Consider the following 72089-nt stretch of genomic DNA (forward strand, 5'->3'; position numbering starts at 1 on the left):
GCGGGAGCGGCGCGCGAGGAGGGGCGGCCGGGCCCGGGCGCCGCGGGCCGGTCGGAGGAGCGCCCCGGCCCCGGGGGGCGCGGCCCGGCGCCCCGGCAGCCGCGGCGGGAGAGCGGGCGCCCCTCGCCACCGCCCGAGCCCAGGTAACGCGCCATGTCCCTCCCCTTCGGCCCGGGCCGCGCGCCCCGCCCGCGGCTTCCCCGCCCCGGGGCGGGCTCGGCGGGGCGGGCGCGGGCCGGCGGGGCCGCCCGCGGGGGAGCGCGGCCGGGACGGGCCCGACCGGGCCGCGGGGCCCGGCATCCCCCGGCCCGGACGCCCCGCGCGGCGAGTCGGGGGTCCGGGCGGCGTCGGGGCCCCGCGGCCGGCTCCCCTTTGTTGCCCCGGGGAGGCCCCGGCCCGGCCGGGCGCGCGCGGCGCTCGCGTCAAAGTTGTGGCTGCCCCGTCCTCGCGGCTCCTCCCGAGCGGATTTTTGTTTTCTCTTTGTTTCTTCCCGGTCGTGCGTCCCGGCCGCGCCTCTCGCTGGGGTCCGTGGACTCGCAGAGCCCCGCGAGCGCCGGCGGCGTGGGGGACGCGCTCCCCGGACCTGCCGCCCCCCGGACCTGCCGCCCCCCGGACCTGCCGCCCCCCGCCCCGCCCGGCGCCGCGCGGGGAGCAGGCGAGGGGGTCCCGGCGAGGGGGTCCCGGCGCCCGGGCCGCGAGTGCGGGGGCAACACGGATGCACGGTGGAGGGCGGCGGCTCCATCACTTTCCCGGCTGCTGTTAGGATTTCTCAAGCTAGATTTTCGAAGAATGGGTGTGTTTAGTTAACTTGAAGGGTTTCTTTTCGGGTATAGAGACTTAAAAAAAAGGAAAAAACCCTATTGAAGAATAATGGCTGTTTATGAAAGCCCCACTAGAATTAAAAGCACGAACACACTTCCAATTTATTTATTTTGAAATTCTTCATACCTTTAGTTTTTGCATTGTAGTTTGAGGTGAAACGACTGTGTTTTTTTTTTTCTTTTTTTTTTAAGGAATGGGAAAATCATGGGGCATCATTTTAATTAGTTTGAATTGATTTTCTAAAGGCATGGCGTCTTGGCTGATACTTGTTAACAGTATTTGACTTTTGCCAGAATTGACATCCGTTTAGTCTCAGTAGCAGCTTGATTATTTGGGTGTTTATAAAGCAAGTAGGTTCAGTACTTTTTCCTGGCAGAAACCACTTAGTCTTTCTAACAGAAAATTCAGAAATGCATCCTTCATAAAGCAGTTAGATTTAGAACATTGTATATGAATAATTTTTAGTGCAGATTTCACAAGTTTCATTTGCTTTGTTGTTCTGCGTGTAATTGATGTCAGTTGAAATATAACACAGGAAGTTGTAAAGTGTAACTTCTTTTTGGTCTAAAGACTCATTCTCTGTATATTGGAAGGTTCTGATACAGTTAGTACGTGTAATCTCGAGTTGTAAATGGTTGCTGTAATTAATATTTTAAACTACAATTTCTCATTAATGTTTCTTCCATAACGTCGTGATTTTGTTCCCTTAAGTGTGTTTGTTATAGCTATAATATAGACAGGCCCAAGCATTTCAGATTTGGCGTATCTTTAGGTGAGTGGATTATGTAGGTTTAAGTTGTTGGACTTAAAACTAAAAACTTCTCTAGAAAAAATTGATTTTGTGAGTCTTAATGGAAGTGGCTTTTTATTTGCTTTTCAGGTTTTTGGGTGAGACTGCTTTAAGGAAGTATAGCATGTTAATTTTATTTTTGCAGCAGGAGTGCCTAAGGAGAAATTTCTCTGTCCAAGTAACTTCATTGTAAATCTTGAGCTTAGGGAAAAACTGCGGAATGAAGTTTGTGTTGAGAATGTCACTTTAAAATTTTTCTGAATGTTTCATATGGGTCATTGACATTTTCTGATGACTGTGCTGCTTGAAGCATTTCTGCTTATATTAGGAAGGAGCAAATCTTATTTCTAAAAAACTATGCTTCCCTGAAACTACATTTTTATTCGGTTATTTCTACGTTTGTATTCTTTTTTCTGTATTCTTTAGAATTTTCCCCCCTCAAATTTAAGAGCAAGTATTAGACTAATTTATGCTGCCCAGTCACACTACAGCTCTCCAACTTGGAAACTGTTTTTATCTGATTGAGCCGGTGTTATAGTAACATCATTAGACACTATTCTAATTGAGCTGTGAATTGCTGAGGCCTCTGCTTGAGCAGTTAACCCTCTGTGATCTGCCTCATTCGGTCCATTTAAGATGCGTGTTTGTTGTGTCTGTTTTGCCTATTTTGGTGAGTACATAATCATTTTTCTTACATTATGTTTAAACTTACTTCACTTATACTTGGCTCCCCTCTAGTACATACCTAACTTTTTTTTTCATTTATCATTTCATTTTTAATTTGTCATTCAGTCATTTAAGAGTGGATGGTTCTGGGCCTCCTGGATGGCGCAGCGGCTGAGCGCTGGGTTGCGAAGCTGCCCGCAGCCTCTGCAGCACCGGTTCCATCCCTGGCTGCTCCCCGGCCACCAGAGGAGGGTCCCGCATGGGCATGGCGCGGAGACCTCTCCTGCCGCCCGCTGCTCCCCTCAGCAGTGTACTTCGGTCCTTCTGCCTGCTCTGCTCCCCGCTCTGGCTCTGGTGAATTCTTTCACCCTCCCGTGCTTCTGACTGTACCCAGTGCTCGTATAAATAAATAAATAAATAAATAAAGAGTGGATGGTTCTTTAAACATATGAACCATTTTAATGGTCATTGTACATACTTTCCTCTTTTTCTAAAAGTTTGTTTAATTATTGTGTAAAAATATTCTTTTGTGATGAGTAAAGGTGACTTCTGAGATGATGCTTAATGTATAAAACTAAGTTCCTGACTAAAACGCTTCATTGATTTCACTGTTTTCTACATTAAATGAGAGTTACGGGAGTTAGATCAACATAACATAGAATTTAGTACAGTTTTGTTAAATTATCAAATTTTGGGCTTTCTGCTCAATAATTGATAAAATTTTAATTTTTAAAATGAGAAATTCAGAGCAACTACAAATCTGTCTAGGTATCATTCACTTGAGCCACTTTCAGTGTGATATTGTCTGCATCATTGTATGCCAAAACATATGCTTGATAATGAGTCATATTTATTAGAACTTTTGGATTTTTTTCTCATTATGAAATGTGTAATTTTGGTGATGGGAAATGTGGCTCAATTCCAGTTTCTCAGGAACAAGGTTTTTTTTTTTTTTTTTGAAAAGCTTTTAAAATTTATTTTCAATTCATGTTTTTCTTCTTTCTGCAGTGATCATAAACATTAAGATATGGGTCTTGGGTAAATAATTCTTTGAAAATTTTTTTAAAAGAAGTTGATTTTCATTTATTTATAGCAAACCAATTTTTAGAATAAACATGGTTTGTCTTCAATATTTTTTTTTTTATAAATTTTATTGTTATATTCCCCATACAATTGCAGCCCCCCATTCTGACCCCAATCCCTCCCCTCCCGCCCCCGCCCCCCTAAAAGTGTCTCTGGTTCATAGTTTTTTGTTGATTTTGATTTTCACTTTCTTATAGTTATTCATTTTCCTGGTCCCTTATTTAAGTTTTCTAGATTCCTGCTATGAGTGAGACCATCCGGTATTTTTCTTTTTCTTTTTGGCTTATTTCGCTGAGCATGATCCCTTCCAGCGCCATCCATGTTGCAGCAAATTGCATGTGTTTATCTTTTTTGAATGCTGAGTAATATTCCATGGTATATATGGACCACATCTTCTTGATCCAGTCATCTATTTTTGGGCATTTGGGTTGTTTCCAAAGCTTAGCTATTGTCAACAGTGCTGCTATAAACATAGGGGTGCAGGTGTTCTTTGGAATTGATGTTTCTGTGTCCTTTGGGTAAATACCTAGGAGTGGAATTGCTGGATCATATGGAAGCTCTATGTTTAGTAGGTCCAGAAATCTCCACACAGCTTTCCACAGTGGTTGGACCAGTTTGCACTCCCACCAACAGTGCAGAAGAGTTCCTTTTTCTCCACACCCTCGCCAACATTTGTTGTTGCTAGTTTTTTTAATATGTGCCATTCTCACTGGTGTAAGATGGTATCTCATGGTAGTTTTGATTTGCATTTCCCTGATGACAAGTGATGTTGAACATTTTTTCATATGCCTGTTGGCCATTTGCATTTCCTCTTCAGAGAAGTTTCTTTTAAGCTCTTCTGCCCATTTTTTGACTGGATTATTTTCTTTGTTGTTGTTGAGTCTCATCAGCTCTTTGCAGATTTTTGTGATCAGTCCTTTATCATTAGTGTTGGGTGCAAAAATGTTCTCCCAGTTGGTGGGGTTTCTCTTTGTTTTTGTTATTGTCTCTTTTGCTGTGCAAAAGCTCTTTAATTTGATGTAGTCCCAGCTGTTTATCTTTGCCTTCACTATCACTGCTTTGGGTGATGTGTCTGTAAAGATGTCTTTGATGTGCAAATCACGTAGTGTTTCGCCTATATTTCCTTCTATATATTTTATGGTTTCAGGTCTTATGTCTAGTTCTTTAATCCATTTTGAGTTGATTTTTGTGTATGGTGTGAGGTGGTGGTCAAGCTTCATTCTTTTGCATGTAGCGACCCAGTTTTCCCAGCACCATTTATTGAACAAACTTTCTTTGCTCCAATGCATAGTCTTTGCTCCTTTGTCAAAGATTAGTTGACCATAAATCTGTGGGTTTATTTCTGGATTTTCTATTCGATTCCATTGGTCTGTATGTCTGTTCTAGGAACAAGGTATTTTAAGTTGTGTCATCTTAACACTATTATATGGTGTGATTGGCATCTGGGAAAACATTTTAGCCATGAGAGAGGATAAAACACTAGGGTGGTGCTTACCTGTATAAAACTAAGATGATGGTTAGAATCTAATAATGTAAGTCCTGATTATTTGGTACTGCAAATTATATGATAGGTCAGCTAGATACCTACTAGAGATGGATTATTATTACACCTTACTCAATTTAAAGTTGGTGATAATTGTAAATACTTTTAAGTTCAAGGTCTGTACGTCATTATTTACATTTTAATGAGTTTTTTGGTAATTCGGAAAACATAACTTTCGGGGATCATCTTTTTATTGCCTTTTTGCTACCAAGGTTAAGGGCAATGATTCTCAACTGTGGCTGCACTTTGAAATCTCTCTAGGAGCTTTACAAAATTCCTATGACTGATCCCACCCCCCAGAAACTGGTTTACTTGTTCTGGTTTGTAGCCAGATTGGAGTTCTGAAGTGGTTGAGCTGCTTGGGTCCTCTAATTTATTTTAGAACTCTTTCACTTGTGTCAACTTTGCATTCTTTACTATGGCCTATGCAGGAGCACAATATAACCTCCTCGCCCCTTTTCTATCCTCTTCTCTTTGTTTTAAATTCATTTGAACTATCTGGTAGCACATTTTGGGAAGCTGTATTTCCAGTGCTCTGTTGGTATATTATCACCTTCTAAATAGGAAGTTGACCTTTCAGAGTACTCTACTATGATTACTTTAAGAGACTGACTTTGTTTAGGTGCCAAAATTAGCACCTAAACTTCTGTGGAATTTGGTCTTATGAGGGGTTAATCTGTTTGGACACTATAACGTCTCGTAGCTACTATTATTAACTGGTCCCTTCTTTTATTCCTGAGGGGCTGGTTTCACTGATTTCACTTTTACTGTCAGGTGTTAACTTACACAATGAGATTGTGGCTCACTAAGTCCAACTAGTTAGCAGTTCTCTAGATATTGTGTAGGAGATGCCGTCAGTCTCTCACTTACAACACCTGTAGTATAACAGTTCTCCCATGCTGGTTGAAAAGTAATGGTATCTCTGGGGCCTCCCCTGGTGGCGCAGTAGCTGAGCGCTGGGCTGAGAGGCCCCCGCAGCCTCTGCAGCGCTGGTTTGGCCGCCGGCGAGGGTCCCACCCAAAAAAAAAAAAAAAAAAAACCCAAAATATTCTTTCTTGTCCTCTTGGCCTACACACACACACACACTCCACTTCAGAATGGGAAGGGAGAGAGGATGCATGGAAATGATAATAAAAGTACCTCTTGATTTTAAAGACTTCGTATATTTAAGAATTCTTATCCTCATCTCTTCATTTGTTTTAACACAGCATAGGCTTTACTTTGCAATCATTGAGCTGTGGAGTAATTTACCTAAAATCTGTCAAATCCTAATTTGCATGTTTAGAATTCAAACCTTAAGATTTTTTTTTTAAAAAAAGACTGCTACTGAATACTTGTCTTTTCAAGTCAAAATGTATTTCTAAATGTCAAACTGAATTAAAGGTATTTATCAGTTATATTCACTGGTGAATTCCAGAGCATTTGATATCAATAGATGACCAGTCATTGTAATAGTTGAATCATCTGGTAAAAGAATGACCAGAAGTACTATGTAGTTAGTAGGGTAAGATAAGCCAGGAATCATAATGCATAAACACACTAGATCTATCTGTAGCACAGATATCTCCCACTGGAATTAGTTGAATGAAGCATTTTATGTGTATAGATGTTAAAATTAAGCAGCTGGCTAATAGCAAAGAAAACTGATGTAACTTCTACGCAATTAGTTTTTTTAATTAGTTGCATATTTTCATGATATTGCAGTTTGTTTCACTGTCTTCTTGGTAATTTATAAAGGGAAACATGCGGATGAGGTCAGTACTTTGTAAAATTGCTAGCACTTCTGACTTTAGAATGCCTTTTATTTTATTTTTTAAAAAGATTTATTTATTTATTTATACAAGTACTGGGTACAGTCAGAAGCGTGGGAGGGTGAGAGAATTCACCAGAGCCAGAGTGGGGAACAGAACAAGCAGACTGATGAAATACATTGCTGAGGGGAGCAGCGGGTGCGGCAGGAGAGGTCTGTGCGCTATGTGGGACCCTCGCTGGCGGCCGGGGATCGAACCCGCGGGCAGCCTCGCAGCCCAGCGCTCAACCGTTGTGCCACCAGGGGAGGCCCTTTTTTTTTTTTCTTTAAAGATTTATTTATTTTTATACAAGAACTGGGGTACTGGGGTACAAGCCAGATGCGCGGGAGGGTGAGAGGATTCACTGGAGACAGAGTGGGGAACAGAACAGGCAGACTGAAGAAATACACTGCTGAGGGGAGCAACAGGCGAGACAGGAGAAGTCTGCTTCACCATGTGGGACCCTCACTGGCCGGCTGGGATCGAACCCGCGCTGCAGAGGCTGTGGACAGCTTCACAGTGCGGCGCTCAACTGCCTGAGCCACCAGGGAGGCCCTCGAATGCCTTTTAAAACTAGGGCCTCACTCTTGATATCAGGGGATCCTGATATATCACCTTTGGAAAGAATTAACTAGAAGACTTGAGAGTTGCCTTCATTTAAAAGGTTTCAAGAAATTTATTTTTCAGTTATCAGTTACTAAAATTCACCTTAGTTTTCAATCTTTTAAAACAGCGTTTACCAAACAGATTCCTGGGAGTCCTCAAACCTTTTTCTTTTAGGGGGTTCATAAAGTCAAAATTATTTTTTCTCACTTAAAAAGTAATTATTTAAAATTATTGAATATCTGGGCATGTTTACATTTTCCCAATTTTCTTATAACTGGTTCTCTAAACTGTTTAAGTTTGGATCCAAATAAGGTTCATACAATATGGTTGGTTGATATATCTTAAATCTCAAAGTCATAGTAAAACTCAGACATTATTTGCCCTATAATTGTGTTGACATTTGCACTTTGCAAATATAAATATTTGTTATATATTTTATGTTCATAATTTTTTGCATCTTATATAATAGATATTATGTATTAACTGTTTATAAATACCTATTTATAGAATATAAGGAAATGTGTCAGCATTTGGGAGATCTGTATAACTCATTGAGCCAATATTTTTTGCAAATGACCAGTGTGTCATATTATAAGAGCTTTCATGGGTAGGAGAGCCACACAAAATATACAGACCAATGGATTTTTTAAAAACAGAGCCAAAAAGTTTATTGATAATGGTTTCAGATTTCACATTGCAGTTAACCTTTAAAAATTGCCATTTGTTGAGTTTTGGTATTCAATAAAAGATGCATATATACTATTATCTAAGGAGGCTATTGGGCTATTAAAACACTCCTTTTCCAATAACTTACCTGTGTGAGGCACATTTCTTCATATACTTAATCCAGAATAACATATCATAATATATTCAATACAGAAGCAGTGGCCTCCCTGGTGGCGCAAAGGGTTAAGCACTGCACTATGAAGCAATCCACAACCTCTGCAGCACCAGTTCCATCCCTGGCCGGCCAGAGAGAAAAGCACATGGCGAAGCAGACCTATCCTGTCTCGCCCACTGCTCCCCTCAGCAGTGTATTTCAGTCAGTCTGCCTGTTCTGTTCCTCACTTCATCTCTGGTGAATTCTCTCACCCCCTGCATCTCTGGCATACACTACCCAGCTCTTGTATGCATAAATAAATAAATCTTCAAAAAAAATGAATACAGAAGCAGATATGAGAATCCAGCTGTTTTCTGTTAAACTAGACACTGAAGACATTTGCAGAAATGGAAACAATGTTGTTCTGATACTGACTTTTTATGTTATGAAAAAGTTATTTTTGTAAACAGTTATGTTAATGCAGAATGGGTTTATTATTATTTTAAAAGAATTTAATAAAACAAATATTAAACATTTCTTAGTTTTAATTTATAATATATTCAGTGTCAATAGATTAACATATCCGGACGCTATTTGGAATTCTCAGTATTTAAGAATGTAAGTAGAAGACTTGATGCCAGAGAGTTTAATAGGCTTTTTCAAAATTGCTAGTTATTTGTGTTATTGACTAGATTACGGATTGGTTCCATTGTTTATGTGGTTCATATTGTATCCCTGCTATTTCGGAGAAATTAATTCAATTTTTGTTCAGTTATTATATACAGGGAAACATACAGTGGTCAAACTTAACGTTAAAAGGACAATTCATTGACTTGTTCTGGAAATAGAGCTGACTTCACAGTGCTGTCTCTGGAGTTACAACTTTTGTCATTGCTATTCCAGCTCTTGATTTTGCTTTCCTTCATTAGTTTTAGTCTCAGGTAGTTTAACTAATCTCAGCTTTAAGTCACTCAGAGAAGTTTTTTTCCTCTGCAGTTCCAGCAGAAATCCTGGAGCTGTGTCATGGACTTGACTGGGGTTTTTGCTTATCTTTGAAACAACTGGTATGGCTAGTTAGGCTGGCTGCTGTATCACCTCCCCAGATGGAGAGATTCTCATTGCAGAGCCAGAGTGATGTTACAGAGGGGGAAGTACATGCTGGCAGGCAAACACCAGGTGTGAATTAGAGGATTTTGCTGATTTTTCTAACAACCTCTATTCATCCCGAACGAACGTTAACTACGTTCTAAATAAGATTACTTAAGGAGAAGCTGGTGTACTAATATGACAGCTACATTTAAGATGAATTCACTATTCATCTTTATTGATGAAGTCAGTAATTAATGAATTCAGTATTCATTAACTAAAGTTTATGAATTTCCATGAAATCTTCTCAGGAAAGAGAATCTTAATTAACGAGTGGTTATCTGGTGTTGATAGTTCACAGATGTGCTGTTAGATCTGTGGTCAGCATCAGGTGATAGCTTGTGATTAATATTGCAAGACTGGAGACAAAGACACAATAGAACAAACCTTTGGTGACTTAACCCTGTTATCATGGGATGGTTGGTTCTATTACAGTGATTTCATTTAACACCTATATTAAAGACTTTCACATAGGCCTGACTTCTCTGCTGCACCCTTCAAATGCAAATAAAATTGAATTTGTTACTTAATTACTTTTAAATCTTTTATATATTTTTCAGCATTTAGATAACCTGTGTAGGAAATGTGTCATGTTTTGATTGTCTCTTTTTTTCACTACATGTGTTTAATTGGTTAAAAAGTCCAGTCTGTTTTATCTAGAAATATCTTATGGTTCACTCTCCATTTCTATAATCTAGGCCCTTATCAGTCTCCTAACTAGTTTTCTCTTTCCATCCCGGTGCTTTTCTTCATGCTCTCACTGTAGTTTTCTTTCTAACAAACATTTAATGGTGTTATTTCTTCTCTTCTTTCCTATCATGAACCTGCTCTAGATAAAACATCTGTGCTTTTATGCCTTTGCACTCATGCCTTTGCTTTTCCCTGTGATTTTCTTCAACTGGCAAATTCTAGTTACATGTGGTAGTCATTAGTGCTATTCACCAATACTCTGATGACTCTTCCCTGGCACATGGCATTGTTGCACTTCTGTCTAAATTAAGCATGACCCAGGATTCCTCACCCTCAGAACTATTGACATTTTGCTAGATAATTTTTTTTTTTTTTTGGTGGGACCCTCTCCTGCAGCGGGGGAACGAACCCGCGCTGCAGAGGCTGCAGGCAACCTCGCAGCCCAGCGCTCAACTGCTGCGCCACCAGGGGAGGCCCTGCTAAATAAATTTTTGTTGTGGGGGATTGTCCTGTGCTTTACAGAATATTTGGCAGCAGTCTTGGCCTTTACCCACCAGATACCCAGTGGTGCTCTTTCCACTTCTCCATTCCTATGTGACAATCAAAAATGTCTCTGGATATTGACAAATGTCCCTGGGGGCACAGTTGTCTTAGTTCAGAACAGTGCCATGGCCATATGACTTTGGTCAATCAGAGGAGAGCAGAAGTGATAGTTAGACTTTAAAGAACAGTGCATGAGTGTCCTGTCGCTTCGCCTTTCTTTTAAGGGTGTATGTGCTACGGAGCCTTTGTTATCATAATCTCTGTGAGGTAACAGTGAAAGTGCTCCCATTTTGTCTATATTGGACATATAATTTAAGCAGGAAATAAGCTCTTTTAAGCTACTGATATCTAGGAGGGTGGTTGTCCCTGCACCGTCACCTAATCTATCCTGACTAATACATTGTGTTAAGATTTAGCTTACCTGTTGACTTTCTATACTTTCTCAGTTGCAGAACCAAGTCACTTATTAATACCTACTTTTTTTTCTTTTTTAAATAAAGCGCAAGAGGACAAAGCCATTCTTATTGGCTTTTCAGTAAGTTTAAATCCTTGAAGGGATTTAAAATTTACTGCATCATGTGGATTAAACTTACTGCATCATGTGGATTCTGTGTCCAGTGACACAGAATTTTTAAAAGAACTTATACTAAATAATAATATATTTGGCTCTTCTAGATCAGTGATTCTCAATGGAGTAAGTACTGCTTTTTATTATTTATTTATTTATTTATAAAGATTTATTTATTTATTTATATAAGCACTGGGTACAGTCAGAAGCACGGGAGGGTGAGAGAATTCACCAGACACAGAGCGGAGAGCAGAAGAGGCAGACTGACGAAATACACTGCTGAGGGGAGCAGTGGGTGCAGGAGAGGTCTGGGCGCCATGTGGGACCCTGGGGATCGAACTGGAGCTGCAGTGGCTGCGGGCAGCTTCGCAACCCAGCACTCACTGCTGCGCCATCGGGGAGGCCCAATACTGCTTTTTAAAGGATATTGTGAAATTAGTGGGAAGCTCATTGTTGAATGGGATCCCAAGGGTGCCATCTTGCAAAATGAGGGACTGATGCCATCTTACATCCCACACACTTTCAAATTCACCAGAAATTTATGTAGAAGGAAAACCTGTAATTAGCCCAGAACCTAGTTCTATTGTTATGTATACTCAATTTTTCAGCAGTTAGTTTCTTTTAATTCAGTTTCTTTCTTTTTTTAAAAAAATTATTTTTGTGTAGGAGAGCTGGGGTGTAGACCAGCTGGTGGTGGTGGTGGTGAGAGGATTCACCAGAGACAGAGCTGGGAGCATAGCAGGTAGATTTACTGAAATACACTGCCAAGGGGAGCAGTGGGCCAGACAGGAGAGGTTTGCTGTGCAGATCTGTAGGTTAGGTCCCTGGCTGGGAACTAAGGCCATCGTGGTTATAGCGCTGAGACTTAACCCTTAGGCCACCAGGGAGACCCTTAATCCAGTTTCCTAATTGAAGTTGTCATGTTTGAAATTTTATCATGTGTTCACCATTTTGCCATCATGTTCTTTGAGTTACCAAGCAACACACCTGCCTTGGAAGGTCTGAATTTGTGGTCATCATATTTATGATGATTCTGCATATAAGTGCAAGCATCTAACTACTGTACTTTCTAAATTTGTTGATGTGTCTGAGCACTCTTACTGAAATATACATTTTTTATGTTAATCTTTTATATTATGTTAATCTTTTTTAATTAAGGCATTAAAACTTTTAAGTTTATAGGTAGGTTGGAACTTTGCTTCAGGATACTTAATATAAATTATTACAAAATAGGATGTGCTCTGATAGCATTGAGAAGCACTTTCTGATTATGTACTACTTGTCTTCCTATCTGGAATACTTGTACATATTTGATACAGTGTTTGTTAAATTAGTCAATTTATGGCTTTTCCGTTGCCTTTATGTACACTGTTGCATTTGGTTACCACAATAAGTTTGTAAAGTTGGCAAGGCAGATGTTGTTGCCACTTTATAGATGGGAGAATTGGAAGAGACATTAACTTGCCCAATTACTCTGCTGGAGCTTTAATTAGAACATGATTTTTTTTTCCATGAGTTTGATGTCTTTGCTACCATTCCCATACCACTCTTTAAAAAAATTGTAATCTAGGGCCTCCTCTGGTGGCGCAGTGGTTGAGTGCTAGGCTGCGAAGCTGCCTGCAGTCTCTGCAGCGCTGGTTTGATCCCTGGCTGCCAGCAAGGTTCCCACATGGCGCACAGACCTCTCCTGCCGAGCCGGCTGCTCCTGTCAGCAGTGTACTTCGTCAGTCTGCCTGTTCTGTTGCCCACTCTGGCTCTGGTGAATTCTCTCACCTTCCCACTCTTCTGACTGTACCTAGTGCTTGTATAAATAAATAAATAAATTGAAAAAAATTGTAATCTAGAACTATTTAGCATAGGAGAACATTTAAATACCCCTGCTGATACTATATTTATATACAAGGAATTTTAAAATTCCTTTTCAGGTATTTGTAGTCATGGGAATAAAACTGACAAGTTATGAGAAAATGGTGCTTTAAAAAAACAAGGGCATTATTATTAGTTTTCAAAAAAATTTGCAATTGAAACAACTGAGATAACAATGGACTCAAAAAAAGCTTAAATTTTAGAATTGATAATATCTGGTGGTGAGATTGTGTTGAAGTAGTTATATTCAAACACTTAATTACATTTTAAATTGGTGCAGATCTTTTTTGTAACACAAGAAATTAGTTTAGACACAAAAATATATATTTACATGTTTCAAAATTGCAAGGAAATCCCATAGAATAAAAAAAGCTATAGTCATTTTACAGGCATTGCTTGTATATGTCAAAAACTGCATGGTAATGGGAACTTCTAAGATGAGAAAGTGTTATTTTCTGGAACTTCTAGATTTGTGGCTACAGAGTGTGTGACAAATACATAATCAAATAACTATAATATAATGTGTTGACTTGTAATGGGGTGTGTTTTAATTTTGGGGGGAGATGTCAAGTAACATACCAGAGAATCCACAGTATAGAAGGGAAGTAATTTACCTTCAGGATGAAGGAAGGAGAACAGTGAGGTGGGGGAAACTTTTGGTGAATTGAGCATTTTAGATGTACTTTGAAACATCACTAGGACTTTACTGGCTGAATAAAATGGGACTGGTTGTTTTACACAAAAGTCTTAGCAGCATGAATCTGAAAGTATATACAAAAACTTGTTCGTTTGACAACAAGGAGTGTTTACATGCCCAAGGAATAGGACATTTAATGATAAGTACAACCATGTTCACTTAAAGTATTTAATTTAAAAATTAAAATTGTGAGCTTTGCCTTCAGAGACTTCAAAGTGGTGGTTCTGTTAGACTAGATTTGAATTGAAGGTGTGTCTTATTTTGGTACACACAGTGATTTCTCCCTCTTCTTTCCTATTCCCACAAATAAGTTGCCAGTACTTAAAAAAAGCGATTTCACATGTAAACAGTGGACCAGCATTCTCAAAGTGCAGTTTTCACCAGCAGTGAGTAGTGACTGTTTACTGTAGCCGGGCTTGCACTTCTTCTCCTCAGTTCTTTTCTTTTCCCTGACTCCTATAGAATATGCCTTTGAGTTATGAGTCTTGGGTGAATGATTTGTTTCTGTCCCATGCCTTATTTTTTTTGGGGGGGGGGCAAATTTCAAAAGGAGAAAATGCACTAAAGTACATAATGTCTTTTAGGAAAATCTTCTCTTAAAAAACAACTAAAACAAAAATTTTAATGTTAAGATAAATGACTGAGGTAAAGCATCAAGTGACTTTGTGAGAGAATAAGGGACTAGTGAGAGAATGGGACGTCAAAGTTAATTTACCAAATTCTCCAGTTTTGTAATTGGATGAAAGCTGTATTCCTGAAATTTAAAAATACTATAAACCAATAAGTCACTAAACAGACTGATTGACTGAAATACACTGCTGAGGGGAGGAGCGTGCCAGACAGAAGAGGTCTTCTACACCATGTGGGCTAGCTCCCTGCAGCGGCTGCTGGCTTCACAGTACTGAGATTTAACCCCTTGCGCCACCAGGGAGGCCCTGCTGGTGAATTTTTCATGTGTGTTAGTGATAGACATGAAAGTATTAGCTATTTTAAAGTAATTGTCTTTAAGTATTAGCTTACATATTTGTTATTGTAAAGTGAGTGTCTTCCTAAGAAATCTTTAACAGTACCATTACTGATACTTGATTGAGCATAGTGATCAGAAGGCTTAACTTTACTAGTTTTGGAATGTTAAGGACAGCAGCATTTTAATTAAGTCATTTTAAACTCTTAGTGCTAAATTTGAATTCTGTGCATTGGATCTTTGACTTAACTGGAACAGTTCCCTCTTCAAAGTAAATGTTTTCTAATATCTCCCTCTCTCTCTCTCTCTTTCTCAGGTTATCCTGAATACCACATGTCTAACATTTTGCCTTGCAACATTAGCCATTGTTTTCTACTGCCTCCAAAAAATCAAAATTGCTCTGGAAATTGGAGACACACTTGATTTAAAAGAAATAACTTTAGCAAATGGACAATATGTCTATTACGAATACACCAACCAGTAATGATGCCTGTCTGAGCATTGTACATAGTTTGATGTGCCATAGACAAGGTGGAGAGAGTGAAACATTTGCAAAAAGAGCAATTGAAAGTTTGGTAAAGAAGCTGAAGGAGAAAAAAGATGAATTGGATTCTTTAATAACAGCTATAACTACAAATGGAGCTCATCCTAGCAAATGTGTTACCATACAGAGAACATTGGATGGAAGGCTTCAGGTTAGTCCTGTACTGGTTCTGTCACTATAGATTAAATCCAATTCTTGTTTCCTCTTAAGTTATGATGGTGTAATTTAATGTTTGCCTTCTCTCTTCAGATATGATAGATCCTGTACTAGTATGCATGATGTGAATATATGGAAGACTATGTTATGAAGATATATATTAATTTTTTTAATATTTTGCCTTTAAAAAGTTCAATGTAGAAAAAAACAAAAAACCTCACACCTTTGGTGCTTTAGCATTTAGTATTTATTTAGTATTTAGTGCTTGTTGCCACATTATTTCTCTTTTGGTACTGCGTGCTCATTAAAAAACTGAGTTGTACCTGATTCTTTTACAATTGAAGAATCAGATATTGTATGTTTGGTACTTTTTTTATATGAAAAACAATTTAAAAGAATTCAAATTTTAAAGTTAAAGCTTATACTTAACAGTTTTTCTTTTCATTCTCACTGATCACATTTTGCATATAGAACTAATTAGGACATCTCCAGTGCTTAATATTTTTAAAGAAAAGTATGGGAATCTGTGTCATTGTATTTAAAATTTTTATTTCTAGATTTTAAGCATGGTATTTGCATTTTTACAATCTGAGTACTGGCCTTGAATTTGTACCTAGTTTCACTGCTTTGTGGCCATGGCCAAGTAAGTTATTTTGAACTTTAGTTTCCTCATTTATGAAATGGGAATTTTAATACTTGTAGGGTTGTGAGTATTAAATGAGGACACAGAACAATGCCTTGTATTATGTGTGATGCATAACTGATGCTCATGAATAGTCATTCATTTTTCCTAGGTGGCTGGTCGAAAAGGATTTCCTCATGTGATCTATGCCCGTCTCTGGAGGTGGCCTGATCTTCACAAAAATGAACTAAAACATGTTAAATATTGTCAGTATGCGTTTGACTTAAAATGTGATAGTGTCTGTGTGAATCCATATCACTATGAGCGAGTTGTATCACCTGGAATTGGTAAGTAGTCTTTGCTTTTATCCTAGGAACACAAAGGAAAAATATTTCAATTTTAATTTTTCTAAGTTGTAAATTTGCAGGTAGCCCAGGATTTCAAATAAGGTTAGAGAATTAGACATTTGTAATAAAATAGAACTTTTAAAATTTGAACTTGGGCGCAAACATGTATTTTGACTGCTAAAACTAAGTGTCGTTAGTATATTTTGTATATACTAAGTGTCGTTAGTATATTTTGCTTAGAACATTGCTTTTGAAAAATAAGATGGAAAGCATTATAGACTTGAATACTTTGTATATTATCAGATATGAAATAATTTATGAAGTTTTGAATCTCTGGCTTAAATTTACATTCTAAAATTTTAAATATAATGGAAAATCTTTTCATGGTAATGATTAATGTTTCATTTTCTTTTCCCTTTTAAAATTTAAGATCTCTCAGGATTAACACTGCAAAGTAATGGTAGGTAATCTGTTTCTTTTAACTTTATTTTATCCTGTTCTCTCCATTTTTTTAAATTGACCTAGAGTTAGTATGGGTACTGGTAACATTAACAGGGACAAAAACCTGCTTTGGAATTGTAGAGTCTCTTTTTTTTTTTTGGATATTCATTAGCATTTAAAACTGAATTTAGATAGCCTGCCAGCTCTTTGGATTTGAATTGCTATTGTAAACCAAAGTAGTCTAAAAAATATGTTAGGGAAATATACCAGAACTATAGAATATATAAAGGAGGAATATTTTCAAAATGATAAATCATCAGCTTTTGGGGAAGAAAATCTAACAGAACCAGATAAAATGGGCACAAATTGCTGTAATGTTTGGTAATTTAGAATCACATATAACTTATTCTTTAAAATCAGTATTCTCATTTTTCTTCATTTCAGCCTAACTGACATTTATGAACGATAGATAATTTTAGTAGTAGTTTAAAACTACATGTATCAGTTTTTTTCAGACTTGTTATATTTTGAATATAACAAAGCTGCTTTAAAGTATATGCTGATCACAGTTGATCCAGTTCTATATTTAAGCGGAACTACTGTTTGAAGTAGGGAAATGAAACATAGTTGGGGGGTGGGGGGATGTGTTTTTGTTTCTTTTTTTTAGTGTAATATTTCAGAACAGATCTACTAAAATACTGACTTTGTTACTTAGAACATGTTAATGAACTAAAATTTCTGTAAGAACTAATTTATCTCCAGAGAAATAAGTGCCATTATTACTTAGAAAGGTGTACACTTGTTTTGGAGGGAATTCAGTGGCTTAGCATCTCTTTTGAATCCTAGAGGTGGGTCAAAAATACCACCTGATCTTAATCAAAATTTAGGGTAAGTGTAAACGTCTACCTGTTTTGTTTTTTTTTTTAAAGATTTATTCAATCATCCATACAAGCACTGGGCACAGTCAGAAGTGCGGGAGGGTGAGAGGATTCACCAGAGCCATAGCGGGGGAACAGAACAGGCAGACTGACGAAATACACTGCTGAGGGGAGCAGCGGGTGCGGCAGGAGAGGTCTGCGCCAGTCCGGGGGCTGGAGGCTGGGGGTTGAACCGGCGCTGCAGAGGCTGCGGGCAGCATCGCAGCCCAGCGCTCAACTGCTGCACCACCAGGGGAGGCCCTACGTCTACCTGTTTTTATTCTCTACCTTTCTTCCAAGTTACTAATATTAGAGAAAGACTAGTGCCTTGTGGTACTTGTTGATTAATGGTTAGTAGGTTTCTGAGAATAGTGGGTTGGTAATGGGAGCTGTTGTGGTGGTCTGGGAAGGTAGTTTTAAAAACCTGCCTCTTTACCATACCAACATTGGTATCGTGTCATTTTTCTTTGAAAGTAAGGAAACACCCTTTAGATCCTTAGCCCTGTTTCTGGAGTGAAAGCATTTAACTCAGTAGGAGTTATGGGTTGGGAGACTTCAGTGACAACCTTATCAGAATCTCAAGGGAAGTTGGTATGAGGAGGTTCAATTCTGAAGACTCGTCACACTCCTCCTCTATCTCAGAGTACTGCTGTTCTAAACTGTTGTTGATGGGGTTGTGTGGTTAACAGCCGCTTTTTCATGACTCTAGAGCTGTATTCAGTCTTGTGGACTTGTGGATCCCCCTAGTGGTGGTTATATAAGGCCCCTTTCAGAAACTCGTATTCTCAGAAAACAGGTGTTCTCACAGCTCCTTCTAGATTTGGACAAAGCAATAATACAAGGCCAGATAATTAAAGATTTTAAAAAATGGGATAATTCTTTCACCTCTAAGTTGTGATTTTGGTGGTAATCATTTCCAGCCTTTCTCATCTCTTTCACAAAACTTTCCAAGACCACATCAATCTGTATTCATTTTAGCAAATATTTAATGAACATGTATTGCCTGGTACTGTGTTGTGTTCCAGGGATGATAAAATAAATAAGGTATGTTTTCTCCACCCCTGGGGAACTTAGTTTACTTGAGGAAAGAAAAGGTAAATAAGACAGTGACAGTACAGTCAGACAGTGCCGTGGGCCTAAAGAGTGCAGACCTTGGATGACTGAACTGTGGCTTCTGCTTTTCTGTCCCTTGTACTTTTCTTAACTATCATACAATAGTTTCCAATCACTATGACATGCATGATCACTGTAAGAGTATGGTGTTTTGTGTAAGGCACTGGGGTAGATGATTTACAAGTACTGTATACTTATTCTTGTAATACCTCTGCATGGTATGTGACATTATCCACACTTTATTGGTCAGGAACCTGCCTGAGATTAGATAGCTAGGAAGAGCTAGAGTAATGTGTGCTCACAATTGGATATTTAAACAGTAGAAAAATATAAAAGACAGTGAACTCTATCTGGGCAGAAGTCTTTCTTTTGTTTATTGATGTATTCCAAAGCGCTAGAACAGTACCTGGAACATAGGTGCTCAATAAATATTTTTCAGTGAGTAAATTTATTGAATGTTAGTCCATAGAGAGAAATACTTAGCAGTTTAGTATATGTTTTCTGGACTTTCATTTTATTTTTTTTGAATAGGCAATACATGGTCCATAAATCACAATACTATGAAAAGGTATACAGAGAAAGGAGTGCTCCCACCCCTGTCCCTATTTCCCCCCCCCATCCCCCCAGTTACAGGTAATCACTTCTATTAGTTTCTGGTGTTTCCTTCTAGGGATTCTTTGTGCAAGAATACATATATTATTTCCCTCCTTTCTAACACAAAAAGGCAAATTGTGCTCTCTTCTGCACCTTGCTTTTAATTTTTTTACACTTTATGATTTTTTAAACATACATACAATCAATGTATAATTTCTTTTCTAATATGCCTTTTTTCCCTTGACAAAAATATATAGTAGACACCTATTTTTGTTAATATTTAAAATTTTACCCATGATACATACATGTTTTAAATTATTTGGTTAAAGAGACCTGTAGACTGGTAGGAGTCCTAAACTAATTTTTGGGAAGGTTTAACCAACGTATTAGACAAGATAAAGTTGTAAGGTGTAACTAAGAGCAGAATTCACTTGTTACGATTACCAGTTGAGCCGAGGAGTCAATAAAACACAGAAGCAATGAGTATTAGGTTGATGTGCTGTAGCCTAAGCTCAATAACTTTATCCTTATATAGACTTTTATGTACTAGCAATACCTATGTAGTAGTAAAAAGATCCCACTCACTCTAAGAAAATCCTAAAATGTTCAATAATTAAATGGAAATGTCAAGATTTATATGAAGAAAATCAGAACTTTGTTGAAGAATATGATAAAAAATTGAATATATATGGTCATATGTTTTTTATGCACAATGTTTACTTTGTATTTTAATAAGTTGGCTAACATTACTTAAAAATATCGCTATCTTCATGACTTTAGAGATTATACATAGAAATTTGAACATTGAATGATTCTTATCATTTTGAAATGTTATCAATTTAATAAGAAATACTCTTGTACCTAATTGGTTTTTGTATGTAATAGTTTTTATTTTTATTTATTTATTTACACAAAAACTGTGGTACAGGCCAGATTTGCGGGAGGGTGAGAGGATTCACCAGAGACAGAGCAGGGAACAGAACAGGCAGACTGACTGAAATACACTGCTGAAGGGAGCAGCAGGCGAGACTGGAGAGGTCTGCCACACCATGTGGGACCCTCGCCTGCCGGCCGGGATCAAACTCACACTACAGAGGCTGTGGGCAGCTTCACAGTGTGGCACTCAATCGCCTGCACCACGAAAATACTCTTGTACCTAATTGGTTTTTGTATGTAATAGTTTTTATTTTTATTTATTTATTTACACAAAAACTGTGGTACAGGCCAGATTTGCGGGAGGGTGAGAGGATTCACCAGAGACAGAGCAGGGAACAGAACAGGCAGACTGACTGAAATACACTGCTGAAGGGAGCAGCAGGCGAGACTGGAGAGGTCTGCCACACCATGTGGGACCCTCGCCTGCCGGCCGGGATCAAACTCACACTACAGAGGCTGTGGGCAGCTTCACAGTGTGGCACTCAATCGCCTGCACCACGAAGGGAGGCCCGGTAATAGATTTTTTCAGAGATTGACATTAGGAAAGATAGGGAACACTGTTTGCTGATTCTCACTGAGAGAGAGTGTCTTTGTGGACTATTAATTAACTGTTCTAAGAAGAGAAGCTATTATTAGAGCTCACTGGATTGTAAAATTCTGGGATAGTATTAGTTCAGAAGCAGTGAAGTGTTGTTTGCTAAAGATAAAAAGCAAACCCTGAAACAGTCACCCCAAAACAAATGGTCAGGTTTTGGACAGAGAACACTTGACGTTATAAATGTAGTTTCAGTTTTGTTTTTTTCTCACAACAAAGCAAATTGTTCCCTGATTTGTTAAAGGAAAGGTATTATATTGTATCAGTTAGTGTTTAACTATGTTTATTAAGGTGTAACCACATAGGTGAAATATGTTGCTTATTGAGTTTTTCATACCACTTATTTATCAAACATCTCTTTGGATTGCATATCTAGAAGGAAATTTGACAACCATTTAGGATCTTTCTGTTTTGCATTAACCCTTGCAATATAAACTTCACTTTCAAAGTATATGTTACTTGATAATTCTTGATCCTGGAATTGGGTAGTATCAGACTACTCATTTCTCTATCGTATGAAAAAAAAAAAAAGTAGTGTATTTCAAATTGGACTAAACAATTGGTCTTCTCAGGATAAACCTTCTCCCTAGCCATATGGTCTTCATCTACCTCATATATTTCAGGTGATTATTACTTCTTTATTAATCAAGAAACTAAGGAATACCTCTTTAGGACCATTACTGGAGGTTGTTAGAATATAGTCTAGCTTCAGATTTCAAGGAGTCAGTCAGATTGATTGATAAAATATATCTTATGCATTATCAATAAGTAAATAGCTTTTACTGAAAAAGTAGTATGTTTTCAGAATTATAGGGGAAAAATATGAATGAGTTAGGTATACTGTAGTTGAATTTAGTTATTGTTACAATACTTAAAAGATTTTTTTCTTGGGAATAAAAACTTACAAGATTTTAAAATATGTTTAATTTTCTATACAGCTCCACCAAGTATGTTGGTGAAGGATGAATATGTTCATGACTTTGAGGGACAGTCATCGTTATCCACTGAGGGGCATTCAATTCAAACCATTCAGCATCCACCAAGTAATCGGGCATCTACGGAGACATACAGCACCCCAGCTCTGTTAGCGCCATCTGAGTCTAATGCTACCAGCACCACCAACTTTCCCAACATTCCTGTGGCTTCCACAAGTGAGTTACAGAATCAGATGTAGTCAACAAGTTGAATTTCCCTAACCATTGTATGCCACTAGGCAAAAACTCCAAGTAAATAAAGTATTGAAAGTACTATAGAATCTTTCATAGGTAAATAAGTATAAATAGGTTTTTGGGTTGGTCCTGGAAAAAATGGTGTTTGTAATTTATTTAAGGTTCTTATATTGATGCTTAGTTGCTGGAATTTAAGTAATGACTTCGATTATAATAATATTAATTTAAATAATGACCTGATTTGTCCTTTACTATTACATGCAGAAGTAAGAAACCTCTTTAGCTTTCAGATATATTTAGAGAAATACATAAGTAGTAGTTTTGAATTAAGATGTTTGTCAAAATTTGTGTTCATGGATTTACAAACCTTCCTTTAATCAATGTTCTTACATGCTGTACCTGGCAGAATATTACTTTATATTATTCATTCAGTTTCCCATTATGCAAACTTAGAAAAGGGGATCTTAACAAAAGTGTTTCTAAGTCCTTCAAGATAGATACTGAGTATTTTAGTCAATTTTGATATAAAGCTATGTTCTTTTACCTGACTATTTTTAAATAAGAAGTCTTCCAAAAACCGTTCATGATGTTGGTACCACATTCTCTTGTCATGTCATGGAATAGAGAGCTGCTAAGTTCACCTTTTCTTTGGTTTTGATCGAGACATTGACATACTGCTTTTTATTTTCACCAAAGGTTGAACAGTATACTGCTTGGCAAGTAGAGTAGCTTCCTTTTTTATTAATCACAGAGCTGGCATGTGTATGGTGTTATTTGTACCTCCTTGCTAACAGGAATATATCTAAGCACACCATTTAGCTTGTTGATAGATCAGAACTGATACTTTGTTAACTGCTACCAAAGGGGGCCTTATTCTCTAACATCAGATCACATTTGCTCTTTGGAATATATGAAGGATTGTTTTCTGTAATTTGAGTTTTTAAGCATAGTATAGCAAATTTCCTTTTCTTTAGTTCATTTTATCTCTTCAAAGCAGTATCTTTTGCATTTGCTACATGAAATAAGTATTTCACCATGTAAGCATATTTTAACTGGGTTGTACGGATTAAGCATATAATTTAGGGCCTGGACTCTTAGTTAGTGTTTCTGTTTTCTGAATATTATTTATGTACCACTTTGGAAATGTTGACAAATAGAATGGGTAGTGATGGAGACTAAAGAAGATATGTAATGGCCAGTTGAGTATAAATTAGTGCTAGAGCACAGTGAGTTACCTCTGTTTATATTATCTGGAGATGGAAAATTTATATGCCTTTGTTGATGCCTACTAAAGTGACTTCATTTGAACTTCTGGAGACTGAGTCCCATTTGAAGAGCAAAAATGTGAAATAAATGCAGATAATTTTGTCTTGGTATTTTTTGGGTATACTCTCACAACTGAATGGGTTTTAGAACTTAAAATGTTTTCATGAGAGCTCAAAAAAGTATGATATAATTAAAAGAAAATGAAGTAGGGGAATTATAAGACTTTTACATGAACTGACTTAGATTGTTTGATTTCATCTCACTTACTGGAAGTATTCAGTAAAGATAACTACAGTGGGCTGCCTTACAGTTTATGTTCATTTGGCACCTCATATCTTCTGGTATTTTTCTAAATATCTGTAAACAAAAATCATTATTTTCTCCTGTTTGGTGACCATGTTTGTAAGTAAAACGAGTACATAGCATGTACAATAGCAAAAGTAAGAGTATAATTGTAATTAACCTTTAAAGTTAATTTGTGAAAAATTCTGGGAAAGAATAGGAAAAGAGGTTGCTAAAAACATATTTAAAAATAAATAATTTGGGCAGTATTGAAATTTTCTTTAGCTTTAAATTTTACAGTTTTGCAGGAAATGTGGTATGTAGAGAGGAGAAAAATGCTCCCTTTCTTAAATGTAGAAAAATGTTCCTTTTCTACATTTGTAATGGGGAGAAAAATGTTCCTTTTCTTAATACATTGAGTATTATTTACTATCTTCTGTCTGATTATGTTTCCATTTAAATGAGAAAAGAATGAGCTGATAAATAACAATTATGAAATTTCAGTGCTTTCCAAATGAGATAAAAAAGTGACTTAATTAAAAGCTTGCTTTAAGAAATCAAGCTTTTTCCACTTAAAGCCTTAACAATATAAACCAGTAAACAATATCATCGGATGGTTTCAAATAGAATAGAAGCCAAAGGAAGCTTAGTTCTTCCCATTATATTACATATAGAGAGGGCAACTAATTTCCTATAAATCCAGGAATAAGAAATAATCTTAAAAAGAAGTGATACTTGGTCTCTAAAGTACATGGAAAATATTTTAAGTAGTCTGATAGTTTTTTTGTTTTTTATTAGCTAATGCTATGATGATTGGACAGTGGAGCTATATCTTTTTTTAACTTCCTCACCTTACCCATCACATTCCATTTAAATTATTTGCCTGCTCTGCTTTTCTTTTATCAAACCCTAGCATTCTGCCATTACCAGTACCCATGCTGATAATAATGAACTTTTCGGTTTTCAACATTTTCTTGAGCCTGGACTTTTGGAGTCCTAATCAGAAAGTTCCAGAGCTGGATGGAGTGGCCAGGGGTGAGCTAATGTGCTTCTGAAGAAGTTGTAATATGCTAGACATAGAGTGGGATTTTACTGACATTTTTGTAGACTATTTGCGATACAAGAGGCCACTAAAATGAGCTAGATATGACTTAAGGTAGAATGAATTTGAACTTCAAGTTAAGGTTTGACTCTAATGGATGACTTTAGGTTTTTTAATTGATAGACCATGGGTGAGGTCCACTTTTTGTACTTCTTTAGAGTTTCGATGATCAGATAAAATTGGTCCCTCATTTGCTGTATAAAACTATAGGATTGCATCTGTAAATGTACCATATTAATGTCTTCTTGTTCCTCTAGGTCAGCCTGCCAGTATATTGGCAGGCAGCCATAGTGAAGGATTGTTGCAGATAGCTTCAGGGCCTCAGCCAGGACAGCAGCAGAATGGATTTACTGGTCAGCCAGCTACTTACCATCATAGTATGTACATACTTTTTAAAATCTTTTAAGTAGTTGAGAAAAAATAGGCAGACTTTATATAAAAGCAAATTAATCCATGTGGGCCTTAATTTTTAGACAGCACTACCACCTGGACTGGAAGTAGGACTGCACCATACACACCTAATTTGCCTCACCACCAAAACGGCCATCTTCAGCACCACCCGCCTATGCCGCCCCCACATCCCGGACATTACTGTAAGCTCTTGGTTTTGTTGTAAGGGCCTTTTCTTTTTGAGGACTTTGTTTTTTATTTTTCAAAAAGCACTTTTTTCATCTTTAGTCATCTTACAATTTAGTTTCATTAAATGATGAGTGCTTGTCACTTTTTTTGGTAAATGTTAGTATCTTTCATAGTCATCATACCTTTGTTTTAGAGGAGTGATATTTATTAAATGCATTTATTTCTCTGTTGCTAATGTTTCACTACATCACATTGATTTCCATTCATTTGTTTTGTTTTTAGAACTCATATTTCTGTATATCCACCCAAAGTGGATTGAAACCCCTTGAGTGTCAAAATCTCAAGGTTTCCCTCACCATATTACTCAGCATCCTGTAGACACTCAAATGTTGAATCTTTAATACTCTGTGCAGCCTGATTGGGAGGGATAACCATACTGATAACCATAGCTTATAGTTTCAGGCAGAATAGGACCCTTGCTCCTTTGGCTTAGTAAAATCAGGAGTATAAAATCTTGCATAGATACTAAATTCCTTTTTCTTCACTATAAGATTAATAGTACTAAAGAAAACTTGGAAAATATAGAAAACTTTAAATAAGACAATGAAAATTATCCAGAATCCTACTACTCATAGATATCCAGTTCTAATACTTTGTCATATTTTTCCTTCCAGTCATATATAAATGAATATATAAAACTTTGGGGGGGGGTGTGAAAGGAATCATACTGTGTATATATTGTTGTATCCTGCTTTTTTCCAGCTACGTTACTATTTTTCTGTGTCTTAAGAGAATATAATTGTTAATGCCTGCCAAGGCCAGCATAGTGGTTAAGGGTACTGAGTTGGGACACTTCACTGGTTTTGTAGCCATTGGCAAGTTATTTAACCATCCTGTTTTAAGGGTAGTGAAGTAAATGTAATAATTTAGGTGTTTAGCACAATGTCTTAACATGTAATAATTTCAATTATGTTAGCTATTCTTCCATTATGTAAATATCCTGAATTTAATAAACCATAAACTTAATTTTAGAATGAGCCTAACAATTTTAATTATTTTCATATGTTGCATTGTAAATTGTACTGTATGATGTTATGTGAATAATACACATAATTTACATTAAATTTTGTGTGTACAACTGTTGTAAATTGATTAACAGCACTTGGCACATTGCACTGAAGTGTTAGCTGTTAAATAGCTAGTAGGAAAATAAATGAGTTTTTACTTGCTATAATTATAATCTAAATTAAGCTTTTAAGTTCTTAGACATTGCATAACAACTCCAAAGGTACAATAGTTAAATTTAAGTAAGGCTTATTAAAAGTTTTAGCATTAGAAAACTTTTAATAAATAAAAATGGGATTTTTATTGTTTTTTCTTTAGGGCCAGTTCACAATGAACTTGCATTCCAGCCTCCCATTTCCAATCATCCTGGTAAGTGTATTTTAGAATTGATTCCCTGTATTAGATTTTTCTTTATGGAAGTTGAAACATCTTTCTCTTTCTTCTTACACAAACACACACACACACACACGCATACGCACGCGCGCATGCACACACACACAGGTTTTAATAAAATAGAGAGTAACTTAGCTTTTCAGATAGGTACAATATTCTATTTTGGCATTAGTTAATTATCAGTTTACATGTAGCTCATATAGTCACACATAAACTGTATTTGATTATTTTCAAGTATTTCCAAGAGAAAAGACAAGAACTGTGTTTTACGCAGCAGCAGAAAACTGGGTTTCAAAATAGAGCAGCTATAAAGCTATAGCTTTGAAAGCCAGGGAAGAATCTTAAGTAGATGCTGAAAAGAAAAATAACTTACTGTGTCTGTCTTCAAAGTGTGATTCAGGAACCTCTGGCTAACTGGAATTTTAAAAATATTTGATTAAACTATGTTGAAAGGAGTAATTAGCTAAGTAGAGTTCATCAATGCAAAATTTGAATATAATTTGAAACTCTTAAGTATAAAAGAAAAAAAATTGGAAATAAAAAATACCAAAGACTTTTTAAACATAGGATTTTGTTTTTTTCCTCTTTCCCTCCATCCCTTTGTATCAGTTTTTGTTAACTTTTCATGCAAATACTGGGTTGTCAGAAAAGTCATGACATATTTTTTCTGTTTTTCAAGCAAAAATACAACATGACTTTTTCAACAACCCAGTACATAATTCAACTAATCACCTTAATTTTTCCCCCAATTAAACAATTTTATTTTGAAGAATCTCAAATCCCAAAACAGCATAGGAACCCCACTCATTGTACTCAGTCCTCACTGATGGCCAATCTTACTTCATTCACACCATCCTCTACTTGTTTCATTCATAACCTCACCTCACCTATTATTTTGAAGGAAATCCTATATAATTTTTTATATGTAAATATCTCAGTATACATTTCTAGTAAAGATTTTTTAAAATACTGGTAACTACAGTAACTATGATATCAATTTTAACGGATAATGTACAGTTCATCAAACTGGTCTGCCTAATTTTCTTAGTGTTCTCATTTTTGATTGTTTATATTGATTCTAGTTTTTCTTTTTTTTTTTTAAAAGATTTATTTTATTTATACAAGCATTGGGTACATTCAGAAGCACGGGAGGGTGAGAGAATTCACCAGAGCCAGAGAAGGGAACAGAACAGGTAGACTGATGAAATACACCGCTGAGGGGAGCAGTGGGCAGCAGGAGAGGTCTGCATGCCGTGTGGGACCCTCGCCGGCGGCCGGTGATCAAACCGCTGCTGCAGAGGGTGCGGGCAGCTTCGCAGCCCAGCGCTCAACCGCTGCGCCACCACGGGAGGCCCGATTCTAGTTTTTCTTTTAGCTGTTAAAAAAACATTGAAGGGGGCCTCCCCTGGTGGCGCAGCGGTTGAGCGCTGGGCTGTGAAGCTGCCCGCAGCCTCTGCAGCGCTGGTTCGATCCCTGGCCACCCGCGAGAGTCCCACATGGCGTGGAGACCTCTCCTGTTGCGCCCACTGCTCCTCTCAGCAGTGTATTTCGTCATGCTGCCTGTTCTGTTCCCCGCTCTGGCTCTGGTGAATCCTCTCACCCTCCCGTGCTTCTGACTGTACCCAGTGCTTATATAAATAAATAAATAAATTAAATTAATAAATGAATCTTTAAAAAAAAAACACTGAAGGGAAGGTCTTTATGAGAAGATCTTCTCATGTTTTAGTATAAGAGATTTAAAGTGTTTTTGGACCTAGAGCCAAATTGCTTTACAGTGATCACATTAGAGTAAGAGAACCAGTTTTCTAGTAAAAGACATGATAATTTAACCTTTTGCTGATTTAGGAGGTAAATAATTGTTTGATTAGGAGAAAAATGCTGCTGGGGAGAGAAAGATATCTTTTTTTTTAAGATTTATTTATTTATTTATGCATACAAGAGCTGGGGTACAGGCCAGAGATGCAGGGGTGGGTGAGAGGATTCACCAGAGACAGAATGGGGAACAGAACAGGCAGACTGATTAAAATACACTGCTGAGGGGAGCAGCAGGTGAGACAGGAGAGATCTGCACCATGCGGGTTTCTCTCTGGCCGGCCAGGGATCAAACTCGTGCTGCAGAGGCTGTGGATTGCTTCATAGTGCTTCTGCTTAACCCCTTGAGCCACCAGGGAAGCCCGAGAAAGGTATTTTTTAGTTATACATACTTGCTAGTTATTCTCTTTCATGTGTTTCCTGTGTTATTTATGTATTGTGATTTTAAACATTTTTGTGGGTCAAAGGGTCTTGCCTTTTTAGAAATTTTTTTTTGAGAAATGTGATATACAGAAAAATACACAAAACAAATACACATCAGTCTAATGAATAGCATTAAATACTAACACCTGTGTAACTATCACCTAGATTGAGACCTAAAACATTGCAGCACCCCTAGAAACCTTCCTAGTCCATGTATTTTTTTTTTTAAGATTTATTTATGTATACAAGAACTGGGGTATAGGCCAGAGGTGCAGGAGGATGAGAGGATTCACCAGAGACAGAGTGGGGAACAGAACTAGGCAGACTGACTGAAATACACTGCTGAGGGGAGCAGTGGTAGAGACAGAAGTCTGCTGGGCCATGTGGGTAGCTCCCTTGCTGGCTGGGGATTGAACTCATGCTGCAGAGGCTGCAGAGGTTGCAGATAGCTGTGCTTAACCCTTTGTGCCACTAGGGAGGCCCCTACTCCATGTATTTTGTCTCAGTCAAACTTTCCTCCTCCAGGGAACCCATTGTCCCACATTTTAGGGACATTATTTTTTGCTCTTTGAAAGTGACTAATGCAGCCCCAAACATCTAGTTTAGTAGTTTGGTTATACTTATTTTCGAAATTATATAAAGGAATTCATGAAATCATTTTTCATTTGTATGTGAATTAATATATTCAGGTAAGAACTGGAAAATCTAGAGTCCCAAAAATGGTAGTGCTTGCTGACCCAGGTCAGCACCTTGCGTGTTAGTAGTGGCCCCTGGCAACTTGGGTCTCAGTATTCTTATAGCTTAGTGGAAGGTGGCCTGCAGAGTGATCATAGTCAGGGCTCAGGAAAGGTCTACCCTGGATGGAATGATGGCGTGGGCATGGGAGTGGTGGCATTTAGCTAGTCATTTGGACTCAGTTTTGGATTCAGCAGTTGCTTTTGGCCTCTTGATAGTTTTACTTCATTTTTATCATTGATATTGAGGCCCAACAGCAGCTGGTGGTTTTGGAAATAGCATTAACTAGTTATGAGGATGTGCATGTATGGCACTGTACATTGGCATTGAGGTCTGTCTTTGAGTAGAACAGAAGTGACTTAATGGTAAGGATGATCCTGAAAATGGCTTTGTCTTAGCACTTGCAGGAGGAGTTCGCTCTGTGCATACACCTCTAATGGAAATCACTTGATCAGACCCAGATGACTGAACTCTTTGGCTGTGAATATGAATGGGCCTCAGAGGAGTATTCTCTCACAATTGTTCATTTTTCCTCTTTTACTTCTAAAAGAATATTCTAACTGGTCTCCCTGTTAGGAGAGTTTTTAGTCATAGTGCCCTTTTCCCCATCATTTACTTTCTGCTGCTACTCAGTATTTCTTTTAAAACTTTGTAATTATTTCTCTGCTGAATTTTTTTTTTTTTAATAGAGGCATGTTTTCTTTCTTTCTTTATTTGTTTGTTTGTTTGTTTATACATGCACTGGGTACAGTCAGAAGCGCGGGAGGGTGAGAGAATTCACCAGAGCGGGGAGCAGAGCAGGCAGAAGGACCGAAGTACACTGCTGAGGGGAGCAGCAGGCGGCAGGAGAGGTCTGCGCACCATGCGGGACCCTCCTCTGGTGGCCGGGAAGCAGCCCGGGATCGAACCGGTGCCGCAGAGGCCGCGGGCAGCTTCACAACCCAGCGCTCAACCGCTGCGCCACCGGGGAGGCCCTCTCTGCTGAAGAATTTGCATTGATTCCTCTGTTCATTGCTTGCTCCTAGAAGAAAGTCCAAATTCCTTAGCTAGGTGCAAGAGAGTCTCTAATCCTGGTCTCTGCAAACTTACCTAGCTTCATCTTCTTATACTTTATTCATCGTGAACTGCTTACTCAAGTTTCTAGACTGTTTCATCCCTCTGTGCTTTTTTGGTATATGTTATTCTCAGTCTGATTTGTTTGATACTCAGGCTTAGTCAAAGTACTCCAAAACTTAGCACATTAAAATAGCAATAGCATTTTGTTATCTTTCTTAGTTTCTATGGGCCAGGGATCCATGAATGGCTTAGCAAGGTTTGATTGACTTTGTCTCATGAGGGTGTTGTCAGGTTGTTGGATCAGGCATAATTTGAAAGCTTTCCTGAGACTGGAGGATTCACTTTCAGGATGGTTTGCCTACATACCTGGCCAGTTAATGTTATTGTCAAGAAACCCGTTTCCCTTTGCGTGGATTTCTCTACTGAGCTCTTGGGAGTCTTCATCTGACAGCTAACTTCCCCCAGAGATATTGATCAGGAAAGAGCAAGATGGAGCTTCAAAATTTTTAAGGACTTGGCCTCCAAGTTGTTTTTATAAGAAGTCTTTGGCCACATTGTTTTTATAAGATCCTATTTAGTGGGGAGAGGGTTACAGGGGATATGATTATCAGGAGGCAAGATTCACAGGGCATAATCTTGATTCCCATACCACATATCCCTAGCCTCCTGAATGTGGCATACTCTTAAGATCCAGGGCAAGTACACCACTGTTGGAAAACATTCCCATTCACTTACTAGTTGAGTACTTTCTGATCCTACTCAATTACAGTTACTAGTTTACATATCTGTTATCATTGATAGAAAAGTAAAATTTTATGTTAAGCGTATGGTTAATGGAGCCCCTTAATGTTTGATTAAGAAATGTTAAACTATCATACCACAGACTTAGTATCATTTGGTCAGGAAATATGCATGAGTGCATTTTTAAGAAATTAAAATCAATAATATATAATGAATCTATTTTGAAAGATTGTTTTTGAAGTAATTGCACAAGTGTTTTAGGAAATATAGGTGAATTATAAATTATAGAAAATTAAAATAATTAGTATTTGTCATTACCTTGGTGTTAAAGATTTCAGACAGTCCATATGCTTGGTGATTTCTATGCTTTGACTTAGATAACTAAGCTGAGAAAGTGTATTTGGAAAAGACTGAACCTGTCATTGTTTTCATGGACTTAGTCTGTTTTTGCTTTTTCTTAAAGCTGAGATCTATTCATCAAGTTAAATATTGTTTGCAAATTAGAGTGAAGAGTGTCTTGGGTCTTTTGAGCTTTCTTTAGTAATTTACAGAATCAAAAATTGACAAATTTCCAAATTCTGGTTCTATCTTACTCCTTTGAAACTACCACCATCCAAGAGATTACCTTTATGTGTCAAAAGAGTCTCATAGGACTCTCCTTCAGATCTGAATCATAAAAGAAATAATTCATGAGGTGCTTTAACTAATTTTTTAACCTTTTCTTTGATGACTTTTATTTCAGAAAAATGAAGATAATGGCCTTGGATATTTGCATTTTCCAATGTAGTTGGATAACATTTGTTTGCTAAAACAGCTTTATAATTCATTTCCCCATTACAAAAATTATTGAGTTCTTAGGAAAAAAATTGTGTTCTTAATTCAGTCTTTCAGGACTTTTTTTTTTTTTTTTTTCCTTAGTGCTAGCCGCATAGGCTTCATGAAACCTGCTCAACTTTACTAACTTTGGAACAAGCACATCACAATCTACTGCCTTTCAAATGAGTTGGGACTTTAGGAAAGTTCTCTCTGAACTGAGTAGTCTGTCTTGCTGCTGATGCTACTTTTGAGCTGCAGACATGTCACTTATATGGCATTTAGTTTTCGGAGCAAAAGAGGGAACAGTGATCCAGAAAGGCTTAATGAAGGTGTTTTCTATTGTCCTCCCCTGTTGTTAAAAAAAAAAAAAAAGATTCCTCCTGGTTGTTTAGTAAAGTTAGAGTGGAGCAGAAAAAATTTTCACATAATATTTTGTATCTCAACATTGTCAGGTTCTCTGGGACCCACATATATTACCTCTAGTCTAGCCCTCTCTGTCCTCACAGATGGTAAGACCCTTCCTCCCCCACCTTCCTGCTTTCCTAGACCTTAAGAATCTCTTAATAAATAGCTGTTTTTCATCCTTGGTCCATGGTGCAATTTTTTTTTTTTTTTTTAATAGAGGCATGCTTTATTTATTTGTTTGCTGGTTTGTTTGTTTGTTTTGTTTATACATGCACTGGGTACAGTCAGAAGCGTGGGAGGGTGAGAGAATTCACCAGAGCCAGAGCGGGGAGCAGAGCAGGCAGAAGGACCGAAGTACACTGCTGAGGGGAGCAGCGGGCGGCAGGAGAGGTCTGCGCGCCATGTGGGACCCTCCTCCGGTGGCCGGGGAGCAGCCGGGGATCGAACCGGCGCCGCAGAGGCCGCGGGGCAGCTTCGTAACCCAGCGCTCAACCGCTGCGCCACCGGGGAGGCCCGGTCCATGGTGCAATTTTGATGCCAGTGTCTTTTTATCTAAAACTCTTTTAGAACCCTTTTGTTCCCAGTACTAGCAAGTCAACCCATATTAAACCTGTTCGGGGACACAGCTTTATATAACCATTGCTGTTGTATGGTGTCTGAAATATTAGGCAATCAAACTCTTTGATGACTGGAAAATAATAAGATTTAAGTGCATTTGCAAATGTAGCACTTTATGATGGTAAAAGTATAATTTTCTTATTTTAACTTGGAGATTGTACAGTCTCCTTTTCCCTCCCTAAATTGACTCTCTTAGAAAGAAGGTTGCTTACCATGAAACTTCTAGGTGGCATCTTTTCTGTATGAAGTAGGAAATGCATGTACTTGGACCTCATTTATTTAGCCGGATTGTAAACATTCTTGACTTGTTTGTAACAAAATCATTTGAACAAATTGTTTAAGACCTCTAACTGAGGGCCTCCCCGGTGGCTCTCACCCTTCCGCGCTTCTGACTGTACCCAGTGCTTGTATAAATAAAAAAATAAATAAATCTAAAAAAAAAAACAAAAACAAAAAACATGACTTACAGCATGATATTCTGGAGGATAGTTTAAAAAAAAAAAAAAAAAAGACCTCTAACTGAGATTACTGTTGATTGCTACCAAACCTTTGGGTTGCTGTTATCTTGTCTTAGCCTCCTTAGTGTTAGCTTGTCAGTACCTGCCAGTTAGGTTTCCTCAAGTTTCTTGTCTAGAGCGTAACGTGATGTTTCAAAGAATTTAACAATAACTTCATAAATATTTCATTGTGGTTTTTGAAGGTATTTTGTATATCACTAGTTCTCATGTTGTAATTATCAGTATTTAAAGGAATATTTCTATTTTTGATTACTTGATTCAATCTGTATGACAGACTGCATTTTTAAGGTTTTGAATTGCCCAGTCTTCATGTTTTATTAATTCTTTGTTGGAAAGTACTTTCTTCTTCCTTGACAGTATTTTGAAAACAGTTAGATACAGAGACTTTGCAGGTTTTTTAAAAACACGTTTTAAGCATCATAATTCTTTGGGGGTTTGAAAAAATCTATTTTTTGGCACTTCAAGTCTCTCTTCAAATTGTTAAAAGTCTTGTTACTTACTTCAGGGCCTCCCCGGTGGCGCAGCGGTAGAGCGCTGGGTTGCCAAGCTGCCCGCGGCCTCTGCGGCGCCAGTTCAATCCCCGGCTGCTCCCCGGCCACCGGAGGAGGGTCCCACATGGCGCGCAGACCTCTCCTGCCACCCGCTGCTCCCCTCAGCAGTGTACTTCGGTCCTTCTGCCTGCTCTGCTCCCTGCTCTGGCTCTGGTGAATTCTCTCCCCCTCCCGCGCTTCTGACTGTACCCAATGCATGTATGAACAAAACAAACAAACAAATAAATAAAAACATGCCTCTATTAAAAAAAAAAAAGTCTTGTTGCTTCAAATTCTAGATTAGTGTTGCATTCACAGATGGCATGTTGAGATACAGACAAATAATTGGTTTGTCTATAGAAAGTCATTCCCCTCTCTCATTCATACTCTGATAAAAGGCACTAATTTTTTTTCCCCTTCAGTATGTCAAACCCATTTCTACTCTAGGGTCTTTGCATTTGCCTCCCTCTGTTCTTTTTGCAGCCTTCACATGGATAGGAGGCTTCAGTCTCACTGTCTCAGACACCATGTATCCCTACCGTAGAGTGTGAAGTAGTTTTCCCAGGCATCTTCTGTACCATCCCCTGTCTTTTTTTCACAGTGTTTATCATTGTCTCAGTTGTCTTATACATTTGTTTCCTTATTTGTCTGCCTCTGCACCTCCATGAGAATAGGGACAGTAGCTATTCTGTTTACAACTGTGTGTAGTGCTAATTATGATTCCTCGGTACCCTGCAAGCATCTGTTAAATTAGTTTAAGAAGGAAAACACATAATTTCCTGTATGTGGACTACATAAATAATTGTTGTATTTAAACAAAAATGAGAAATGCTTGATTGACTTGTATATGTAAACCAAGCCAAGCAATGCCTCTTTTTCCCCAGCATTTAAAATTATTTTATATCATTCGCTGTTACTCAAATGACTCCACTAAATATATTTTCAAAGTTAAAACTATTGTAGTTAATATGAATTGCTTTTACTAAAGTTACAGATGGGACAAATAACCTTTCATCCTGGAAATAATTGAGACTTCCTGCTCAGAGCAACTATGTTGTCAGAGTGTAATTAACCTTGACTTTGGTCTGGGATGACTGACTGACTTATGCCCTTTCTCTTAATTAGGGATGTATACAAACATGCCATGCATTGGTGTTAGTCAGGAGCACATCCCGGGAATATGTCTTAGAGTCAGTGGGTTTTAAAATAATAAAAGTTTAGACTGTAGAACATACGATGTTCTGTCAAATGAAGCATCATGGTAAAATAATCTTTTAGATTCTAATTACTTCCATTCTTTAAATTCTCAATTGACTGGGTCTTTTGAGTCAAGAGTCAAATTCTAGATTTTGGAAATGAATAGTTTCAAAAACAGTAGTGGGCCTCCCCAGTGGCGCAGCGGTTGAGCGCTGGGTTGCAAAGCTGCCCGCGGCCTCTGCGTCGCCGGTTCGATCCCCGGCTGCTCCCCGGCCACCAGAGGAGGGTCCCGCATGGCGCGCAGACCTCTCCTGCCGCCCGCTGCTCCCCTCAGCAGTGTACTTCGGTCCTTCTGCCTGCTCTGCTCCCTGCTCTGGCTCTGGTGAATTCTCTCGCCCTCCCGCGCTTCTGACTGTACCCAGTGCATGTATAAACAAAAAAACAAACAAACAAACAAACAAACAAACAAATAAATAAAACATGCCTCTATAAAAAAAAAAAAACAGTACTGGATTCTGAGCTGAGAAAAGACATGGAAATGCCTACTTTTTTTTTTTTTTTAATGCTTTGTGTCTTTTTAATCAATTTCTTTTGGGTGCTTTTCAGATACCTCTCCCTTCCTCACCCTTTTTTTTTTTTTTAGGAGAAACATTTTCTTATGGAGTGAAAATACATACCTTCTCTCACATGAGTGTGTGTTCTCATTTATCTTCTATAGCTCCTGAGTACTGGTGTTCCATCGCTTATTTTGAAATGGACGTTCAGGTAGGAGAGACATTTAAGGTTCCTTCAAGCTGCCCTATTGTCACCGTTGATGGATACGTGGATCCTTCTGGAGGAGATCGCTTTTGCTTGGGTCAACTCTCCAATGTCCACAGGACAGAAGCCATTGAGAGAGCAAGGTATTCATTGTATAGCCTATAGATAGTTACTTTAAAAATTGAACATAGTAGCATTGTCTTTTATTTGAAGTTACATTTTTCAGTGATAGTGTAAGTTTTTGAATAATTCAGGATTTGTAAGTATTCCATTTTCATTGTAGATGTTTATTATTTAAAACATTTTTCTAAGTGAGGTATAGTTCTATGTATTCAGTAGTAGCTTGATCTTACGGAATCCAGTTTGAAAATAATTTTTATATCTGCTGATTGTAAATTATTTCTAAAAATCTACCGAAAGGAAATAATGTAAAATGAAGACAGATGTCTCTGGAAGTTTTATTTATTGAAAAGGTACTAGTAAGAGGGAAACGGTTAAGTTAATTTTGATGAACTTTCATTTTTTTATATAATTGTTAAAATGTTAAGTTTATATAATGAAATTTAAAAACTAAAAATATTAGAGGAAAACGTACAATATGTACTCTGATTTTTAACTCTTTAAGGAAATGTATATCTGTATAAGTACAAAATCTTGGGTTCTGTCATTTGTTGTGTGATTTTGGGAAATTATATACCCGTTAAGCCAGTGCTGTTGACTAGAATTTTTGTGAAGGAAATGGTTTCTATCAAAGTAGCCACAGCCTCATGTAGCTATTGAGCCTTTAAAATATGGCTCATGTGATTAAATTAATTTTAATTTAATTTTAATTAAATAGTAAATGTAGCATGTGGCTATGATTTGGACAGTGTGACTATAAGCCTTAGTTTCCTGATCTGTAATATGGGAATAACAGTATTTACCTCATTGGATTGAAAAAGTTAAATGAGAACTTTTGTTAAATGTTCCTATTGTGTCGTATGCATTAGGTAGATGTTTATCAGTATATGTAAGGTATTACAAAAAGAAAGAAGATAGAATAGCAATGCTGTCTCTTGGTTATGGTGTTGTATGATGTCCTTTTTCTATTTTTAATTTTTCACTATTCAGTATTTTATATAATCTAAATTAAAATTTATTTCTAAATACTTATCAAAATGGAATATAATTCTCTTTTTCTTCCTAAGGTTGCATATAGGCAAAGGTGTGCAGTTGGAATGTAAAGGAGAAGGTGATGTTTGGGTCAGGTGCCTTAGCGACCATGCGGTCTTTGTACAGAGTTACTACTTAGACAGAGAAGCTGGGCGTGCACCTGGAGATGCTGTTCATAAGATCTACCCAAGTGCATATATAAAGGTTAGTTACACTTTTGCTTGAATATTTTTGCAGGCTTGGAAAGCTGTTTGTTTTTTAAAGAAATGAGATGGAGGTGGAGGAGTGGATAAATGTCTTACCTATTTAACAGTCAGAAATTACATTTGTGTATAATACAAATTTCCTGGAGGCATTTATTAACGTGATGAGTTGTTTAGTTTTAAGTTTGAATTTGGTAGTGTTCTCTTAGCAAATTTTCTAGATGCTTTAAAGTAATAATATGCTCTTGAAAATATTGAGTGAAGCCTCCAAACTTACATACCTTTGACATATAAAATTCTTAAAAATTAGACTTTAGAAATTTATCTAATTTTCAAAACTTTATGGAGGGGAATTCTAAAATGAATAGCTTTTCAAATTTAGAACCTCAGAGGTGACAAGTTCAATCCCAGATTTTTAAAGCTTAATTATTTTGTGCATTAAATGAGTTTTATTTACTATAAAGATTTTGTAAACTAAGCCTGAGTTACTTTTCATTAATTATATATTCAACCCATTTCAATATTAGTTTTATCACATAAACTGTTTCTAAAGGAAAGATAATTGTAATTAGATATCCTGAATACATTTTTAGTTTCACATTTTTCACAGTCATTTTAAGAATCTTTTACTGTTAGCTATTATAGATAAATGGAATTAACTTTACCTCATAACTTATTCCCAGAAAATTGTGTAGCATACAGAAAATATAACCAAAATGGAATTGCTTGATTGTCTCAGAATGAATCCATTTATTGTCTTCAGTCACTATCGTTCAGTTAAAGGATATAGGAATCTTTTTTAAATGAAACTTTCAAATATACTAAGTATTCAGCAAACAGCAAACCTTTGTGAACCTGTCATCCAACTTCAACCATTATGAGTATTTTGCCAAACTTTAATGTGTTTCTTTCTCTTTGTTTTTCCCTGTTAAAGCTAATTCCAAAATTATATTAGTTCACTCATAAAATACTTCAGTATGAATCACTGTTAAAGACAACTAAGAATCAGTTATCAAATCTAAAAAAATTAACAATTCCCTGTTAAAATTTATAATAGAGAATCATTTAAAGTTTTGATCTGTAAAAATAGAATAAAATATACCTATTAAAAAAAAGTCATGGACATTTGTATATGTTTATATACCCACAAGGCTAGAATGATTGGTACAGCGTTGTATCAGGTGCTGTCTCTGCAAGGTAAATTATCTTACTTGTATTTTTATGCTTTTCCACAAGGAATTTTAGTTTCTGCGCTTTGTTATTTTAAGTGATGTTGGATTACTTCGTTTTGTAATCTGTGTGTTGGCAAGTTTTTCTTGAGAGAATTAGATTCATTTTATTTTTAATTTTTTCCTCCTAGCCATCACTTGTCCCTATAAGGCAGTCTTGCTTTTGTCTGGCACCCTGGGATCCACATCTCAATTTTTATATATAAGAGGTAGAGAGATTTTGTCTCTTGGGGAAATTGAGTTCCAATCCCAGGGTATACTAAGGGCCTAATTCCTGCTGCATAGGTTTCTCTGATGCTTATCTCTGCCTTGGGCAAGAATTTTATTCCTAAGTGTACTTTGGAACTGTCTGTCAAAGTATTTACCTGCCTTTTTATGGGCATGTGCCCAGTTGGTAGCCCTTAGAGAGTTTCAGAAAGTTTAAATATTACTTTAAGAAATTGAATTCATACTCTCTTGTTTTTGGTCTTGGTACTCCAAGTACTTTCTGTCTGTCGTGACTCTCCTCCACTGTGGATCTTGTTTGTCTGTTTTCAGTTGATGGACATACAGTTTGCTTCTACTTTTTGGCGATTATGAATAACATTCATATACAAGTTTTTAGGTAGATTTATGTTTTCATTTTCTTGGATATAACTTGAAGTGGAATTGCTGGATCATGAGGTTGACTTTATGTTTAACTTTTTAAGGGATGGCCAGACTGTTTTCCAACGTACTTTTCTACCAGCAAGATATGTATATCAGGATTTTAGTTTCTCAGTAGTCTTACCAATACTTTTTATTGTCTGTCATTCTGATTTTAGCCATCTTAGTGAATAGGAAATGATACCTCATTGTGGTTTTGATTTGCGTCTATCTAATGGTTATTAATGTTGAACGTTGAACGTATTTTCATGCGTTTTTGGGCCACTAATGTATCTTCTATGGAGAAATATCTATTCAGACTTTGTACATTTTTAATTGGGTTTTGTCTTTTTTATTATTGAGTTGCAAGAGTTGTATTTTAGATATCAATACCTTATCAAATACATGGTTTGAAATTTTTATTCTTTGGCTTGTCTTTCATTTGTTTGATGGTAGAATTTACAGCTTTTGTAAAACTTTAAAATTTTGATACAGTCTGACTTATTCTTTGTTTAATTGAGGTTTTGGTATTATGTCTAAGAAACCTGCCTAATCCATGGTCATTGAAGATTTACTTCTATATTTTCTCCCAGGGCTTTTTTTTTTTTTTTAAAGATTTATTTATTTACAATACAAGAACTGGGTGTAAGCCAGAGATCCGGTGGGTGAGAGGATTCACCAGAGAGCATGAGAGCAGAGCAGGCAGATGTACTGAAACACGCTGCTGAGGGGAGCAGCGGGTGAGGCAGGAGAAGTTTGTGATACCTTGTTGAAAATCAGTTGACCTTAAATGTAAAGGTTTATTTCTGGGCTGTCAGTTCTATTTTATTGATTTGTAGAGCTATACTGTGGCAGTACTACTTGAACTTGAGTACTATAGCTTTGTAGTAACTTTTGAAATTGGGAAGTATGAGTTCTCCAACTTTGTTCTTTTTCAAGATTGTTTTGGCTATTGACAATCTCTTCTGTTTCCTTATGAATTTTATGATTGGCTTGGGGGGGGTCTATCTCTTTTCAAGTTTATCCTTTGTATGTGTTTGGGGCAGAAAGGAAAGGTGATTATGTATATGCAACATTTATCTTGCCTTGATATCTCTGGATTGCTTGTGTACATTGAAGTACAAGGGACTATAATGTTAAGTATGTACTATGTGCCTGGTAGTATTTATGAATTGATTAGATATGAAGTAGAGTAGTATTTAAAACAATTGAGTTTTTAAAAATATACAGTCTTGGTAATCAATTTCTTAGATGGTTAAATTAATGTAGCTTATTTTTATTTTGGTATAAATGACCTTTAATGACCCTTAAGAAGCCCTCCAAGGTGTGAAAGAAGTTATCACTTGATAAAACGATGGATTTTTGTCCTGAAAAATAGATAGTTATTTTATGGGACATTTTAGTGAAATAAAGACATAACATTTTGTCATATTGTCTGAGAGTGAAAAAGAATTATTTCTGTTTACCAAGAATATTATTATTATTATTATTATTATTATTATTATTATTTTTTAGGAGAGCATTTTTATTAGCTAGAAAGAGATGCCAGGTATATCCTAAAACTGACCACTGACATGTTCTTCATTGCTAATTTTTTGGGCAGTAGTAATTAGAGGATCTGTATATACTGGCTAGGTTGTCTGATAGTGTCTCACCAGAGATGATATTACTAGGGTGAATTGTAGGTAGATGACATGAACCCTGGGGTTGTGCCCCCACATTGGGTATTTGCATAAATACAAAAGTATTTTTCCCTATTTTAATTAAAATGAGGAAACAAGTTTGAAGAGCCATTCTTTCATTTTATGAACCAAGAAGCTAGAACTGTATTGCGTGTGTTTTTTAACAGCTTTATTGAGATAATTCATATACCATATAATTTACCCATTTAAAGTATATAATTCAGTGATTGTTAGTAATGTTGGTTTATTGATTCTAACAAGTCTGCCAGTGTGGTAAGCTATAGTGGGGGAGGTTTTACTTGAGACAGAGAACTCTCTACTTTCTGCTTAGTTTCATCAGGAACCTAAAACTGATCTTAAAAAGCTTATTTATTTCCTTCTTAAAAAAGTGTGTGTAGACTTACTTGCTTTTTTCCAGATACTTGATTTCCTTCTTTGTGTTATGGTAGCTAGTGTATTCCAGGAGATTACACAAAACCCAGTGGAAAAGTTCAGAATCTAAAAGATTCTTGGGAAATTTTGAGAAAATAATGGTTTCTGGTGGGCATTGTAGGATTTCTGATTTCCAGGTCTGTCATGTAGTCTGTCCTGATGTCTTTTAGGACTAAAAATTTGGCTGGGTAATACATCCATATATATTTGACAGTTGTATATCTTTGGAGAATTGAGATAATCTAATTTTTTCCTTTGTTGATGCTAATCTGGATAGACTTGAGAAGTTAGGCACTGAATAGAAAAATAAGTAAATAGGAATGTGATTTGCTATTCAGAAAGAATTGTTTTGGTTATCATTGGTATATACCCTTATGGTTTGTATAAATACCATGGCTAAATTACCACCAGAATTTTTTTATTATTTTAATTTCATTAGCTTGAAAATTAATAGTTTGGGTTCCAAATGTGTTGTTTAGTTTGGGTTCCAAATGTGTTGTTTAGTAAGCTGTGCAATTTTAGATTTCTCATATTGTCAGTGGTGCTCATATTTGGGTTTTGTGTATTCTAAGAGGAGTTTTTTTAAATTTCAGTTTACTTCTTGAATAAAATGTGGTCACATGATTCAGAAATTTTAAGGATTGTAAAAGAGGTTTCATCGAGTTAGAACACTTTGCTGTCTTTGTCCTTGTCTTCTTCGTACAACTTCTACAGATGACCACACTTCTGTTTAATCTTCCAGTGTTTTTAAAAATGAAATATAAGCAATTATTTAGGAAGTTGTTTTTTTTTTCTAGAAATAAAGCAATGTGATTTATCATCTGTAATGTGTTCTAGCACTTCATGAGGATAAGGATAAAGTCTTGAGCCATTTGAAATAAAAAGAAAAGTACAGAGAAATTAAGTTAGAGAAAAGCTTTATATTCATCATATTTAGTAGTCTAAGATTTTACCTTTGCTTGATCTATTTTTTCTTAGTTTCTTACATATTTTAAAACAAGTTTCAGATATGTTGTTTTGCTTCTGTGTATAAAGTACACATCTCTAAAATAAATCACTTAAAAGTAACAATGCCCCTTATGACATTTCTCCAGATAGCTAGAATGATAAAGAAGTTGACCGTATAACCAAGGCTGTCCCTTTGCCTAAATAAAATTCTCAACAAACTGATTGTGAAAGGGTAGAGATGACTTTTTAACTGCTCATTTTATATAGATGGGCGGATTTTTAAAGGAAAGGACTACAGTGGCTGCTAAAGCTGTCCTGAGAATGAAATGGGCATCTGGGTGAGCTCCAGGCCACCGTCCTGACTTTCAAATACAATCAAGTTTTACTGAAAAAATTTTTTCCCATGGGAGTTTTAGGTTTGTTTTTTTTCCCCTCAAATTTTTATTTTCTATTTGTATACAAAATATGTAAGTTTTGGGGTACAAACTTCACACCTCAACCATGTCCATATTCTTCCTCTAAGAGCTAAATGAAGCTATGAATGTTTAAATAAATTGGGCGTTAGTTTTTGATATATGCAATCTTCTGATAGACTCATCTCATTAAACTTACCTTTTTTAAGGTCTTTGATTTGCGTCAGTGTCATCGTCAGATGCAGCAGCAAGCGGCCACGGCACAAGCTGCAGCAGCTGCTCAGGCAGCAGCCGTGGCAGGAAACATCCCTGGCCCAGGATCAGTAGGTGGAATAGCTCCAGCTATTAGTAAGTACGCTTTTGATTTTTTTTAGGTGTAATTTTTTAAGTTGTTGTTTTATCTTTGAATCACTCAGTTGGTTTGTTTAAGCAATAGTAGAAAGTAAAGTTCTTTTTAACTGGGATTTTAGCATTTTTGAATTTGTAAAAAACTGTTCTCCTGTAATAGTTTCCCTTTGTCTTGGACCCTGTTTTTATTCTCTTTTTGTATCAAAAAAGGGAGTATGGGATAAAGCAGAAAGGGGGTTATTGTTATATTGATCAATCTCCCCTTTTTTTTGTTGATACTTTCAACTCCTGCCTCACCAGCCAGGGTGGGTTGTAATCACCTCTGTGCTTGACTTTATTCTAGAAAGAAAGCGTATTTCAGAATCAGGCACCTCTCCAGTTTTTTGGTTTTTGTTTTTTATGTATGCTAAGCATGGAGAGAAAACTAAGTGAGGGTGGTACTTGATAACTTGTAGACTTTTTTTTAATTTTAGGGTAAAATTGAACTGTGTGCCAGGTTTCACACTGATGGGGAATTTTTTACTGCAGAGTTAAACTCCTGACTATAGACTTTTATGATGGAAACACGTGGCACCCATCTTCCACGTCTGAAGGCATAACTAGTGATTCATTCAACCCCTGTTCTTAACCTCTTCAGTGTGGTAAGCAAATCACACTGGCTAAGAAAACTGCAGTGGCCCTGCAGGTTTCTCTACAGTACATGCAAATTCCTCCCATTAGTTTCATTGTAATATTGATGAATGCAGATTGACTGTATGTTCTGACTGGAAAATTAGATGCAGAATCTTCTTTGTGACTTGTGTTCAGGAGTTTACAATTTAGAGATAGATAAGGCATACCCATGTAGTTAATTTGATTTTTTTTTTAAATTTGGGCATTTAAACTATTCATTTGCTAGTTTTGACATTACAAATATGTTTTGATTAAAGAATCCAGAACTATTATTAAATTTCTCATTCTCATCTGTTGCCCCCATTGAATATAGTTGCATATTATGTCTATTATACTGTGAAATTGAGAGGCAGACATCATCTGGGTCATCCAAGAAGCCTTAGAGGAATCAGGACTCTTAGCTATCTCATCATTAGTCATGTCTTCCTCTGAACTAGAGTGTTTGGACAGACAGTAAAATGCTGAGAACCAGCCTGTGAACATGCATTACTTAAAAACTAGTTGTTTCTTATCCCATTGCCTCTATTTCTAAAGAGAAAAGAGAGATGGGGTTTTGGTGGGTTGTATGGATGTAATCTCTAATGGTGCTAGCTAGAAGACCCGTGTGGAATATAAACTGTATTAACCAAAAGTCCCTTTGACAAAATTTAGATCTATACTTACTTCTTGGCACTTTTGACAGAGAAGTTATATGCTGAGGAAATGAATAAAGAAAGCTGGGCACTAATAAGATGTAGGGAGGATGGGAAGAGATCAGCCTGTCACTCTGACATCTTCCAAATCTTTTCTGTTAGGTTTGTCAGCTGCTGCTGGAATTGGTGTTGATGACCTTCGTCGCTTATGCATACTCAGGATGAGTTTTGTGAAAGGATGGGGACCAGATTACCCAAGACAGAGCATCAAAGAAACACCTTGCTGGATTGAGATTCACTTACACCGGGCCCTCCAACTCCTCGACGAAGTACTTCACACCATGCCTATTGCCGACCCACAACCTTTAGACTGAGGTCTTTTATTCTTGGGCCCCGTAACATTATCAGGATGGTGGACTATAAAATATAATCCTGTTTATAATCTGAAGATATATTTCACTTTTGTTCTGCTTTATCTTTTCATAAAGGGTTGAAAAATGTGTTTGCTGCCTTGCTCCTAGCAGACAGAAACTGGATTAAAACAAATATTTTTTTTCCTATTTAGAACTTTTCAGGCATGGCTCAGAGCTTGAAGATCAGGAAAAACACATTCTTATTAAATCTTCACCTGTTACGTATGAAGGATTCATTCCATTGCTGGAAAATTTAACCCTTTAAAACCTCCTAGAGCCTTTTATATGCAGAACATTGATATATGTGTTATTCTACAGAAAAATTCAATATTGCTGATTTTAAAGGCAGAGAAGTTCTCAAAGTTAATTCACCAATGTTATTTTGTGTGCAAGTTGTTATTGTTGAACATACTTTACTCCAAACTGTTGTGCCATGTGGGTGAGTTAATTATCCCAAGAGCAACTTTACTCTGTGTTTAAAAAATAAGATAGGTAATGTATTATAACCTTTTATCTAAAATATTTTTTGCAAGTTAACTAGTGAAAATGATTTTAATTCAGATTATCTTGCAACTTCATTTTTGCCAAGGCAAAACACTAATCTCTGTGTATATTGAGAATTCCTTAAACTTACCTGACAAAGAGATATCATTTAAAATTACACTTGTTATCCCTGTTGGGTAACTTTCAGAAAGTATACTTTTGCCCTGTAAACAGTAGATGTATTCTTCTCTATTTCTAGGCACAGGTTGGGTTACTAAGAAACCTAGAAAAGAATTTCTTTCCTTCATTAAATCATAAGGAAAGGCTTTGTATTTTTAAAAACACTAAAAGCAGTGTCACTCTACCTAATCTCACTGTTCTGCAAAGGTGGCAACGCTTAAACTAAATAATGAGTATTTTGGAAACTGCAAAATTCTATGTTAAATACTGTGCAGAATAATGGAACCATTACAGTTCATAATAGGTAGTTTGGATATTTTTGTACTTGATTTGATGTGTGACTTTTTTTCATATACTGTTTAAATCATGTATGTTATGATATTGTTTAAAATTCAGTTTTTGTATCTTGGGGCAAGACTGCAAACTTTTTTATACCTTTTGGTTTTTCTAAGCCCTTTGCCATCAACGGTCATATCAATTGGCAGTGACTTTGTATAGAGAATTTAAGTAGAAAAGTTGCAAATGTATTGACTGTACCACAGACACAATATGTATGCTTTTTACTTAGCTAGTAGCATAAATAAAACCGAATCTCAACATACAAAGTTGAATTCTAGGTTTGATTTTTAAGTTTTTTTTTCCATTTGCACTTTTGAGTCCAACCTCAGTGGCAAGACACCTTCTACTAATGACAGGCAGTAGCCGGTACTAGTGGGCAGCTTTGGTTTTTCCCTCACACTCTACCAGGACTTTCCCATGGACATTACATATCAAGGGTAGAGTTGGTTGTTTTTTGGACTTTTATTTTTCTGTGGCAAAAATAGTCCTGATTGTCTATGAGATAAACAGGTTGTCTACAGGATAGCGTGAAGTAAAATTAAGGTTAGCTTTCAGATACTTACACTTTTTGCTTGGAGGGCCTTTTCTGATTATAGTAAAATTCTCTAAAATGTGTTACAAGTTTATGATATAAGAAACACTTACGTGTGATAGATATCCTTATAAATTCAATTTAAATGAACAAGTCTTCTACTTCCTAGCTTGGAAGGTTTTAGTAAGACCATCCTAGAAACAACTGAATTTGTTTATTGCTATGATTTAAACACATAGATATTGAGCCAAACTATCTGTTTTTGTTGTTAAAGTATCTTCCCTGCCAACTCATTTGTTTTCTTGAGTACTTACAAATACTTTTGTTACAGTCCTAATTTTAATCTGTAAACGGTGGTTTAAGTTCTACTGGCAGATTTTAAAAGAAAAGTTATTCTCTAGAAATTAGTGACTGAAATACTTTTAAGGTCCATTTTACTGTGAATGAAGAATAGAATGGGAAGGAAGAGTTAGAATAGGTTTTTAAAATCCATATTATTTGGTTAGATCCATAAGCATGCTATAATATAATCCATTTCTCCTTTGCTGTGTTAAAGAAGGTTTTCATTTTTAGTCATCTGGGGTTAATTAAGCATGTGGAAAATATTTGCTAAGAAGTCTCTCTTTGAGGCCAAGCCACTTCTCTTGGTTTCTTTCTGCTAAGAGCCATGAAAGTATTATAAATATATGGAAGTGCTTCCATTTATTAATTGCTTTGTAATTTGTATCTAAATTCAGTCACCTGCTTTTGGGAAAAAAAAAAAATCTAGAATGTTACGATCAGTTATTCCTGAGACCGTAGTTGTTAAACGGTATTTCTGTTTCTTAGAAGTGGTCATCTTTGATGAGTAAGGCTAGAGTCATTAGGTTTAAAGTATTACGGCTACTTTAAGGTAGAATAGATCTGCGGTTCTCAGAATCTGATTATTATGAGGATATGATTGTGGGTGGGTTTCTCTAGCTAGTTCATATCTCAAAGACTCAGAATGTTGAACTTTAGTGAAAGCTGATAGATGAACCAAATACATACCTTTATCATCCATTATGAGACCTATCCCACATCTGTCAGTGCCTTTCAGTGCGTTATCAAAGGGGATCCTTAATGGTGTTGCCTTTATTTTCCAGGGAGTAGATTCTTTGTGGGATATAGTCTATCTCATTTTTTATAATATTCTACCCCTGGTATGCAAAGAAAATATTAATAAATTACTGCCATATAACCTTGTTTTTCCAGAAGCATGGCTCATTTGTATTGATCTAACCAATAAATAGGTCATCTGTCCCATTCCCCTTGTGAACACTATAGATTCATTACAAGTTGGGTGGTCTGGCTTAAGAATAGCTGTAACTTGAAACATCCAGGCAAACTGCAAGGTTACTTGCTGTGTTGTATTTCAAAGGTAAAAGTCCATTTTTGTGGAGAGAGAGGTGGTGTAAAGGGAGGTATATATTACAGAACTTTTGAAGGCAAAATAAAATGTCTTTTTCTTCCAGATAATAAATTCCTTATTTTAAATAGTCTACTGCAGCTATCTTTTTGAGCATGCCTGTCTGGAGAGGAAAAATGTACATTTCCCCCATGATTTTCCTGAAGTAACTGTAGAGATTAAAGAAGAATAAGGTGATATGTTTTACTCTTTGTTTGGTAATAGTTACTGGTTTTTATGTAAAGTCAGATTAGTTTAGATCCCTTTTTGAGAGCTCTTTTGAAGAAACAGTTTTATTCTGAGTAGAGCAGAATCCTTTTTGTTGATCGTTTGCTCCCTTAAGCATTAAGTCAGTTTCCTGGCATTTTATTTAGTGAAATCAGATTGGAAAAGATGAATTTGAGGTCATTATGGTAATTGAGTATGTGAACATAATTACCTATAAAGTTAGTTAACAACTCTATATGGGTGGGGCTTGGCTAAGATTAGCAGATGGGAGCATAAAGAAATGCTTTATTTTCTTTCTAAAGGCAGAGCTCATCTTGTGGGCAGATTGCTATCTGTAAATAATCTCCTAACTCCTTTTCAAGATTAGAGAGAGTAAGCTATGAGAATCTTTTGTGCAAGCCTTTTTTATTTTTTTCTGACAACTAGATAATTTCTTTTCTTCTAAGGTAATCAGGAAGGGTGTAAAAAGTTAGAGGCTTTTTTATGGCAGCATCCTGGGCCCAGCCTTGGCCCTAGCACTCACTTGTCCCAGTGTTGCAGGTGGTTTATCTTGGATCACCGTGGTGTGCGATTCTCCCAATAATCCAAACTTGCCTTATTTAAGCAGTAGCATTTTTTATGTTGGTGATTTTGGGGAATGAAATTACCTAGTAAGTTTATCGGAGATTATACTAGATATTGCATTTCTTTTTGTGCCTGTTTTTTCTGTGGACTTCAGGGTCACCAAAACAGGCAGGACTGTTTTGCCTTTGCTGAATGCTCCCCAAATTCTGTGGCTTTGAATGTGCAGTTTTTTCACACTCCCAGTCTCCTCCCCTTCTGAAGCCACCACTTCCTGTGTATTGTGAATGCCCCTTCCCTTACTCTTTTCTTTTCCCCTTTTTGACTCATTTTTTCTTACTGCTTGGGCAAGGAAACCAGATAACCAAACTTGTTAGAACTTCCCTTACAACACAAAGACAAACTGGGACAGGACTCAAGAAATTTTCCTATAAAGTGTTGAAAAGGACTTAAGTGCTTTGGCTTTTGACATTGGTTTGACTCTGAGCTCTTCCTGATTTTTGCTGAGTGTGAGGTAGTCGAGGTAGAGAGAAATGAGTCAAATACCTATTTTCCCCCTTTGAAAGAGTTTTGAAAGGTTTGGTGGCTTCCACTTCAATGCTGCTTGTCAAAACTGGGGTTACAAGGGTTACTAAATTAGTATCAGTAGCCATGGCGCTACTGTTGCCTAGAGGACACCAGCAAAAAATACAAATGAACAATTAATAGAAAACAAAAGCAAACCTTAGGAAATAAGAGGGTCATTTTTACTTGCTTTTGCTGTCCCCTTTTGAGCCTTCCTCCTGTAACGGATATTTTTGATCTCTAGGTGCCTTTAAGAGAATTGAGGATCTGATATCCTGCCCCAAGGAGTAGCAAAAGTAATTGCTGATGTTTTCAGGGATTTTAACATCAGATTGAATGAATGAATGAAGCTTTCCTCCCTTTTTTTTTTTTATATGCAGGAAGGACTGAGAAGAAAACTGGTGAAGACAATCATTTTTCTCTATTGGTATGGACAGTTTTCACAATTTAAGATGCTTTGTCAGTAGGTCTCAGACCAGTGTTCTTGTTTAACCTGAAACTAGTGACGCTGGGTGGGGCCAGATATTTGCACTCTCTCATGTGTGCTCTGCCACTGGTTTGATGTTTGACCTTGGGCAAGTCATTTACTTTCTCTGGGCCTCAGTTGCCTCATCTGTAAAATGAGGGAGTTGGACTTGCTGAGTTCTTCCAACTCTAAAATTCTAAGTGACCTTGCCTACCTTGCAGCAGTTTTTGATTTTTTTCCTTACCTTTTGCTCTGCTGTTTGAGGGGGCTTTTTACTTATTTCCTCATTATTCATATGAGACTAGGCTTGATATTTTATTATCTCCTATGGACAAGAAGTTACATAATACTTCCTTAAGACTTAAATTTACCAAAGGCCTAGCACCATCTTGGGGGCTGCAATAAATACTTAAAACTGAGAGGGGAAGCCTTCATTTTATTTTCCCATTATTTCTGTTCAGAGTTTATTAAGGCTCTTTTTGAGTCATGACAGTCTACCTTTGGGGTTGATAAGTGTTTGACACCATCCTCCTAAGTACTGTGATGATGGTAATTTTTTTTTTCAGCTGAAATGGATATAAAACAATGCCTAATGATTTTAGAGGTCATTAATTTGGCTTTTGGTTTCTTAACTCCTCTATGTTTGAAACAGGGAAAATCCTCTGAACTATGTCAGTTAAAATGGTTTCTATGACTCAAGAAAACTATCAGTGAATGATTATTCACTTTATTCTTGGTTCTTTTTTGGTCCGTTTTGATTAGAAATCTTTTGGCTGGAGCATTCTTTTAGAGTTCTCTTCCAGTCTGTCCTTGGATCAATATAATTCATAAACTTGGCTATTTCAAGGACCATGAGAGCCTTCTTAGGGGTGGGTTGAGGGTGGGGGGGTCAGAGTCCTGGTAGAGGCCAGCTCTGTGGTAGCTGGAGAGGATGGGATGAAACCAGCTGCTGTTGCTATGGCTGCTTGTCACTGATAGAAGGACTCATAGTTTGGATTGGTGAAAAGGCTAAACATGGAGTTGGCAAACTTCCTCCAAGTTTTGGGTTCTGGCCAATGCTGTGGACATGTGATTTAAGGGAGAAGTATGAATGCTTGTAGATGATGCAAAACTAGTGAGCTGCAGAGCCTTTGGAGGAAGTAACTGGAGGTTGGGGACAGATTTGGTGGTGGTATTTCCCAACTCTGTCTCATCTGAAGTCAGGAATGCAGCTATGCCAAAACTCAGAAAAGAGCTATACTTAGTGTCTGCTTTTGGGAAAACTGTTCAACTAAAGCTCCAGTAGTTCCTTTGTGTCTTCCTGTATACTTTTTGCCTGTTTGAAGTCTGTGGCTAAAAATAGTTGAACCTTTCCTGAGAACTCTGTAACAAAGTATGTTTTTGATTAAAAGAGAAAGCCAATTAAATCATCATGTGCTCATTCTTTTTCTTTGTCTTGGATCTGGAAAGGGCTCCTAATCACTTAGAGAATTCGCAAATTTGAGATCAACATTTTCCTTGTTGCTTTGTGGCCATTAAAATGGGAAGTGGGTTTTCCAATAGGACCTGGGAAGAATAGTCCCCATACTTTTGTCATTTCTAGAAAGACAGGATGGAGAAAAGGAGGGTACTAGGGGATTATGAGAACCAGGATGCTTAAAAGAGACAGAAATGGGAAATTAGAGACTTTGTTATTGCCTATTGAAGAATTAAGGGAAGCTATTCCCCCCTAACTTCCTCCTCTGTAACATAGGGTCAATCTGAGGATTAAGAGGGTAAGGTGATTCTATGGTGATGGCCTGTTAATAGCATGAACAAATTAATATTGTTTTTCTGATGTTGCTGATATGAGTTCCAGAGATGTTTAGTTAGGCCAAGGGACTCATTCTTACCTGACCTAAAGTTTACAGTATCACAGGCTAGCAGTTGGAAGAGGATAGAAGATTGGCAAAAAAACATTCCTATGTGAAGCACTTGAAGAGAATGAGCAGTTGTTTGGAGTCTTCCATCTTACTGCCCTCTGCTCCAGACCCTTGATTCTTTGTGCTTGACTCTTCTGCCTCGTCAAAATCCCCACAGATGGCAATCTCAAAAGTTAGAACTTTCTCAACCCCCCTTCAAACCTTTTCCTCCCCTATCATCTGACTGATAAATGGCAGCACTCTTTTGCCCCTCATCTTTTCTGTCCTAAAAGAACTACATTTTATTTGACACAGTGCTGAAAGTTCTAGTCAGTGAAATAATGCAAGAGAAGAAAACATATAGATTGGAAAGGAAGAAATAAAATGGCACCAATTTGCCAATGACATGATTGCCTACATAAATAACTCCAAGAAATGTATTTAAAAAAACTACCAAAAAGGGCCTCCCTGGTGGCGCAAGGGGTTAAGCACCGTACTCTGAAGCAATCCACAGCCTCTGCAGCATGAGTTCAATCCCCAGCCAGCCAGGGAGCAATCCACATGGTGCAGCAGACCTCTCCTGACTCACCCGCTGCTCCCCTCAGCAGTGTATTTCAGTCAGTCTGCCTGTTCTGTTCCCCACTCTGTCTCTGGTGAGTCCTCTCACCCCCTGCATCTCTGGCCTGTACCCCAGCTCTTGTATGTATAAATAAATAAATCTTTAAAAAAAAAAAAACTACCATAACTAATAAGTGAACCCAGTAAGATCTGAGATTTTTATAGGCATTGCATTGAACCTATTTATCAATCTAGGAAGAGCTGACATCTTTGTAATGAGTGTTCCAATCCATGAACATTTAAATTTTATCTCATCAGCATTTGTAATTTTCAGCACACAAGACCTATACATTCTGTTAGGGTTACACCTCAGAAATTCTTCTGTCGTGCTTATTAAGTAGTAGTGTGTTTTAACCACACATGTGTGACACATGCTCACTGTTTTTAAGGAAACCACTATTGAGTTTTGCATGTTAATACCAGGTTTTTTTGTAGCTATAGAAAAAATTATTCTAAAGTTTCTGTGGGAAAGCAAACTACAATAGCTAAGACAATTTTGAAAAGAATGAAGTAGAAGAATCAGTTAATTATGCATATTCAAAATACATCAACAGCTACAGTAAATCAAGACTGGTATTGAGCAGACAGACACACAGATCAATAGAACAGAGTAGAGAACCCAGAAATGGACCTGACCAAATATGCACAATTGACTTTTGACAAAGGTTCAAAAGCAATTCAATGAAGAAAAGATCTTTTTTTTTCACCAAATGGTGATGGAGAAACTGGACCTACACTGACCAAAAAAAAAAAAAAAAAGCAAGATGTTTTCAGCCGCAATGTCAAAAGCATGATCCATAAATGGAAAATTTAATCAATTGGATTTCATCAAAATTAAAAGTATTTGCTATGGGGAAGCCCCTGCTAAGAGGATGAAACTGTTGGGGAGAAAACATTTGCAACCCACATATCTGATAAGAACTAATACCTCAAATTTATCAAGAATTCTCAAAACAGCAGTAAGAAAATACCCAATCAATCCAACTAGAGAATGGGCAAAGGACACAGCGCTTCACTGAGGAACAACATATGAAAAGATGTTCAGCTTCACTTTTCATTAGAAAAACTAAACTACTGAGGAGAATGTGACGACACACCAGAACTGGTCAAAGAAAAGTGACGTCATATGCTAGTGGAGACGAGAAAACAGGCTGTAAAATGGTGCGTTTTAGAAGACACTGTTTAAAAAAAAGTTAAGCATGCAACTACCAACAGGCCATCCGTGGTGCTCCTGGGCACTTACTCCAGAGAACTAAAACTTAATGGGGCAGCTCAGGGCAGGGTAGGGGGTGCCCGTGACCCCTATGATCCCCTCTGGTGGTCCACAGCACAGACCCCCGCCCGTTCTGTGTGAAGCAGCCTGCAGCCTGCTCAGAGCCCCCTTCCTTACCTCATTCATCTGCCATGGTGCACTGTTGCTTGTTGAGCCCCGGCGGGATATGGGTGTCTACACTGCATGATCCATACAAGACATCTAGCCCCTGGTGCCGTGTTGGGGATCCCCAGTCAGATGTGTTGAGTGAGCTGGTTTCCCTCTCAGTTCTGTGCTGCTTTCTTACCACACTGGTCTGTAAGCTTCAGACACATCTGGGGAGAACATGCTCTGTGGGGCTGTTGCTCCAGGTGTGGGCCCCAGGGAACAGGTCTCCTTGAGGCTGCGAGTCTCCTTGAGGCTGAGGGAAGGGGCAGCGCCCGCTTCCTACTAGGTGACCACTCTCCAGTCCCTGGATGACGGAGGACCCCTCTTGCTTCTGAGCTTCTGGCTTCTTCAACCCAGTCTAGCGCCTGTGTGATACTCTCTCTCTTGTTACCTCTTGTTTCAGGGAGCCCGCACAAGCATTATGTTCAGAATATGAATTCCTTGAGGAGGAGGTTTCTCTAGGAAGCAAAGAAACCAACTCTGGCTCACTGAAGCAGAGAAGGAATGCACTAAAAGGACAGCAAGGAGTAGTGCAATTACAGGGCGAGATGTGGGCGCTGGACGCGAGAGTCACCTGGCAGGTGTGGTCGCTGGGTTTGGCAGGGCGGGCTCTGCCCACGTTGGGCTCTGATGTGGTTGCTGCCTCTGGAACCTTGAGGCCACTGCCCCTCCCACAGCCCATGTCTTCTCTCAGTAGCCTGCAAAGCAAACCCTGGGTCAGGTATAGGGTGACTAGGTGCTGTGTCCTGGCTGTGAGAGGCTGTGAGAGCCCAGATAGGCCCCAGTGGTGTGGAAGTGCTGGGTGGGGGTGGGCGCTGCCTGCTAGCGCAGGTGCCAAACAAGGCCGTGTGTTGAATGGGATTTCCTGGGTGTAATCAGTGGGTTGCTCCCAACATGTGATGGAGCTGTGACTCAGCCAAACTCTTGACCAGGAATAACCCACAAAATAATAGTTGGTGCATGTATCTCTGTCACACTTTCTACTTTTCAATGTAATTGGTTCTTTATGGAACCAGCCTACCCAGAGACACTTATGAATGTCCGAACCTGGTATTTTGGTAAAACATCAACTCCAGTGAACTGTGACAATTGAAATGTATCAATACGTTAATGTTTTTCATTTTTGTAACTTATTTTATTCAACCAGTGTTGTTGAGTTTGCCTAATTAATGCGTATTTTCACCTTTTTCTGGATAAAGTTCTGTATCAGTATTACCTGTTGAGCAATTTTTCTCCCGGTCTGCCTTTTATGTTCTTAATAATATTTTTCACATGTGCTGTCTGTGTTCTAGGAAGTCTTTGCCGATCTCATCATCATAAAGATGTTCTCCTTTGTTTTCTTTTAGAACTTTTATAGTTTGAATTTTTACCTGTAGGTGGAGGATACATTTCAAGTGAAGTTTGATGTGTGCTGGGAGGTCAAGGTCAAGGTTTTTTGCGTAAGAAAGAATTTTTTCTTTGGTAATTTAAAAAAAAATTTTTTTTGAGATAACATTGCTTTACAATACTGTGTATTTTTCAAGGTAGGCTCACAGACTTAAAGATGTGTTCAATTACTTAGGCGCCATTTATTGAAAAGTCTTTGTGTTTCACCCATTAAATTACTCTGGAATTTATCTCCAAAATGAATTGCCTGAGTCACTTTCCAGTGAGAAACCTGACAACGTGACCTTAGCCAGTGAACAAGGCTCATATCAACAGCCACGAGGCACATCGCTGCTCTGCATGGATAGGTGATGAAATTGGCACTTCAAGTCTTAAATCTTCCTCCCAGTCCTATCGTAAGAAAAACAATTCCCAGATGAGACTCATCCTTCAAACTACCGGTGCTCCTCAAAATTGCCAGAGAAAGTCTTAGAAACAGCCAAGAGGCACGTAAAGGGACATGGTGTTCTGGACAGGCTCCTGGAACAGGAAAGTGACATTGAATAAAGACTAAGGACATTTGAATAAAATATGGACTTTAGTTAATAATGTATCGATATCATTTCATTGATTGTAACGAATGTACCATGCTGATGTTAAAAGCCCTCCATTGCTTCGTTGTGATTATTGTTCTGCCAATTATCTTTTAAGAAATTGAAAAAAAATCCTGTATTATAATCTACACTTAACCATTTCTGGTGGTTTTCCCTTATACCTGAAGAATATCCTTAACATTGCTTATAACACTGGCCTGCTGGTGATATGATCTTGGCTTTTATTTGTTTGAAGAAGTTTTGCCTTTATTTCTGAAAATTCTACTCAGTAAAGAATTCTGGACTGATAGATTTCTTCTGTCAACACTTTAGTGAAGAGGTCATTCCATTGTTTTGTGAGTATAGAGGAACTTCAGTGTGAGCAGAGAGAATTTATCACTAAGATAAGTAGGACCTGGACTGCGGTCTGCAGAGCATGGGTTCACCTCTCCTAAGCAAAACAAAACCAAAAAATTTCGGGCTGGACATGGCCATTTTAATTCCTGTCGTAGGAACTGGAATAGGAAACTCAATCTTCATTGCCAAGCTATGAATATCACCTCCAAAAACAACTTTCCCTCTAAGCAGGACCACCTTCCAAAGGATCATAAGACCCAGCCAGAGAAACCACCTGCCCATCTGTACGCTAGTAATCCAGGATCCCCAGGGAATAACGAGGGCCAGAGGCCACAAGGAGAAACTAGAATTCTTGCCATCGCCAGCACATCATGGTTCAGGCATCACACTTGGCGCCTCAATCATAGGTAGGGTCGCCTTTCTAAATTCCCTCTTAGACTTGAAACTTGCAACTATTCCCATTTGGAACTATTTCTGGATTATTTGGAACTATTTCTGGTACTATTCAGTGCCATTGGACTATCTGCATATTCCTTTGCTATTACCCCAGTATTAAATTTCAGTAGCTTTATGGATTAATGTATATTATGATTTAATATATAGTATAGTAATAATATAAGATAATATATTAAAAAATCTCTGAATATTTAATAATATATTTTAAATCTTATAGGGTAGTTCATTTTTACTTTAAAAGCTCCAAACACACAAAGTATAACATTAGAGCCCTCTTTGCTGTGCCCCTCCCACCTCATTCTCCTCCCCAAAGTTAGCTCTTCAGAGATATTTTAGATTCTTCTTTCTGTTCTTTTCTCAATGCATCCACTATGATATGTTCATGCTTGTACGTTTCATTTATTTTCTGTTCACAAAGGTGGAGTCATAATACAGCATTTCATCAGTGGTAAGATGCCATGAAAAATAACAAGCGCCACATACTTAACCAAGAGGAGAATATACCAACAGGTAAGTGATGATGGAATGCATTCTTTTTTTAAAAAAAAGATTATTTATTTATGCATACATGAACTGGGGTACAGGCCAGAGGTGTAAGGGGTGAGAAGATTCACCAGAGACAGAGTGGGGAACAGAACAGGCAGACTGACTGAAATACACTGCTGAGGGGAGCAGAGGGTGAGACAGGAGAGGTCTGCTGTGCCATGTGGTTTAGCTCCCTGGCCCAGGATCGAACTCATGTCACAGTGGCTGGTGATAGCTTGATAGCACTGAGATTTTAACCCCTGAGCCACCAGGGAGGCCCAGCAATGCATTCTTATTAAATTTTTATTTTACATTTATTGAAAAAATTGGCTTAGTCTCATTTATACAGTCTTTTTTGGGTATTTCATGTTCTTACATTAAAAGGGTTAATAAAATAAGTTGGCTCAGGGTGTTTGCTAAAGTCTTTGAATATACAGAATCTGACTCTTCTGCACCCCTGCTGACCCCAGAGAGGGTTTCACCCACCGGATCCTTCCCATCACCACAAACCTGGAGACTCAACATGTCTTAAAAGACTCCTTCATGACTGCCTCAGGGGGTTTCTTTCAAGTTGCTAACACCCATTCTGCAGTTTTTGATGCCAGCACTTTCTTGATCTTACCAGAAGTTCAGAGAAAAACTTCAGACAAAAAATAGGATTCATGTTTCCTTGGGAAATAGTCTTTGGATGGTGCGCTCTCTGAAATGTTAAGGGTTCACACCTACTCAGTCAGAGTAGTTATGTCTTGACTGGCACAGGGTCAGAGGCTTTTCAAACATGCCATTGATTCTAAGATGACATTTGATTTTCAGGGATGTTAAATGTAACAAGATGTGTATCTCAGGATCTATTGAAAAGTCTATGTTAATACCGTTCTGCAACTTCCTATTCTCATCTAGTGATATGTGTGGAGATCGCTTCATATTAGTCTGTACAGGCCTGCCGTGGTTTTTTAAGTATTATTATTTGTTTTAGACCTGCTTTATTTTAAATATGAAAGCTGCATATTCTTCAGTATGGATCTACCACTAATTCTGTAACCACTGTTCTATTACAGTTATCTAACATGTCTGTAAATAGCATAAAAATGCTACAATAGCTCTTTCATGGACCTATAAATATTTCTTTAGGATAGATATGCAGCAGTGAATTGTTGGAATGAAAAGTGTAAGTGAAATTATACAGAAGTTGCTGGAGATGCAACAATGAGTAACCTCAGGGCTCACTGGTGCCAACACCCCTGAGCCAGGACACACAGGCCTCTGGGTGTCCGCAGGTGCTGATCTAGCAAACCCACCGAGATTTCTAGTGCAGCAGAGTTTCCATCTTGGGCGGTGGGGGCAGGAATCTCCTGCCTTGCTCTCCCTCCTGTCTGATGGTCCTTTTTACTTGTCCTCAACGTCGGTACCAGGAAAGTCCTGGGAGGGGACTGGCTAACTCCTCCTGCCCTGACCTGTCCTGGCTGGATGCGCAGATTCACCTCATCCTGCCCCTCAGCCCCTCAGGCAGCTCTTTCCACATGGGCGCTCTGGCTCAGTGGGTCCTTGAGGACAGGGGTCCTGGCCTGGCCCAGAACTCACATCTCCCTGGAGAAACCAGCTTGCCAGGGCACAGTCAGCCCCTTCCACTCCTGGCGGGCCGCCAACCTCAACCCATGGACAGCCAGCCCGAGTCTGCCAGCGCAGAGCCCGGCTCCTGGGCACACATTACATGTCTGAAACGAATGAATGAAAAAGCACAAGCACAAACAAGGTGAGTCAGAAGAGCAGAAACTTATTCTCACAGTTGTGGAGGCCAGAAGTTCAAATTCAAGCTGCAGGCGCAACCGTGCTCCCTCTGCAAGCTGTAGGGAAGGGTCACCTTTTCCGCTCTGCCCATTTAAACATGTTAAGTGTCCCTGGGAAGGCCTTCCTGCTTTGCAGTCCCGGCAAATGTGTCCATCGTCCCTCACCTTTGCCCTCGGTGGATGTTGAACTGAACTGTGGAGGCCAGAAGTTCTCATTCAAGCTGCAAGCTGAGCCGTGCTCCCTCTGAAACCTGTAGGGAAGGGTCCTCCCCCGCCTCTTCCAGCATCTGCCAACAATCCCGGTGGTCCTTGCTTGTGGGTGCCTCGCTCCCACCTGTTTCCCCATGGCCTCTCCCTGTGTCACCTTGGATTAGGGGCCACCCCTACCTTAACCACGGCTGCAAGACCCTGTTTTCAAATAGGTCACATGGACAGGTACCAGGGGTTAAGACTAGCACATCTTTTGGGGGGACACAATTCAGTCTTAATAACTGTTAAGGAAAATTGACTTGTGGTCTGACTTTCAATTAAAATGAAAAACCCTGGGTTGTCACTGCAAGCAAAAGGTCAGCTATGTTTATGGGGCGGTGTTGCCTTACACACTACGAAGATGGACTTGTCTCACCCGTGACGCCTTTTTATTAGCCCATTGGTGACGCTTTTGTGGTCATGGAAACGACTGTTTACTCCAGGCTTAAGTACTTGCATTTCTCTCTTTTTCAAGTTAGGCGTTAAAATGGAATATTAACTTGGAATAGAGCCTCTCCCTCCCGGGCTGTGGCAAGAAGCATTCTAATGTCAAAATAAGTTGAGCTGACTTCGCATTTTTCCTGAAGTCCAGACTCCTTTCCTTAGTCCCTAAGCTCTGTCACAGTCCAGCCACTACTCTCTTGTCCTGCCCCTCCTCTGTCACACACTCATGGGGCTCTCTGTGTCGTTGCTTGCCCTTCCCACAAAAGCCCCTTGGACTGCCACATCCACATCTGTGTGGTGTCATTGCTGGCCTGCCCATCCCATGTCTAGTTCTCCCTGTGGAATTTCCCCACCCCATCTTCAGGTCAAGTTCAAAGATCACCTCCTCCTGGAAGCCTTCCCTGATCTAGCTTCTTTGTCAGGAGGCTGGGATTCCTGGTTGGCCTTCAGGTTGAGGCACTTTGACCTGAAGTAAATGTATGTCTCTCTGTCCCCTGACCCCACTGCTACTAACAGAAATGGAGATACTGTAGAAGTCATTTCATAAAGAGATAGTTGGCGAGGTTTACTTGGGAGAGAGACTTCCAGGCAGTCCTGTGCCTAAAGCTTCCTTCAACTGCTAAGATTCAGTCAGATTATAAACTGTTTGTAGAAACTATACCTGGGTTTCTTTGGAGGCCCCCCCACACATACGTAACCTGTGCCTAGCACAGACCAGTGCTCAGATACAACCTCCTGTCAGTGTGAGGGGTCTCTTTTTTGTACCCTTTTCAGGTGGTGTGGTAGACAGAATTCCAAGGTGACCCCTAAGATTTCCTGCACCCATGTATCCCTGCCCTGAATAATCCCTAAGACTGAAGATGAGGCACTTGCAGCTGTGATTAGGCTGTGTCATATAGCAGAGTTGACCTTAATGCAGGGAGCTTTTCTGGACCCTTTTTTTTTTTTTTTTGTGGGATCCTCGCCGGTGGCCGGGAACGAACTGGCGCTGAGAGGCTGCGGGCAGCCCCGCAGCCCAGCGCTCAACCGCTGCGCCACGAGGGGAGGCCCCTGGCCCATTTTTAAGCTGGTCAGAGAAGAAGTTCAAGAGTTCAAAGAGTGAGAGGCATTTCTTGCAGGTTGAGCCGAGATGGAGGGGCCACATGACAAGGACCTGAGAGAGGCCTGGAGGTGCTGAGAGGAGTCCCCAGCCAACAGCTCACAAGATGATGGGGACCTTAGCCCCACAAGCATGAGGAGCAGCTCATTCCCTCCCCTGAGCAAGCGTAGAGCAGCTCTGCCCTGGCCCGGCCTCAGGGGATGTAACTGGCCACACATGTCCCACAGCCTCCTGGGACGCTGAGCAGGGGAGCCACCGAGACAGGACTCCTGGCCCACAGAAACCGAGCTAGTGAACGTGTGTTACTTGAACCTGCTCTGCGTGTGGAGAACTGTCACACAACAGGAAAAACTAACACAGGTGGTCATCACCTGGCGCCTCCCTGGACAGGGAGCTCTGTGCTAAGAGACTGGACACACCTTCTCACCAACTGGAGTAGAAAAGCAGTGAGGAGAAAGTTGCCTGAAGCCAGAAGATTGGAAATTGCTGGTATTGGCTCAGAGATGCAGATATTTCCCAGTGATGAACCACAGTAATGAGCCCAGAAGTAAACATACATATATGAAATTTTTACTGTTGATAAAAGAGGCACAATGTAAGAAAAAAAATAGATTAATTAAAAAAGGGCACATCACAAAATAAACTCGAGCATTAATGATGGTTTATGTAATCAGTGGCACTGAATCCATTAGATAACCCTCTGGAAAAATTAAAGTTAGATGACTCCACCTCATACCATATATAAATTACAACTAGATTGTGTGACTAAAATAAGTAGCTACATAACCATACACTCTGTAAAACATTACCATGTTACACAACTGGAGAACAATTCTGAGTAATCTCTGAATGGGGAAGGTTTTCTTTAGCAAAACAGAAAGCACACTTTTCGGCTTCAGCTCGGAGGAGACCAAGGTGCAACTTTCTTTGGTCGTCCCGAATCCGGGTTCATCTGACACCAGCTGCCTCCACCATGCCGCCTAAGTTCGATCCCAACGAAGTCAAAGTCATATACCTGCGTTGCACCGGTGGGGAAGTCGGTGCCACGTCTGCCCTGGCCCCCAAGATTGGACCCCCGGGTCTGTCTCCAAAAATAGTTGGTGATGACATTGCCAAGGCAGCTGGTGATTGGAAGGGGCTGAGGATAACAGTGAAACTCACCATTCAAAACAGACAGGCCCAGATTGAGGTGGTACCTTCAGCCTCTGCCCTCATCATCAAAGCTCTCAAGGAACCAGCGAGGGACCGGAAGAAGCAGAAGAACATTAAGCACAGAGGGAATATCATGTTCGACAAGATTGTCAGCATAGCCCGGCAGATGCGGCACCGATCTTTAGCTAGAGAACTCTCTGGCACCATTAAAGAGATCCTCGGTACCGCCCAGTCCGTGGGCAGCAACGTTGATGGCCACCACCCTCACGACATCATCGATGACATCAACAGCGGCGCAGTGGAGTGCCCTGCCAGTTAAGAAAAATCAAGGAAAATCACAATAAAGGATCATTTGCCAGTGGGGGAAAAAAAAAAAAAAACAGAAAGCACAGAAGCTGTAAAGGAAATTTCTGAGCAATTTTTGACTACATATGTTCAAAACTTCAATTAGACATCGCCACTAATGACAAAATGAAAAGCAAGAATCTGGCTGGGAGAATTTGTTTACACATACATCACAGACATTACACATACATCACAGTAAGGCCTTCCCAGGGACACTTAACATGTTTAAATGGGCAGAGCAGAAAAGGTGACCCTTCCCTACAGCTTGCAGAGGGAGCACGGTTGCGCCTGCAGCTTGAATTTGAACTTCTGGCCTCCACAACTGTGAGAATAAGTTTCTGCTCTTCTGACTCACCTTGTTTGTGCTTGTGCTTTTTCATTCATTCGTTTCAGACATGTAATGTGTGCCCAGGAGCCGGGCTCTGCGCTGGCAGACTCGGGCTGGCTGTCCATGGGTTGAGGTTGGCGGCCCGCCAGGAGTGGAAGGGGCTAATTGTGCCCTGGCAAGCTGGTTTCTCCAGGGAGATGTGAGTTCTGGGCCAGGCCAGGACCCCTGTCCTCAAGGACCCACTGAGCCAGAGCGCCCATGTGGAAAGAGCTGCCTGAGGGGCTGAGGGGCAGGATGAGGTGAATCTGCGCATCCAGCCAGGACAGGTCAGGGCAGGAGGAGTTAGCCAGTCCCCTCCCAGGACTTTCCTGGTACGGACATTGAGGACAAGTAAAAAGGACCAGTGAGACAGGAGGGGGAGCAAGGCAGGAGATTCCTGCCCCAACCGCCCAAGATGGAAACTCTGCTGCACTAGAAATCTCGGTGGGTTTGCTAGATCAGCACCTGCGGACACCCAGAGTGTCCAGGCTCAGGTGAGTTGGCACCAGCCAGGCCTGAGGTTACTCACTGTTGCATCTCTGGGAACTTCTATAACTTCCGAGAACGTCTATAACTTACTTAGTTTTCAGTTTCTTTATCTGTCAACTCTTAACAAACAGGTTTAATGTGAGGAACATGTGACAAAGCTGTAGATAAAGCATCTGACTGTGCTTAGTTCTTGTCACATTCATGATCACCACCCCGTGCCTGTCCTCACTGTCATTAGCGGGGCTTCAGTGGCAAGTGTGGGGCCCTCCCCTGGCTGCTGGGCCCCTGGGCCCCAGCAGACTTGCCTCCAGCCTGGGCAGGCTTGTCCCCAAGCTGAAGGGGGTGGGGGAGCGCTGTCCCGGAGAAAGGGGGCGCTGAGGGGGCGCCCGGAGGCCCCTCGGGCAGCACCGGGATGCTGAGTCAGGAGCCCCACGGAGCAGAGACGGGCCCGGGAGGCGTCTGTCCGCGGCTGGCTTCGGGGTTGACCACCAGGTGTCGCCATTGCCCCGCGAAGGCGGCGGGATGTTGGGTCCTCGCAGTCGGCCGGGTCCAGGCCTGGCTCCCCCGGCGCGCCCCGAATCAGGCCGGGCCGGCTGGGGGTCGTCTCGGTGGTCAGGCAGCGCGAGGGCGGAGGCCTGTGCAGAGAGCGCCTGCAGCGCCTGCGGCCCGACCAGACCCTCAGCGAGGCTTCCTGACACCTGCATTTCAGCAGATGCAGGGACTTGACTGAGGTGGTGCAGGGCCTGCTGGAGGGGTGCCCGTGACAGCCGCCGTGTGTCTGAAAGGTCGCGGAGTCCGAGCGCCCTGCGGCCCCGGGCCAAGCTCGCCGGGCGCCTGCAACTTGCAGGGACTGGGCTCAGCGTCAGAAGCGTAGTTGTACTCCCCACCCTGCAGGCGCTCTCAGAGAACCCCTGTTATGAAAGGGGTGGGGGAACCCCCAGCATAGAGACTTTCAGTTCACAGAGGAGATTAAAGAGCCGTGCCCAGGAGGCATGGAACTAACAGCAGCAGCAGCAGCAGCAGCCAACACTGAGCGAGCAGTGCCAAGTGTCAGTGCTGTTCTGCGCAAGGTTCCCGTTATGACTCATTTAATCGTCACAAAAAAACGGTAGAAGGTGACAACACTTTTACAGATAAGGAAAGGGAGGCGCCGAGAACTTAAGTCTCCCCAGTCTCATTTTCCTGAAAATTCAACAGTTGTAAAATGCCTCACTGTACATTATTTCATGGAAATAGCAGGCAATTTTATGATATATAAATTAGGGGTGAGACCAGGGAAAAACAAATTTTTTTTAAAGATTTATTTATTTATGCATACAAGAACGGGGTTACAGGCCAGAGGTGTGGGGGGGGGGGGGTGAGAGGATTCACCAGAGACAGAGTGGGGAGCAGAACAGGCAGACTGAGTGAAACACACTGCTGAGGGGAGCTGCGGGCGAGTCAGGAGAGGTCTGCTGCACCATGCGGTAGCTCCCTGGCCGGGGATTGAACTTGTGCTGCAGTGGCTGCTGATAGCTTCATAGTGCTGAGACTTAACCCCTTGCACCACCAGTGAGACCCCTGTCTCAAAAGATTTAGATGCTGGAGCCTGGGAAGGAAAAGACTGAGGAAATAACTATAGGGGGAGAGTCAGGATTCAGGTGAGACCACAGGCTGTGGATGAAAACCTGGGCGGGAGGTGGAGGGCAGGAGAGCAGGGCTTCAGGCCCAGGGGAATGCTGGGCCCAGTGCTGGCTCTTCCACCTAAAATCATGGCCTTTGTCCATCTGTCCATCTGTGCCTCAGCTTCCCCATCTGTACATGGGGGTAGTCAGAACCCTGAGCCCTCTGTCCTGAGGGTTAAAGGAGTTAGTGAATATGAATCACTCAGCCCAGCGCTGCTCTGTTGTCAGGGTCTGGAAGCCTACTTAGTATTTGCCTTTTGCGATGCAAACTTAGAGAATTAGGGAATACAAGCAGGCAGGGCCTACGGGGACAAGCAGCTGAATGTCTCTTCGTGAGGAAATGTGTCTGGAGAGCTGCTCTCCCGCTGCACCTGAGTGGAGGCCCCAGTCTGGGCCCCGTGCCCACCACCTGCCAGCGCCTTTCATTGCCAGGTGCAGCTAAGGAAGACCTGTTTCCATGGCATTCCTTGGAGTCTGAGTCTTGCTCACAGCACAGCACCTGGGTGGGGCCATTTGGCTGGCCTCTGCATCAGTGAGGCCAATTCAAAACAGCTTAAGCAAAATAATAATAAGCGCCTGGTGCTTTCCAGGCACGAGTGAGTGGGGCCTGATTCCAGGACAGCGTCTCTCCTGGCATTTCTTCCGGGGACTTCATTCTCCGCCAGGCTGTCTTCATGGGCGCTGAGAGTGAACACCAGCAACTGTAAGCTCGCCTTCTCCTCAAGTTTTAAAATATAGGCTTTGTTATTATTCAGATACAGTGGGCAACTATGCTGCTGACATTCCCAGCAGGACGGACAGGTTGTGCCTGGCAGGGCCAGCAGTGAAGCACCAGGCCCCTCAGGAGGCAGAAGGGGCAGGAGGAAAGCTGGAGCAAGGACTTTTATGAAGGTGGTCATGAGAAGGAATGGGTGGGCATCATAAGCAGGTGTAGAATTGGCTATTTTGGATGCTCTTAGTTGTCTGATCCCTGGACCTGGGGTCATTGGGGCCAGGGGTAGTGGCTCAGAGGGTAAAGAGCTAATAAAGAAGGTGGGTTGGGGGAGAGGGTGTGAACACTGATCCCTTAGTTTGCATTTGAAAGGCGCTGTTGCTGGAGGATCGTTTGCTACCTCTAGGAACTGCCTAGGTGGGGAGGGCAGTCCCTCCAGCGTCAGATTTCAAAGCATCAGAAATATAGGAAATAAAAAACAAGGCTCTGATTGGCCCCCTTATTTCATCTGCTCAACACCTAATGCTCATTAGAGGCAGGGAGACCGGATCTCTCCTGCCAGGGTCTTTCATCGCTGATGGGAATGTAAAACGGCACCGACTCTGAACACGGTTTTTAGTTTTACAAAACCCTAAGCAGACTCGCGCCATGTGATCCAGCAAGGACACAGAGATCGGAGCCATGTGATCCAGCAAGGACACAGAGATCGGAGCCATGGCCACACAGAAACTTGCACGGGAGTGTTCCTAACAGCTTTATTTATAACAGTTTCCAAAAGCCAATCTCAAAATGTCACACATACTATGATTCCATTTATACGACAATCTTGAAATGCCAAATGAGAAAGATGGAGAAGAGGTGACTGGTGAGGGGGTTCAGGGGCTGGTAGTGGGAGGTGCTGGCAGCTGTGTCTTGCCTGGGGATGTTGTAGAGCAACCCCGATACAAAACGGGGTGCCTGACTGTGGGTCCTCACCCGCGCGCTTAAAAGGACTTATCAATGCTCTACTGCAGGCACACGTGAAAGGGAGGTCTCTGGGGAGGCTGCCCATGTGAAATAGCATGGCTCCCACGTGGACTCTGCCAAGGTCAGTTTCCTAGCTTTGGCGTGGTACCACAGTGATGTAGGATGCAACCTGGGGCAGCAGGGGTACTGGGTGAAGGGTACCTGGGATTTCTCTGTTCTATTTTTGCAACTTCCTGTGGGTCTATAATGACTCTGAATAAAAAGTAAACAGGTCTTAACACTTAGCTCTGAGGGGAAAACCAGAAATCTGGGGGCTCAGGCAGTGTTATGTTACAGTTTTGGCGGAGATGTGCTGCTGCTGGGGTCTCCATTCGTTTGCGTTTTGGGAGGAGAAATGTTTTGTTCTCTGCTTTGATCTCTGTTTTGTTCTCTGCTCAACCCCAGATGCAGCCATGATTGTGTTGAGTGTTACTGTTAGGGGGAACCGAGCTGGGGAGGCAGGTGGAGCCCACCTCTTTTTCTTGTGGCGAGGAGACCGCGCGCCTATGTCTCTAGAAATGAGAAAGTTGGTGGGACTTTGTGCTTCTGACCAAAATGAATCCTACCTGGGGAATGTTTATGATTATCAGTGAAACAACTGGGAGACAATATCATGTGCCTGTTGATTGTGTCCGTATATAAACACAGAAAGCAGAGGAACAGAAATTGGGGGAATAAACACAAACGGATCTATCTAGGCTTTTATGGCAGCTTTTCAACTATTTGTGATGTTGTGATATTTTATGTATTTTAAATTTCATTTTATTTTTTAAATACTTGCTTTGAGACAGCTTGCACCTTGACCCCCGGCAAGCACTTTTGTTAGCTGCTGTGCATCCTTCCATGCTTGCTCGATGTAAATCCAAGTAAGCTTGAATAATATTCTTATTTTCTTTATTCCAGCCTAAAAGTTGTGTACTAGTGTTAGGGGGAAAAGGATGTCCCAAAGCAAATTCCATACAGGCTTTGTGGACTCCACCCCCACCCCAGGTCAAAGCCAAAGACACTGGAAACTCCAAATCCCATCACCACCAAAGGGAAGGTGGCTGGGACCTGAGGGTGGGGTTAAGCAGCCAGGGGGATACAAAAGGCTTTGGGGGGGGGCCCGCATTTTGGCTCTCCACCAGCTCGCAGCGTCTGGCCAGCACTGAGAGTGACTTTGGGTTTCAAGGTCGTTGGATCGGGTAGGACGCATTAAAGACTTTATTTCCCTATTTTCTCCCTGAGTTGTACATTTTCCTTATTTCCTTTTCTCTTGTAAATAAACCTTTTATTAACCCTTTTGTGTGTGTCTGTAGTAGAGTATTCATAAGTCCCTTTAAAGCGCGCGGGTGAGGACCCACAGCCAGGAACCCGTTTAATATCGGGGTTGCTCTATAACACTAGGGCCTCCCCGATGGTACAAGGGATAAGTCTCAGCACTTATCAAGCTTTCGGAAGCTGTTATAGGACAGGGAGAGGGGCAGCCCAAACCCCGCAAACCTGCCTATTCTAAATGGGTTCTGCCATCCGCCGCATCAACACAAAACACATGGGACTTTAATGGGAAGGAACTTTAATAAAACTAGGAAACAATACAGGTAAGGCAAAGAGTCTAGTTTCTAAATGAAGCACCCAAAGTTACCCGTCCCCTCGTGGGTAAAAGTCCATCCAGATGGGATTGGCCCAGAGCAAGGCCCCAAGGCCTGCCACAAGTCTAAAGCATCTTCCAGTGGGGACCCACAGAAAAGGGTCACAAACAACCGGACAAGCCCGGAAGGAAAAGAGCAAAATCAACATCAAGATAAAAGCTGCCATTGTCACCTCCCCACGGGTCTCACCCACATCTGTGTCACCCAGTCCACGACCACAAGACAAGCACAGTTTCTTCACGTGTCTCTAGGCTCCATGTGCCTCCTCCAGGTCTCCTTCTGGCTCCATCCTGCTTCCTTCCTCAGTCTCTTCTGCTGCTTCTCCTCTTCCTGCTCAGCTCCACCCTCCCTTGGGTGGGGCAGGGAACCTCCCCCTTTCCTGGGGACCACCCTGTTACAAAGCCACTGCAGCATGACTTCGATCCCCGGCCAGGGAGCTACCCACATGGTGCAGCAGACCTCTCCTGTCTCGCCCACTGCTCCTCTCAGCAGTGTACTTCAGTCAGTCTGCCTGTTCTGCTCCCCACTCTGTCTCTGGTGAATCCTCTCACCCCCTGCACCTCTAGCCTGTACCCCAGCTCTTATATGCATAAATAAATAAATCTTTAAAAAGAAAAAAGTTGTGTACTAAAAGCAGTTTCTGCTCCTTTTTTTCCACTCAGCAATTGTTCCCAATCCATGCAGGGTACCTTTTCTTTTCCTAAACAAATAAGCAAAAAGGTGGAAAAAAACAAGCAAACTGCAGCGTGAGTGCTGTGCTGGCCAAGGAGCTCACAGACCGAATCCTGCCCTTTGGGCGCCTGGTGAAATGGATGATCCTGTCCTTTGCCATTTACCCAGCATGCCTTGCTCCCTGTCCAGGCGATCAGACGAGCATGATGCGGCTTCCACGTTGGCTCATTTTTGGAGGGACAGATAGGATGGGTTTCTGCTAGCTGCCAGGGCACCTACTTGTTGTGCTTTGTCACTTACTGTCCTGCTCCCCCCACCTCCACCAAAAGAGATTACTTTTAACAATCTAACAGCCTTGCTTATAACTAAAGCTCACTGCCCTCTTTCCCGCCCCGCCTGTCTGCTCATTTTGTACAAGAAGCAACCCAGAGTTCTCCTGGACAATAGAACTTCCAAGCTCTTCATTTGGGGAACTGAAAGGTGCTCCTGGCTCCGGGGTAGGGGGCCTGCCTGCTCGCCAGGGCACGGGGCCCACACAGCAGGCCTTGCTGGGACTCTGCCTGCTCCAGAGCTGGAGGTGTCTGTGTGGCTGGCCCCACACACTGAGAGACAGGATGGGGTTCCCTGGCAATCAGGGACTGTGGGTGGGCTGATGGCGGGGCAGGCCACAACATGCAGGCTGGATGTGTGCTCGGCGGTTGTTTCCTGCCCCAGGAAGCTGCATCTTTCTCCTTCCTCATCCTGGATGTGGTTCCCCAGGACAAACCACGGGGCGGGGCGGCTGAGCCTGCTGGATCTAGGTACCCCTCGCTGCCTGCCAGAGGTGCGTTATCTGTCCTCGGGGGCAGATGCGCTGCAATGAATCCTGGCGACGTGGTCCTGGCATGGTAGAGCTGGAAAGAAGCCCCAGACCTCAGGATGCCCAGCCCAGGCCCAGCTCCTTGTATCCAGGGGACAGCTGCCTCTTAGCCTCTCACTTTCTTCATGGAAAATGGTGACAATACTACCTTCCCTTGGGTCATGGGATGAAGCAGAAACAAGTGATAACAGACAGCAAAAAGTCCATGGTGAGTAGGGAGATGATGAGATGGGAGAGCACCTGGGTTAAAAAAAAATTATTGAAACACGAATCCTCTCTGCCTAGCTTTTATTTCTTCACCTTTTGATAGAGAGAGGTATGAAAACCTCTTCACTTCCCCCTTAACGCTGCTCTGAGAAAAACTGGAGATCAAGTGGGTTACAGCTGTCAGCTGGCCCCGGTCCCCCCCCCCCCCGGAGGGGAGCAGGGCGGGGGCCCTGGGCTGAGGGGGCGACGCAGCGTCCAGGCGTGGAGGGAGGCAGCAGGGCTGCTGTCCGGCGGGAAGACAAGACTCGTGCCTCCACATCTTTTCAGGACAAGTCGGAACCTCTATTTTTATTGATGTTTCCTAATGTTGAAATGTTGGCAAATGATTCAAAAATTGTAAAAGAGCACGGGCCAATCAAAACAGGTCTGAGGGCCAGATGCAGGCCTCAGGCTGCCAGTCCGCTGACCTCAGCCCCAGACCTCTTCAGGGCGCCTGCCGGCCGCTGGCACACACCCAGCCTGTCCCAAGGACCTGCTCCCCAGCTGTCACTGACACGCTGAAATATTCTTTTTGAGGCATGAACACATGAAGAATTTTCTGGAAGTTTAGTGTCCTTCTTTTCCATTGTTTTACAAGAGCAGCTTGAAATAGCTCACGTGCTTGATGGGACCTCCAGCTACGCCAGTCACTTGTCTCCTGGCCTTGTCTGGAAAATGAATGGGTCCAACTAGACACTCATCCAGATCACACACTGGCTCTAGGACTCATTATTTTGCAAAGGGATTGGAGCGGGAGTTTTTGTAACATGGTATTAAAATGTAATTTTAGGGCCTCCCTGGTTGCACAAGGGGTTAAGCACAGCACTATGAAGCTGTCCTCAGCCTCTGCAGTAGGAGTTGGATCCCCAGCTGGCCAGGGAGCAACCCACACTGCGCAGCAGACCTCTCCTGTCTCGCCCATTGCTCCCCTCAGCAGTGTATTTCAGTCAGTCTGCCTGTTCTGTTCCCCACTCTGTCTCTGGTGAATCCTCTCACCCCCCGCACCTCTGGCCTGTACCCCAGTTCTTGTATGCATAAATAAATCTTAAAATAAAATGTAATTTTAATTTCATTGCATGGTTTTAGCAGAGCCTAAAGGTCAGAGTCCAGCAGGAATAGCATGTGAGCTTTAGATGGAGTTTTTTAAATTTTATTTTAGTTTTTTAAAATTGAAGTAATGTTGCTATAACGTTTTACACATTTCAGGTGTGCGTCACTGAAAATCAGCATGTGTACATATTACATTGCATTTAATTCCACTTAAAGTCCCACTCCAGCCTTCACCATACTGGAAGCAGAGCTCTGCAGCACAGGGTGTGGGGCAAGACCAGTTTATTTTGTGCCCAGCCCTAGAAGCTGCTTGTGGGCAGTGAAAGCGGCCGCGGGTGGAGGGTGTTTCACTGCCTGCCACCAGTGGCCCGGCTGGGACTCAGGCTGCAGAGGCAGCAGAGATGACAGTGCTGATGGTGTTTTATTGTGTCAGTCCTGGCCTAGCAGTGGTTCCCCTACCACGCTGCCCCGGAGCCAGCTTCCCCAGGCGCTGGAGGCAACAGCTAGCTGGGCAGCCCCTGGTTCAGAGCTGCGGGGTGGAGCAGGGGGCCCCACTGGGCCAGTTCCAATGCTGTGGCGCCCTCCAGCTGCAGGCAGTAAAGAGGCCTGTGGGACTGATCAGGTGCGACCTATGAGCTGATTGGGGAACGGTCCAATCAGCCATCGGATTGAAAACGGCCCAATGAGACTTGTAGGTGGGCGACCCTGAAAGAAGATATAGGGCTGGCCTGGTGCCATCTTGGAGCTTGCTCTCGTACCCACTCGGCTCTCAAAACTCTTGAAGGGAACGCTGTTCCTGGCCTCCAAAGACAGAAGAAAGAAGCAGCATCTGGTAGCCAACTCTGAAAGAAGAAGAGAAGCCTTAGAGCTTTGCAGAGGCCAGGGTCCGCCGCCCTCCGGCCCTGCCGCTCCACTGCCTGAAAAGAGCAACACAAGCTCGGGCCTGGTGTCTCAATGAGCTGTTTTGTGTTGTCGGAGTGAGCCAGCAACTCCCATGAGCTGCACGCTGGTGCGTCTCACACCACTCTGGTGACCAGGTGATCTGCTCTATGCTTCCCAGTGCTGTGGACAGGTGACCAGCGTTCTGGGTCCGGGTCCCCTCTGAGAGCTGTTAACCACTCCTGGCTGTCCAGCACCACCTCCGGTGCTGCTGCCGCCTGTTGCTGCCCACCCTGACTTTCAGACTGTGGCTGGGGCTGCTGTGGTGTCATCCCAGCAGCCCCACTGGTGAGCACCTGCAGCTGTGGCCAGT

The 72089-nt window shown here is 40.3% G+C and overlaps 2 protein-coding genes across 3 annotated transcripts; both read left to right on the forward strand.

The window, feature by feature from the left end:
• Positions 1-15040: 15040 nt before the first annotated feature.
• On the forward strand, positions 15041-45034 carry SMAD4 (SMAD family member 4; the record flags this gene model as incomplete). Of its 2 annotated transcripts, XM_084252152.1 has the most annotated exons (11): positions 15041-15289; positions 16089-16263; positions 16694-16723; positions 21798-22010; positions 24936-25055; positions 25152-25271; positions 26641-26691; positions 36285-36468; positions 37513-37681; positions 43218-43356; positions 44823-45034. In XM_084252152.1, the coding sequence occupies 11 exons, from the start codon at positions 15041-15043 to the stop codon at positions 45032-45034; spliced, it is 1662 nt and encodes a 553-aa protein (XP_084108278.1). The 2 variants fall into 2 exon arrangements, with proteins under 2 accessions (XP_084108278.1, XP_084108279.1); XM_084252153.1 differs by lacking the exons at positions 24936-25055; positions 25152-25271; positions 26641-26691.
• Positions 45035-61618: 16584 nt separating this feature from the next.
• Positions 61619-62205, forward strand: LOC311183245 (large ribosomal subunit protein uL11-like; the record flags this gene model as incomplete). The annotated part of the gene is made up of 1 exon (XM_084252601.1): positions 61619-62205. One exon carries the CDS (start codon positions 61619-61621, stop codon positions 62114-62116), a length of 498 nt encoding a protein of 165 aa, XP_084108727.1. The 3' UTR covers positions 62117-62205.
• Between the last annotated feature and the right edge of the window lie 9884 nt (positions 62206-72089).

Source organism: Talpa europaea (assembly GCF_964194135.1).
Source record: "Talpa europaea genome assembly, chromosome: 13".
NCBI lineage: Eukaryota > Metazoa > Chordata > Mammalia > Eulipotyphla > Talpidae > Talpa > Talpa europaea.